A 63,852-nucleotide genomic window follows, 5' to 3' on the forward strand; every position below is an offset into this window, starting at 1 on the left:
GGATGGAACTAGAAACTGTTATACTAAGTGAAGTAACACAGACTCAGAAAAAATATCAACATATGTTCTCCCTCATAAGTGGATCCTAGAACCAAACCCTGATAAGCAGTATGTATCCAGACATAACTACAGGAACCAGGATAATGGAAAGGAAACAGGGAGGTAAAGGAAAAGAAAAAACCTGAAGAGAAGAAGAGTAAAAACAGGCCTTAATAAGGGAGATACAGATAATAATTGCGTTAGTGTAAGGGAGCGGGGAGGGAGGGGTATACAAGGAACCTAGAGGATAAGGGGAAAGAAGGAGCTCAAGAGAAGTAGGACCATAAGAGAAGGGTATTATTAAGGGAGAAAGGGGGGAAATGGGGGCAGCTTAAGTGGGAAAACCATGATGGAGGGGTGAGACAATGAGAGAGATAAACAATGCCTAGCTAGTTTTGAAAACCAGAAGGAACCATATTATTCCTACAACCTACTGACAAATTATACATAGCAGATCAAGAAATATATGTCTAGGTAAGGTTTATCTGAGAATAATTGGTCTTTGCCCAAGATTTATCTACATGGCACACAGTAATTAAAAGTACCAGACTGGTGTAACTAACCTTCTTGGATGTTTAACAGATGTACTTTGAAGCCTATAATAATTTGGTCAGAGGGACATAAAGGACAGTTTTTGCTCCTAGCTCTCCTAGGTTGACTAGTTCCCAGGGACTATGGGCATCTCTGAAAATGTCCTGTAATTGTGGTGGGTCACCTGTCCTCTTGAACAAGGAGGCTGAGAAGACCCCACCAGATGGACTTGCACCAGTGTCCAGTCTACAAAGAGGAGGGTCAACACAGAGGAATCACTTCCTCCATGCTTCCAAGCAAAGCCAACCATGGTCAAGCAGGACCTTTGACTTATCTTCACATAGGTGGAACTGGTAAAAGAAAGGATCCAGGGTCTCCCCCAAGCCCATGTGACCCCTGTGGAACAGATCCTCAAACTACCTTAAGAGTAAAAATAAATTGGTTTATCTGGGCCAACTGTATGGCCTTAAACACCCAAAAGGAAAGTATAACCAAAGATTAAAGGGGTCAATATAATTTCTTAAGAGTCCATATGCATAGCTAAAGGCTACATAACAAGCAACAATGCCAGATAGGAGATATCTTCTTTTGAGTTGTTGACCAGGATGACCAAAGGGACTCCCAAATAGTAACCCATCAAAGAACTGGGAAAATGAACAGCAGACCCTAATCTTGTCTAAAGGGGTATTGACAACTGATTGCTGCTAGAAGAGGAACAGCTGACTCGCCTAAAACAAAGACCTCTAGATAGGCTGACTAGATCCACCAGAAGGGCAAGTAGTGGGGAACAGCTGGGGGTTCCAACAACACAGCAGACAGTAGCAGGGATATCAGAGTATAAGCGCTCTAGTGGGGGGAGGGAGGCTATGGGAGGGTGCCATCTGGGAAGTGGGTGTGTAGTCGAATAAGATGGTTTGGGATGTTCTGTGTGATATACACACACACACAAAAAAATCAACAATTTTTTAAAATTGGAAGAGGTGATAAATATTACCATTGAAATCTACCCAATGAATTCATAGACACACACAGGCACCAAGGATCCAAGTGCAACCAATTATGACTATTAATAATCAGATGCATACAGATTAGAGATGCATGTGCCAACATCTCAGTGTTAGTAGCAAAAACAATGTGTCTTTCAGCAAGGAACAATATATTCTAAAATGAAATGGAGATCTTTTTTAAAGGTTAAAAAACTCATTCAATTTATGCTCTACAGGGCTTATACTGAGTTCAATATTGTATAACTGTATTCACTCAACTGTGACCCTAGAAACTTGCACCCACTTGTGAAAGAGATGTAGTCTTGCTCTGGAGTGTGTTACTGAATATGCTAAATCTGTATTGAAATGCTTCTTCTAAACATGTAGTTATTAAAATTTTTTAAAAATGATAAAAAATAATAATAATTAGTAGATGTGAAAAACATTACCATTGAAATCTACCTGATGACTTTATATCCATGCTCAGATGCCAAGGAACTCAGAAAGTAACTGACTATCACTAGTAATAATCAGATATATAGAGATTAGAAATGTATGTGCAGACATCTTAATGTTAATTGCATTGAAAATGAATTTTTCTGTATGAAACTGTGTTTTAATAATGAAATGGAGATCTTTTTTAAAGGTTAAAATCTCATTTAACTTTATGTCTTATAGGGTTTATACTGAGTACAATATTCTATAACTGTAATAATTCAACTGTAAACCTAAAAATTTACAGCCAATTCTGAAAAAGATGCATCTTAGCTCAGAAAATTGTTATTGAATATGTCAATGCTGTTGTAATGAAATGCTTCTAAGTATGTAGTTATTAAATAAATACTTAACAAAAAATAAATAAACAAATAAGTAAACAAAATATTTTAATGGTAAATAAAACAAAAAATGCATGATATTTTGTGACTAAATAACAACAGACCCAGAAATATATGCAATTGCTGTCAATAGCTAATTAATTTTTCATCATTCATAATATTTATAAATAATTATATCCAATATTATTGCCTATCTCCATATACATTGGCAATATGATTAACATAAACACATGAAGGTATACCCAAATGCACTTTGCAAAAGCTTATCTAAGCAATTTAACTGATGGAAGGACAAAAAGATGAAAGAACAGACAGACATACATGCATATACACACACATAGAGAAAGTGACTGACCTTTTCTTATTTCCTGGTTTAAGGTGAGCTGTAACATGAAATCCATTTTCCTTAGTACTCACCATGGTTTAATAAGAAACCTGGAAGAAGTCTTTCTGAACTCTAGTATCAGTCAAAAAAATAAACTATGCAGTTGGGGGCACTTAATCTCATCTTTCCCAGTGTAGTATCCATATCTAAAAAAGTTTTATGAGCTTCTTTCTATTTCCAAAAGCATATGAGTGTGTGATAATAAAATTATTCTAGGGCAGGAGATGCATCTTAGTGGCAGAACACGTGCATGAACATGAAGTACTGGGCACAGTCCCCAGTATCTTCCCCAGATACTCAGCAAACACCAGTTCCTGAATATGATATAAACTTTTACTTAAAATGAAAGAAAAGACCTGTGGAAGGGAAAGATCACGTGAGAGAGAAGCACAAACGGCTGTGGCAGCCCTCAGTAGAAATGGCAATGCTGGAGGTGTAGCGGTACCAGATCTCAAATTATGGAGGAAAACAGTATGGTAAGGGTGCAAACAAAGACATGCAAGCCCGTGGAACAGAAGGGAGAACACAGAAATAAACCCACACAGCTACAGCCACTTAATTTTTTACAAAGGTATCAATATACATTGGATGCTTTTGAACACCTCTTTCACAAACAGGGCTGAGGAAACGGAATTTCTACATGTAGAAGAATGAAACTAGATCTATATCTCTCACCTTGCACAAAAATTAAATTCCAAATGAACCAAAGACCTTAACGTAAGACCTGAAATTGTGAAATTGTTCAAGGAAAACATTGGAAAAACACTTCAAAAAAATGGAGATGGGGAATAACTTCCTGAAAAGAACTCTAATAGCACAGGAAATAACCCTAAGAAGTTTCTGAACAGAAAAGTTAATCACCAGATGGAGAGACAGATACAGAATGAGAAAATCCCTTTGCCAACTATACATCAGGCAGGGAACTGATCTCTCGAACAAATAAAGAACTATCTAAATACCAGGAATTGTTCAGCCAATAAGTGGGACAATGAACTGGACAGTTAGTTCTTAAAAGAAGGACTACAAAGGGGGCTGGAGAGATGGCTCAGCAGTTAAGAGCACTAGCTGTTCTTGCAGAGGACTGGGGTTGAATCCCAGCACCCACATGGCAGCTAACAACTGTTCCAGGGGATCCGACAGCCTCTTCTGATCTTCACAGGCATTGGATGACACGGGTGCACATGCAGGCAATTCACTTATACACATAAAATAAAAATAATAAATAATTTTTTAAAAAAAATAAGGAATACAATAAATATTTGGAAAACCGCCCATTTCATCAGGAAAATGCAAATTAAAACCACCTTTGTCAGAGTAGATATCCTAAAGAAAACCAATGACAAAAAATATGATGGCAAAGATGTAGGGAAAGAGGACCCTTGTTCACAACTGATGGAAATATAAATTGGTGCAGCCACCATGGAAATAGAACAACCACATGACACAACTATTACACTCTTGGGCATTTATCTGAAAGTCTTAGTCAATAGACACTTGCACATCCATGTTTATTACTACACTATTCACAGTGGCTAAGAAATGGAACCAACCTAGATGTCCATCAATAGAGGAATGAATAAAGAACATGTAGTGTAGATACACAATGGCTTTTTGTGCAGCCACAGAAACATGATATCATGACTCTTGCAGGAAGATGGTTGGAACTGTAGATCATTGTGCTAAGTAAGACAGACCCAGAAAGACAAACCCTAAGTTTTCTCTCATATATGAAATCTAGAGTGTGTGTGTGTGTGTGTGTGTGTGTATGTGTATGTGTGTGTATGGGGGTATATGTGTATGTGGGTGTGTGTATGTGGGGGTTATGTGTATGTGGGGTGTGTATGTATATGTGGGGATGTGTATGTGTATGTGGGGGTGTGTGTATGTGAGGAGTATGTATGTGTATATGGAGGGTATGTGTATGTGGGGTGTCTATGTGTACGTGGGGAGTATGTGTATATGGGAGTGTATGTGTATGTGGGGGTGTATGTGTATGTGGGGTGTGTATGTGTGTGCAGGGTGGGTGTATGTGAGGAGTGTGTATGTGTATGTGGAGGGTATGTGTATGTGGGGGGTGTATGTGTACATGGGGAGTATGTGTATATGGGAGTGTGTGTATGTGTATGTGGGGGTGTATGTGTATGTGGGGGGTGTATGTGTGTGCGGGGTGGGTATATTAGGGTGTGAAACTAGAACGGGACCACGGCAGAGGAGAAAAAGATCCTAATGGAGGAGGGATGAAAGAGAGTAATGTAATGAACACATGTGATGTGAAAACAGGGGTGGGGACTATCTGGGGGGTAGGAAGGGGACAAGCGAGAGGGAGCTGGGGGATTCAATAAGTCAGTAGGGAGAGGGATGAATCAGAGCAAAGTGTAATGATACATATATATGAAAATGGCACAGTGAAACCCAAACACTAATTTTTAAAAAAATTTAAAGTTCACCCTCATGCATGTGCATGCACGTGTGAATACACACACTTGCGTACACTCCAGAAGGCTAAGGCAGTGAGGGCTTAAGGCTGCCAGGAATTCTCATAAGGCCCTTTAGTTTGCACTTGTGGCAGGTGTATCTGACAGGACTGCTGTCCACAGGATGGAGGAATGTCAAGTGAGCAAGAAGGGCCTTGCCTGGCTCTGGAGTGGTGTGCCCAGGTAGATCCCAGTCTGAGGGAGTGGGAGGCGTGACTCAGAGACCCTGCATGGAAATTACACACACCTTGTTAACTTTTATATCCAAGTGCCCTAAAAAAGCAAGGTGGGATTTTTGTTGTTGTTTTGTTTTGTTTTTTTTCAATGATAAGATACATGATTTAGCCAGGCATGATGGTGCATGTCTTTAATCCCAGGACTCAGGAGGCAGAGGCAGGCGGGATCTCTGTGAGTTCAAGGCCAGCCTGGTCTACATAATGAGTTCCAGGGTGGCTGGGGCTATAGGGAGACCCTGTCTCAGAACAAAACAAAACAAAAAAGATTTATGGTTCATTGACAAGAATAATCTTCTAAGCACTGAGAGTAACTTTCTGTTTTATCTGTTGATATGAGTCTGGCCTGTCACAGATGTCCAGTAGATTCCTAAAATCACAGCATACAAACTGTGTGTGCGTGTGTGTGTGTGTGTGTGCCTGTGTGTCTCTGTGTGGTTTTTTTCTTTTGTTTATATAATTGTAATAAAATTTAACTTATAAATTAGGCACAGCAAGAGATTAACAACAACATTAATTCGTAATAAGTTAGGACAATTATGAGAGCCTACTGTGGTAAAGGTAATATAAATGTGGCCTCTCGAGTCAAAACAAGCATGAATATCTTCAGACCGGAATTTGACAGAGGCAACTGAAATCACAGAGCATGAAACTGGAGATGTGGTCAGAGAGACAAGGAGAGGCTGTGGTATTTGTACTTGTAGATGAGGTTACAGCAACTCTGAGGAGAAAAGTCTCAGAAAAAGGTAACACTGGTCCTGTGGCTGCTAGTCTATTTCCTTAACAGCACTGTCATTCAATGATATCTCCTGCGCTACTTTGTTTACATTTGTTTTCTGTTTCCTCCATTAGAAGGTGGGCGCCTTGGATCAGGGTGAAACTTGAGCTGGTACATCAGGGTGAATTCTTCCACACCTAAACTGTGTAGTGTCTGGTAGCTAACAGATACTCAATAAACGGTTATTGAATATTAGTCAAAAGGAAAAACTTTTTTACCCTGACCATGATGTGACCTTCTAAAAGGATGAGAGAATTTTGATCACAAATTTTCAGAGGCTATTTAGGCTTCAAAGAAAGAGGAGAAAGTCAGAGAGAAGAGACTGGAAGAGAAGGGAAGGGAGGAGAGGAGGGGGGAAGGGGGGGCAAGAGGAGAGGGGAACGGAGGCAGAGAGAGGAAGGAAGTCATAAAGACGTTGATGGAATAAAGAATGTAGAATGTCCACCTTCACATACTGGTAATTGTTAAGGCATAGTCTGTCTCTGACTGAATGTTCCACAAACAGGTAATTAAGGTAATCTTCCTCACAGGAGGTAGTTGGAAAGCGCCAACTGCAACATGTTTTGAACAGCTGGGAAACAGCAGAAATACTGGAGGGAGAAAGCCACACACAACATCCTGTGAGCTGGTGTTTTCATAGAATTTAAAAATGAATGCCATGAGATGGAACACAATCATTTATGAGCTACCAAATTAGATTCTGCATTGCCACATTTGTTCAAGGAACAGAACAGAGCTTTCTAGACTCCACATTGCAATGAAATAGAGCAACTGGTGTGTACACTTCCTAACTTATGAAGGTAGCCAAGAATCAGGTCATCAAAGAGAGAAAACCTCCAAGAGTCTTACTCTTAGATGTGTATTTAAAGTTTATGGGGCTTTCTCATTAAACTGTTCTCCATAGGGCATTTCCAGTTCTTCAAGTTTCCCTAAATATTAGATTCAGGCACACACACACACACACACACACACACACACACACCACGCATACCACATACCACACACACGCACATACACACCACACCCCCACACCACACGTACGCACACACACACACCACACACACATGCACATACACACTGCACCCCCACACCACACACACACCACAAACATACACACACATACACACACACACGCACGCATGCACGCACACACACATGGGCCTCCATAGGTCCCCTCTTTGCTTCTAACTCTTGCTTAACTGCAATCATGGCCACACATCTTCTGTTCCCTTCTTTGGAGCTCTGTGATATTGCACTGGGTAGGTCCAACAGCCTTCATAGGCATCGTCTCACCTCTCCCCTCAGTGGCCTCATCATTCCAAAAGCAGTTTCTGTAAATGGCTTTTGCGAATCTTCAGAAATCCTACTTGCCTCAGAAAGGATGTGGTGACTATGATTCTGGGATAGCTAGGAGGTGTCACTTCCTATTTCAGCAACTATTGTACAGCTCAAATGTAACACATGCTCAGACCATCTCCTCCATCTTAAAGCATAAAGCATATTCCTGCACCTGTCTCCTGGATCTCTTATCCTGCAATAGGAGCACACTCAGACCACAGTTGGTACCCTGAAGGATAAATGACTGGTGGGTAAATAGCCCCCCCCTCCGAGTTCACCAAGGTAGCTGAGCTCTGCTTTCTCGATCCCTTGGCTCTGAGGACTGGCTCCACTGCTCACTGGTGCCCCACAGCCACTCTCCTTTTTGCCTACCATTCCTACCTTGCATGCTTCTCTTCCCATGTTTGCTGTGACTGACTTTCATGTAATCTGCTTGCTTTGTGTTAGTGTCCCTTTTTGAAAGAAAGTATACAACAAACTACAATACAGGAGAAACATTAAAAGGAATGTTTTCTGATAAGTAATGTTTAGAACGTTTTCTAAGTTCAGACCTAGAAAAATGGCTCAACAGTTAAGAACTCTTGTTCTTACAGACAACCGGGGTTTGGTTTCAGCACCCACATGGTGACTCCCAGCTATCTGTAACTCCAGTTCTAGGGGATTGTATGCCCTCTTCTGGTCTCCAAGGGCAACACACACCTATGTGCACATACCCACATGCAGACAAACATATGCACATAATTAAAAAACAATAAAAATTAATCTTAAAAATCTCTAAAACATAAAGTTCTATTAAAAATCCAGTTATTCGTAATATTTTCAATTTCTTCGAAGTGTTTTTCCTAATGTTATATAAGAATGGTATTTGAAAATGAATACCATCCTTCCAAAACTCAGTAATATTTTCTTAATGAACAAATTTTCTCCTTCACAAGGGGCTTCAAATGGCATTAAATATAGCTTCATAGAGAACTAATGTTGACATGATTTTAAGAAAACAGGAGCTCATATTGAACTTGAGGAAGGCAGGGAAGGAAGGGTCTTCATATAAATGCACAACTCTCACTAGCAGCTTGAAGGCACACCCAGATCAGTTTGCCAGTGGAATCAAGTAACATTTCTGATACCCCTGCAGAGTTTGTATTCTGAAATAGAAATAGGTTACTAATTCTAAAATAGACTTAAAATTAACACTTTCTCTCCGAAGCAACACTTTTAGCTACAACAAGAGAATTTTAAGTTTCTAGGTTTTAATTACTTTATTATCATCTTCATCATTATTATTTCACAGTAAGAGTATTGAAAGTTTATAAATATCATGACCTGTAATAATTATGCCCTATATTTGATTTGTATTCAGGCAGTGACTGGACAAGTCACAATATTACATTTGTTACAAGATTCCATAATTTATCCAATACTCTCTCTAATAAGCAGACTCTTAGCGTGTTACACAAATACAGGAGCTATCAGTGAAATGAAATTTATTTATTGTGACCACATAATCTGTCCTTACAGCCAGCCTGAAACACAATGCCACTGCCATGTACTGGTAGGCCTGGAACAGTTTCTTATGGCTGTTGTAGGACAGGCTTGCAAATCTAAGAGAAGAAACCGAATGGGAGAGCAAATACACGGAAAGAAGGGAAGGCCATTCTCGGCTATCACAATTGTGCTGTCTCACTCATTGCTAGCTGAATTACTGCCTTTAGTAAAACACCACACACATACAAACACACACACACACACACACACACACACGCACACACAGAAACTTAATTAGAAGGCTGGAGAGTTGACTCAGCGGTTAAGAGCACTGGCTGCTCTTGCAGAGGACCCTGGTTCAGTTGCCGGCACCCACATGATGGCTGACAATGATCCAACAACCCTCTTCTGGTCTTCTTATGCACTCATGCACATGCTGTGCTTAGAGGAATGCAGACAATAGAGCCAGCTTAGCTGGCCATCTGTCATTCATGGTCTCTGAGCATGATGGATGTCCACACCTAATTCTCCTCTCTGCGTAGTTTCATAACCTTCTCAGGAATCTTCAGGTGAGCACCTCTATCCCATGGAGAAATGTTTTTCCACAGCTGACCACCAAAGAGTCCTTCCCACCTTTGCCATGACTTGAACAAGACAGCTTTCAGGACAAGTCAAGCCCGTTTTCTCTCACAGTGACCTCACTGTGTATGTCAGGACCCTCCCCTCAGAGCAGCGGGCCCTCCCTAGCTTTGCCGTGTTCTTGGTCCTCTGCACCTGCCCTCCTTATCTTCAGCTGTTTCCTGACAGCAATCCCAGTTCTTGGGCTCCTGAACTCTATGGGGCACAGGGCATTTCCCTAAATTACCATCTTTAAGTTCCTCTGCTTGATTTGAAGTGAGAGAATGCACTGCTGTCCCTGTGGAGGGAGGAGTTACCCACCGGACCAGAGTGCCTCGGCAACCGTCCTCCATCTTGGCTCTTCTATGCCATCTGATGAAAGCCAGGTGAGCCCCAGGTGGCTTTCTTAATCCCTCTGTGAGGTCTGGATTCTGCTAACTCTTTCTTTGGGATATTTTGAACATTTGGTTCCTACATCATTATTCACAGCTTTTGAAAACTCAGCCAAAACTGAGGCAGAAAAGGTCTCCTTTTAAGCATAGTACAATAGCATGAAATCCAATAATGGCATAATGAGAAGAATGAAATTGTCTACACTGGAAATTTTCAAAAGGAGAATGCTGTGTTTGTTTGGAATAAGTTCCATGAGAGAAAAGACCTGATTGTTGTTAAACTTCCCTGCAGTACAGGAGAATTCCTTTTCATTGCGCTGGGGATGGAAGGAAACGAAACAAAGCAGAGAGATGGAAAGACCAGCACACCTCCCACTACCAACCTGAAATATGTGTGCGAGTCTCCACAGCGGAAAAACATGTGCTGTGGGAGTAAATTCCGTGTGGGGACAAGAGATGAGTTTAATTTCTTTTTCTTGAAGGCCCGCAGGAATGTGGCAGCAAAACAAGAAAGAAGAAGCAAAGTGCAAAGCAAGGCCAGCAGTGGGTCCTGGGAAGCACAGCTCTCACAGCAGGCCACCAGGAAAGGAGCAGCTTCTGAAAATGGAGCTCTGCAAAACCAACCAGAGGCTGGACAGTAGGGTGCATACATCCGGTGTTGCTGGAGTGAGAAAACAAGCCCGTTGTCTGTTCCTGGAAACCTCCTCCACATTCACAGCAGAGGGATCTCACTGTCCTGTGGTGGAGTCACAAAGCAGTCACGTCCCTTTCAGCCTCTGGTTCTGCTAGTTTAAGCCAATTTGTGTAAGTATCTAGACACGCCCGAACTTCAGTTTATCTTGGAAACACTGATGCTTATCAGTGCGCACCTTAGAACAGTATGATGAACAGGTAGCCCAGCACGTGGGAATGTGCCTGGGGAATGATAGGCACTTAATGAATTCTAGGGATGGTGTTCTTTCTTCCTGTTGTCCTGGACTCATGCCTTCCTTTTCTTACCACCATAGGTAAAATGTGGTTAAATTGAAAATAAATTCAATAAAAATCATAATACGATATGGCTTCCAACATGATACTGCAAATTTAGACTGTGTTTGAAAGGCAGAGAGTCTTGAATAATGGACGGAATGATCCCCGAACACACACCAAAGCCCTTTAGTTCTAAGAACAACACTTAAAAGGGGAACAAACTGCTTGAAGCTTATATAGAAGAGGGCGGGGTGTAGGTTACAGCATTTCATTCGAAGCATTATTTTCTGAAGTAGGAATGATTTTCCCAAACAAGGAACATCTCAGTGGGGATGTGACCTGGTCATCAAATCGGAAATGACCAATATTTGGAAGTGGAATTAGACTTTTGCAATAAATCCTGAACTATCCTGGACTACAAAGATCATTAGATGCAGGTCAAAGGAGGCCCAGCTGGACTCTCTTCCCTGGCTGGTTGTGAGATCTTACACAAGTCATTCACCTTCCTGACTGGAATTTATCAGATCTTCAAAATAAAAAAGTGAAAAATACTAGTACTTTGTAAGTTTCTGAACCATCCATAGCAAGAAATAAATTCAGCATTGCAACTGATCACCAAGCACAATTTTAATATGTATGACTACATCGTCAAAATTTTATAAAACAAAATGTTTCCTTGGTAAGTGAGGTTGTACACTTCTGATATTCTATTTCATCTTGAAAAAATACTGGCTACATTACTAAATCAGTTTTTAGATGCCACTACTTATTTCTACAGTTTAGAAAACACTAGAAGATGATATCTAGAAAATTCTTTCGGATTCTGCCATTCCATAATGTGAACAATAACAGATTGTCAAAAGTTTTTAGGAAACTTTTTTCAGCTCAATACGCTGAAGGCCTTTCAACAGTCAGGCATGCCCAAATAGCTCTAGGCTCTAAGACAGGTGTTCCATATCCCATCCATCTCTGCACAGATGCAAGGTGAAACTGAGCACCGTTTATATTGATATGCCTAAGACAGAATGGATTTAAGCAATCAGCGGTTGGTCTATTAATATGTGAGATCTCCTCCTGGGGTAAGTTTAAATGATTCTTCAAGCCTGGCATGATGATGTGTACTTTTATCCCAGGACTCATGAGGCAGAGGCAGGAGAATTGCTCAACGTCTAAAGCCAGTCTGGACACCACAGCAAGTTCCAGACTATCCAGGGCTACATAGAATCTGTTTATAAATACATAAATAAAACAAGATGATTCTACAATTATTGTGAGTTCTTACCGCAAATAAAAACTAAAAGCTAATGTGCACAAATATCAAATACAACAGTGTTTTTTAACCATCATTCTTTTGTTATGAGTGTTTGGAAATGACAAAGGATTGGCAAAGGGCAACTGGGGATTATAGGAGACAGAAGTTGCTTATTGATCGTCTGGAAAAGAAGAATTCTAGCTTTGCCTATAGTTGATTAAGAAAACATTTCAGGCTCATATTTTTCTATAGCATTAAGGAAACCTTGACTGGAGTTATGAAAGTCCTGATTGGTTTCTTCAGAAATCAGGACACCACTAGATTAAGCCACACTAATTTTAAAAAGAATTAGAAGGCTTATGGAAGTATTAACCTCTGACAGAAACACGTATTTCATTGGGCACGATGGAGCACGATGCTTCTGTTCCACTGAGAGAGCTTTTGCTATGTCATCAGCAGGAAGAAAACAACCAGATTAAATGTTTTCTGCCACAGGACTACCGTGATGTAACTTTATAAACAGAAGCGATGCCCTCTCCTCACCTCCAGCCAACAACAAAACTGAGCTCCAGGTAACTAATTTACATGTAGCAAATTTAATTTCTTGCTGAAAATACTGAGTTCATTTATTCCCTGGAAGTGGATAGCCATAAGTGGGAAGAGGAAATAGTTGCTTTTGGACTGACACCTACCTTGACAATCATGATTGTGACACTCTCAGGCAACCTGAAGATCACTTAAGTCTTGTCCCCCTCAGCATCCACAGCACAGGGGCCTGAGTGGCCTCAGCACATATCCTGGCACCCACAGACATGCCTGAGACTTCAGAAGGTGAACAATATCCACCATGAACTCACCTATGTTCTGTTATAATTTTGAAACTAACCCAAAATATAATTATCAATTGTTTGTTTCTAAGTGGACCAGAAATTATATTAAAACTGATTCCATGGTGCACTTAATTTCCTATTTTTCCTTCTGAAAATTTATGTAAAGTGAATGTATACCAAGACTGGTAAGTTTTAATATTTCCATTACTCTTAGAGGAGTCAAGTATTTGATAACTCTGTCTAAGCTCACTCCAAAAGGAGAAATAACCCGTGCTGACAGACTATTTCCTACCCTAATTCTGCAAGTACAGTTAGGAATATCCCTTGGAGCTTTGTGGAGTTTCCAATAGAAAAAAATGCACAGATCTGGGGACTGCAGTCACAGTCCCGGTGTTGTGGTTAGTGTCATCTTGTATGGCTTGAACAGTAAGAAACCCTAAGAGGTGGCATGTTGATTATATGTTACATAAGTCACACCAAAACTTAAAGCTGAAAACTCTAGCCATTTACTTAGCTTACGAGTCTGCTTGCTGAGAAGGTGTGCTGGCTGAACTGGGTGAGGCATGGAGGACCTTGACCCGAGTTTGCTGGTGTGCCTTCAGTCAATTGAGGATCAGCTGGTCTTGCTTGACTTCAACTTATCTCCAGCTTGGAACTTGTCTATATCCTGTGTGTGCTTCCCTTCTGCAGCATACCTGAATTTGTTTACCGTGAGGCAGGCAGGAGTTCCATAACAGCTAGCAAGCAGGATCAGGTAAGGCTTTCTGGAGGCCAAAGTCAGGCCTGCCACATTCAACTGGTCATAAAGGCAGCCCAGACACCAGGGAAAGGGAAAGGGAAAGGGAAAGGGACTCAGTCTCTTAAGAAAAAGAGTAGGAAGGTCACATTGCAAAGAGACGTGAACACTAGCTCAGAAATAAGAGCCATTTTTCAAATAGTTAATCATGTACAGTATCAGTAGTGAAATGGGCCCTGGTGCACAGGCTGCTAGAGGTTCACTCTATGTGAGGAAATTCACTAACTATTTCTATATCTCATAGTGAAGCTAAGCGTGTGTGGAGTTCTTGGAAGCAATGAGGGGAAAGGAAGGATTGAATGTGTATAGTGTGCGTGTGTGTGTGTGTGTGTGTGTGCGTGTGTGTGTGTGTGTCTGTCTGTCTGTCTGTATCTCTGTGTCTGTGTCTGGGATTGGCTGTAGTTTCCTTCTCAGACATTGGGTGCCACAGACACCCAGGGCAATGACTAAGATTGGAAAATCGACCCCCTCTTCTAAGCAAAGGCTGCTGTCCCCCTCCACCTACCTTCCCCATTCTGTTCCCTGCTGTGTCAGTTTCCTATGCCTGCTGGAATACATTCCCACAAATCTGGCAGCTAAAAGCCACAGAGAGAGTTATTCTCTCACATTTATGGAGGCCAGAAGTCCAAAATCAGTATTGGTTGGCCGAAAATCCTGGTAGCAATAGATGTGCCCTCTACAGGAAGGATCTACCCTTGCCTCTTCAGGGTCTGACAGTTACTGACGTTTCTTGGCTTATGTCCACATCACACAACTTCTGCCTCCAAAGACACAGTCACTACTTCCTCCTCTGGTTTAATCTACATTGAAGGGAACCAAATAATATAAAGAGAAGAGATTGGGCAGCATAGAGTTAACTGGACAAGCTGCTTTGGTCACAAGCAAGTTGGAGGAATGCCACGAAGTTCCTTGTACACAAGGAGCTGTGTGGAGGTGTCAGCCAGCACACTGACCAACACCACAACCTTCATCTTGAGCTTGTTATTCCAAAGCCCAGGCTGTCCTTGAAGATAGTCAGTAGACATAGCAGGACTTTGTGCCTAGACAGTAACTGGGGGAAAGTAGCTGATGTTGGGAAAAAAAAAAAAAAATGAAATACCTTGATGAATGCTGTAAGAACTCTGCATTTTGATAGAAAACTCTGTTTAAAATGTTGATTTAGATTTACTTGCTAAGCTTGCCTGTTCTGCCTGATTGTATCTACCACACATGGATGATTAACCTAGTTGAAATGCTAAGAATTGAAGTGCTGTAAACCTCCTTCCTGGACCCTGGACCCCAGACTCAGTTGATTTACAATGTGTCCTGTAGGCCTGTTTGCACATACCAGATAACTGATAAGGAACAAAAGAGGGAAGTTGCACCAGGCTTACACCAGATCTACCCTTCCTGGAAAAGATGTTTAACCAAAACTATAGCCTTTAGAAGATGTTTGATCAAAGTGTCTGCTGAGGAATGCTTTTTGTGTAATGACTATGTGGGCCTATATAATCTGTATCTGAAACTGAATGGGGGTCGATCGTTCTGACCAGACTTGCATGTCTTGGGAAATCGGTCGACCCCAGCCGGCTGGAAAGTAAAGACTCTGCTTGATTTTTACATCTCCAATCCCGTGTATTTGTTACCTGGAGGGGACCCATCGAGTCACGGACCCTAACAGCTGAGAAAAACGTTTGTGTCCTGCGAGTAATCACGTACTGTGCTTCTGCTTCTCATGCTGCAATTGTTTTGCAAGGCCAATCAAAGGAAAAGCAAAGGGGCACTCGGGGCTCCTACCCCAGAGGTGCTGAGCCCTCTGCCATCTTTGAAATAAGCATTCCCTGTGTCTGTGGTTACGTTCGGGTCTGAACATCTACACTAGATCAACATGATTGCATTAAGGCCCATATGAATAATCCTTTTGCCCTCTTCCTCTCAAAACCCTGCAGTTAATCACACTTGTAATGCTCCTTTGTCTTGTATAAAGTAGCACTGAGAGGTTCTGAGGATTAGAACATAAATGTCTTTTGAAACTGTGTTCTGCCTTCTGTGTCATCATTTCCAGCCCTGGGAATTCTACTGGCTGTTGTTGATCTCTCATCCATAAAAAGGCAGATATAGTAACATAGAAAGAAGAAAGAGGGTCAACAAGATGACTCAGTGAGTCAGGGCACTTGCCACCTGGCAACCTGAGTTCGATCCCAGAGAACTACATGGTAGAAGGAGAAAACTGACTCCCACAAGTTATTCCCTGAATGCCATACACATGATATGGCACACATATGCCCCCACACAAGCACATACAAAGGAAGGAAAGAGGAAGGAAGGAAGGAAGGAAGGAAGGAAGGAAGGAAGGAAGGAAGGAAGGATAAAAGAGAGGAAGAGAGGAGTGGAAGGCCTAGAGAGAAGGCTCAGCAGCTAAGAGATCTTGCTGCTCTTACAGAATACCTGAGCTCAGTTCCCAGCACCCACATGGGAGCTCAAAACAGTGTACCACTCTAGTTCCAGGGACTTTGATATCCTTTTCTGACCTCTACAGGCTTCTGCATGCCTGTGGCCCACATACGTATATTCAGGTACACACACATACTAATAAAATAAATAAATAAAAATAAATAAATAAATAATAAACAAACATTTTCAAATTAAAAAAAGAAAGACAAGAAATTAAGCTTAATATTTTGAAAAAATTTTTTGAAAAACAGCAGCTAGCAAACTTTTGTTTATTTCACATTCTGATTGTCATTAGATTATTTTTGGTTCCGAGTATGGGGTTGGTGTTTGAGGTCTGGGGCTGGGGTTGGGGTTGCGGTTGGGTAATTCGGGGTGGGGGTGGAGTGGGATGGGTTGGGTTGGTTTTGATGGACCTTAGTACATATCCTGTATTCTTGTATATTCTGTGTAGTTTATTCTATCCTTGAACTCACAGCAATCCTCCTGCCTTAGCTACCTCCTTTTCAAAAATAACTGTCTTTGAGAAGACTGAGGATCACGGCTTGGTAGCCTCCTCAGAGACAGGGTTTGGGTAGAATTGATCTAAAAGATGATCCCAGGAAAGACTGTCAAGAGAAAGGGAATGAGAGAGAAGGAGCAGAGAAGAGGCATATTGTCATAGTTCCAGCCCAGCACAGGCCTCTTCAGGAACTCAGGAGGCAAGTGAAAAGAATGGCTAGGGAAAAAAAGCTGGAACATCAACACCCAGGTACATAAGGAGCCCACCAGGGGCATGAGTCCAGCACCTTACAATTCACCAGCTCCACAGCTGAGTGTGGTCCAGCAGCTCAGTGAACTTCTCAAACAAGGGGACTTTTGGCTCAACCAGACTTTGGCATTTAGGAACAAATTCCTCAGGGTGTCACCAGCATCTGCTGTAGCGCCTACCACCCCCATCCCCATATTGGGTCTTCTTTTAGACAATTATGACAGCCTACATTTGAACTCATGGTCAAGTTTATCAGCTTACATTTTTGTATCCCTTCTTAAGACATGAAAACAATTTTATAGGTGAGGATTTGAGAGTCCCAAAGTCACACAGCTTGTCCAGAATCTTACCATGCATAAATAATAGCAAGGATGGTGTTGGAGACAACACCCTGTTGAACTCTGCAGAAAGCATGTTTGACAACATGTGCAAAGTTGTCAGTAGCCAAGTGTCTATGATGGCAGAGCCAGAGAGACATGTATGCAGGGGCATGTATGCAGAAGTGCAGTGTCCCTTATGTTTAAGCTTAGATTAGATAAAAATCTGTTTTGTTTACACTGCTGTATGAGCATCTGCTCTGTACCTCGCAAACACTCCACACTTTGTTGCTAATTGTTTCCTGAGCTCCTACAGAGACCTGGCCTTTGATCTGTTTCCCACCTGTTCCTGAATACCTGCTTAGAATACCCCATCCCAGCCACTAAAACTTGGAGAGTGCCCAATTCTTTGTTCTAAGGAACAGGGAGCCTCCTGGTCCCCAGCTTTCTTAAATATTAAATATTAAATTGTCTGTGTGTGATATTTTATCCCTCTACATGTCCACCACTACTCAACCACAAAAGATATAGCAGGATGGGTCCTGAATTCTGTGTGATCTCTTCATCTGAGACTGGAGCATCCATCCCTTTGGTTAACCTGAAAAACTCATATCCTGTAATGGAGCTGAAGACTTATTTTAAAATATAAACCACATAAGTGGAATTTATTGCTATAAATATTAAGAGGGAAAAATAAGGAAAGGTGGTTGGTGTGGAAGCAGGAGGTGCACCTGGTACACCTGGGAGGCGGGAAAGGAATACCATTGTGTAACAGATGGGAGAGAAAATGCCAAAATACGCATGTGAGTGGAAAGATGTTGAAATTTTTACCTTAAAATTAAGAGGCAGAAGCCCAAACAAGAAGTTTTAGCAGACATTGGAAAGGAATCTAAGGGAAAAGGATGCATAATTTCCAGATAGTGTCAACAGGAGGAGCCAAGGTAGGGCCAGACCCGAGACAACCTCCACTACTGGGAGCTGGTGAGAAGGGACCAAAGGGAGCCAGTCCTGTGAAAGTGCTTTGTGCTGATCACAGCTGCCAGAGAGCTATGGCGCTTTGTGGTGGGGAAAATTTGATTTTTCTTTCCCACAATTATGGTACATAATAATTCAAGTGAAGAGAGATCATTAAGAGAGAGTGAGCGTCAGGATAGGGATGGGGTGAGTATCAGCCAGGAGAGCCCTAGTTATGTCCGGGGATGAGGGGGTGAAGGAAGTTACCTGAGGTGTTAACAGGAAGTTGGTCCAGTACAGGGATCACAGAAGAAATACAGTGGGGTCGGGGGGAAGGTCCGGAGTTTGACGAAACATTGCTGAGAGCACAGCTTGCCCTTCCACTTAGCAGAGGGAGGAAGCATTCATTCAGGTGGCCTCGCTTCCAGCTGAGACAGGATGTACCTGTGGAGACTGGCCTTTCAGGAGCTGTGCTTCGAACACTGTACAGTCCTCACTCTACTATTGTTAGTGGATTTTCGCTTTTTGACAGATGATGAAACCAGGGATGAGAGAGTCAAAGAACCAGAACCACGTGGAAAAGGTAGGAAGTGACAGAAAGCCTAAGACTTGAGGTTGAACCCCACTGTCCTCAGGACTCAAAAACCAGTACACAAGCACACAATCACAGAGCCTCTGCGCGGAGGAAAGTGATCAGGATTCCGATGGCCAAAGGGAGTATCAAAGCCAAATCAGTAACTGCTTGACACACTTCAATTCCTCATCCAGCCCCTTTCTTGCTTGCCAGAACAACATATTTTCCTCAAAAAAAAAGTATGCAAAAAAATAAGGAACTTTAGGAATTTTAGGGCAAGAAAAACTGGAAACACATATAGACAAAAACATTTGCAAAACTCCATAGTATTTCAAAACATATAGGTGAAATTAGCCCTGGATTCCATAAGCACTCACAAGTGAATGTTTGCAAAAGAACCAGCTTGATCTATCAAGTATCTTCCAACAGAGGGAAGAAATTAGTAATTAAAGACTAATTCTATCCAAAGTACAAGAGATGCTACTGTGAGCCTGCCAGATGCCTTGATATGTATCAAGAACAATATGCAATGCTCTTCAATGTGTGGCTTGTATTTCTCTCTTCCTTGATTTTTATGTATATGAATGCTCTGCCTCATGTGTTTAAGAGCACAGTGTGCTTGCAATGCCCACAGAGGCCAGAAGAGGGCTTTGAATCCCTTGGAACCGGAGTTATGGATGGTTATTAGCCAAAACCCTGGTCATCTGCAAAACAGCCAGTGATCTTAACCACTGAGCCATTCTCCAGCCCCACTGTAGCTTGTGTTATTTTATTTCTATGTGGCATGCCTCAATCTGCGTGAGGATAGCTCTCACATGACAGATGATGCAACTGGGGATCAGAGAACAACCCTTAGCAGTCAATTCTCTCTTGTCACCCTGTGGGATCTGGGGATTGAACTCAGGTCATGAGACCTACACACAAGCACCTCTACCCTCTAAGTTGTCTTCTCCTCACAGTGTGTGATTTTTAAAACCAATGGGTAACTGCATATTCATCCTAAAAGAACATATCCATCCTAAAAGAAATAGAGTCATCCTTCAGTATCCACAGGGATTGGTTCCAGTATCTTCCACACAGGTGCAGTCACCACAATGACCCCATTCTCCCTTTGTTAAAAATACATCATGTTGCTGGGCATGGTGGCGCACGCCTTTAATCCCAGCACTTGGGAGGCAGAGGCAGACAGATCTCTGTGCGTTCAAGGCTAGCCTGGTCTACATAGCAAGCTCCCTAACCCTAACCCTAACTCTAACCTTAACCCTGTCTCAAAAAGACCAAAAAAACAAACAAACAAAAAAAACCCATCACGTCATCAGGGTAGCAACTCCAGGAGGAGACCACATCTTTTGTGCCTCAGAAGTTCCAGATCTTTCACAAGGGACATGTTATGAGCAAAGGAAAGACAGGGAAAGAAGACTTAATGCACCTCTGGTCAGCAGTCTGCTCAGCATGGTCCTGTGACTCTGATCTGCTTTTGATTTCTTTTCAATAAAATCATGTCAAGATGCAAAAACCGTCATGACTGCCCCAAGGCTGAAGAAAGGAAACTCATTCATGAATTCCAGACTCTATTCCACTACTTCCACACTAACAATGTGTGGTTAGAATTGCTTACAGCTTACCTGTCTAATCCTTTCATTGGAATGCTTATGTTTTTGTGATAAATAAAGTACCCAGTATGTGCATGGAGTGAAGGGTGGGTGTTTGTCACGTTGCTTAGATAGGAAGCCCATCTCAGCGTGGCACACGCATGTCCATACTTGTGTAAGATATGGAGTCCTTTGGGTACATGCCAAGATTTGTTATAGCTGAATGGAACTGACCTGGAAACCTCCTCCCTGAAGACTAGCTCTCATAGTATCAGATGATACTATGCAAGTTGCCAATGGAGAAAACCAATCAGTGATCCTACCCAGCTGTAAAACCTACAAACCAGAACAATGAATGGCCCAGCAACTTCTCTATTGGTGCAATAGTGACACTTTTACTTGGGTGGTAATCAATAGCTGTCTAATTGGACTTAAGGCGAGCTCAACAGGAGGGAATTCATGCATGGTACCATAAACATAGCCAAATACACCTGGTTAGAGAAGTTATAGACCCTAGAGGAAAACACATTTCTATCACTTTCCTAGGTATAATTTCTTAATACGTTCTAAATAGGTATCCTTATACTTATAGATAAGTATACCTTTCATCATTCATAAACTTCTTTTTGCAACAGATGGAGACTATGACAAAGTTCAAATGATAGGCTAAAATACAGAGAAAAAGTGACTGTGAGATGCCCAGCCCTAAGCGATACATCTACAATGCAACCTCTACACCTAGACTACATTTTGGAAGATGGGGCAGAAAAACTGTAAGAACCAGAGGGACAAGACACCTGTTGTTAGCTAATGCATTGTAGATACAACAGAGGTGCTACAACCAAGGAAACTTCCACAGTATGGTAGTCTAACAACATCTGCATAATGACAAAACCAGTTGATGTGCCAAAGTGGATGGAGTGAATTTCATGGGGTCCCACCTAAAAATGAAGAGCTATAGGCAATCAATGGATACTGAGGGAGGGGGACTCAGTTTTCTTCAGGGACTAGCTCCCTGAGAGGTTATCTAATACTGACAGCCCTAAACACAGGTACACAGGAGCACCACTTAATGGACTCAAGATTATATATATAATATATGTATATGATTATATATTGTATATAATCAAAGACTAGGCCAAGAAATTGTGAGAGAGTTGGGGGGATATGGAAAGAGTTTGAGGGGGCTAAAAATAATGTAAATATAATACTCAGTATGAACTCTCAAAAAAAAATCTATATTCCATCAAACTCAAAAATCTAGAAGAAATGAATATATTCCCTGATATATATGTATACATATATATGTGTGTGTGTATATATATATATATGCATATATAAGGCCTGCCAAAGCTAAATCAAGATGAAATAAATAATTTATATAGATCCATAGCAACCAGTGGGATAGAAGCAGTAATTAAAAATCTCCCAACTAAAATAATCTCATGGCAAGACAGATTCAGTGAGAACTCTACCAGACCTTCAAAGAAGAACTAACACCAATACTCCTCAAATTACTTCATAAAATGAAAGAACATGTCCAAATTCTTTTTTATGAATACAGTATTACCCTGATACCAAAGTCAATCAAATCCCCCCAAAATAAAATTATAGGCCAATATCTTTGATGAATACGAACAAAAATTCTCAATAAAAATACTTGAAAATTGAGTCAAGAAGGCACCAAAACATTACCCACCATGATCAAGTTGGCTTCATTCCAGAGGTGCAGGGATAGTTCAACATTAATTAATTAATTAAATTCATACATAAATAGACTCAAGGACAGAAACCACATGTTCATCCCATTAGATGCAGAAATGGCCTTTGACAAAAATCTATCATCTCTTCATGATAAAAGTCCCAGAGAATCTAGGGATACAGAGCATATCTCAACATAAGAAAGACAATATACAGCAAGCCCACAGCCAATATCATGCTAAAGGGAAAATAATCTTGAGTCATTTCCACTAAAATCAGAAATAAGTCAAGGATGTCCAGTCTCTCCATTCCTGTTCAATATAGTGCTTGAAATCTTAGCTAAAGCATTAGGACAAGTGAAGGAACTTACAGGCATAGAGATAGGAAAGGAGGGGCTGGAGAGATGGCTCAATAGTTAAGAGCACTAACTCCTCTTGCAGAGGACCCACGTTCAATTCCCATCACCCACATGGCAGCTAACAACTGTCTGTAGCTCCAGTTTCAGGGGATTCAATGTCCTCTTCTGACCTCCACAGGCACTGCATGACACAGGTACACCTACTTACATGCAGACATTATATTCCTGCACATAAAAAATAAAATATTTTTTAAAGTAAAAGAAAAATAGAAAAGGACAAAAGCCCATGTATCTTTATTTGTAGATTATACAATTCTATATGTAAAACAGTCAAAATACTGTATCAGAAAACTCTTAAAGCTGATAAAATTCATTTAGCAAAGTAGCAGGATATAAAATTAACACCCCAAATCAATACTCTCCCTACAGACTAACAACAAACATACTGAAAAAGAAATCAGTGAAACAATAAAATTTCCAATAACCTGAAAAAATAAAATATCTAATGAAGAAAGTGAAAAGCTTACACAGTGAAAATTTCAAGATATTGGAAAAGAAACTGAAGAAGAAACCAGGAGATGAAAAGACCCCCTTGCATGCTCATGGATTAATACTGTGAAAATGACCATTCTACCAAATGCAATCTACAGATTCAATGAAATTCCCATAAAATTACAATGTAATTATTCACAGAAATTGAAATTTTAACCTCAAAATTCATACAGAACTGCAGAAGACCCAGGCTGGCCAAACCAATCCTGAACAATAAGAAAAAAATGCTGGAGGTGTCACTATCCCCGATTTCAAGTTATACTGCAGAGCTGTAGTAATAAAAACATCATGGCACTGCCATGAAAACAGACACATTGATCAAAGGAATAGAACTGGGAGTCTAAGTATAAACCTACTCTACTACAGCCGCCTGAGTTTTGACAGAAGCCAAAAATACACATCAAACTAGACAACTACATGTAGAAAAATGAAACTAGATACATATCTCTCACCCTTCACAAAACTCAACTCCAAAGGATAAAGGACCTCAACATAAGACCTGATAATCTGATTTTGCTAGGGTGGAAAATAGGGAATATGCGTGAACTTATAAGCACAGAAATGGACTTTCTGAACAAGATCCCAACAGGGTATGCTTAGGCCAGCAATTGATATGGGGCCTCATGAAAATAAAAAGCTTTCATACAGCAAAGGACACCTTCATTTGAGTGAAGAGGCAGCCTACAGAATGGGAAAAATCTTTGGAGGATGTACATCTGACAGAGTGTTAGTCCTAGAATACTCAAAGAACTCACAAAACTAAACATAAAGGAAACAACCCAATTTAAAAACGAGGCATGGAGCTAAACAGAAAGTTCTCAAAAGATGAAATATAAGTGTCTGAGAAATATTTTTAAATGTTCAACATCCTTAGCCATCAGGGAGATGCAAATTAAAACTACATTGAAATTTATCTTACTGCAGTCAGAATGGACAAGATTTAAAAAAAAAAATACTGGTCTAAGTATATGGAAAGGGGAACACTTATTCCCCTTGTGGGAGTACAAACTAGTGTAGCAGCTATGGAAATCACTGAGGAAATTCCTCAAAAACCTAAAAATAAGCCAAGCATGGTGGTGCATGACTTTAATCCCAGCACTTAGGAGGCAGAGGCAAGCGAATTTCTTGAGTGTGAATTTGAAGTCAACATAGACTACATAGTGAATTCTCAGCCTGCCAGGGCTACATAGTGAGACCCTGTCTCAAAGAAAAAAAATAGACTCAGAAATAGACAGAATAGGCTGGATCTGCCATATGATCCAGTTATACCACTTTTGGACATAGACCCAAAGGACTTTATATCCCACTAGGGAGGTATTTTGCTTATCCATGTTAATTGATACTCTATTCACAATAGCCAGGAAATGGAAGTAATCTAGATGTTCATCAACTGATGAATGGGTAATGCAAATATGGTACATTTACATAATGGAATATTATTCAACTGTTAAGAAAATTTAAAATATGAAGCTCACAGGTAAATGTATATGGCTGAAAACAATCATTCTGAGTATGGTAACCCAGACCCAGAAAGACAAATGCCACATATTTTCTCTCATTTATGGATGTTAGCTTTGAATCTTCAGATATGTATGTTTCATTTGGAATACCCATAGAGGTCAGGAAATTAATGAGGAGCCAAAGGGTGGTTGAAGGGAGGGAATACAGAACACAGTCGTATAAAGTAGTAAAGAGGAGAAATGGGGTGGGGGATGGGAAGGCCTGATAGAAGAGAGACTATGGGGAGGGATAATTAATACTAGAGGCCTTTTGAAAAAAAATCATATGGAAACCTACTACTATAGCAACTTCCTAAAATAGGTGCATGCACATATATAAGGAGTTGAAGTGGAATTAACCTGTAAAGGGCAAGAATGCTCCTACAAGACACCATAGGCTAGCAAATATTAAAAGCTATTGCCAATACTCTTGGTTACCTTCCATAACTTGATGGTAAGATCCTACTGTGGAAGAAGACAACACACATGCTCGAGTCATAGAACATCAAGAAATCAAGCTGATACTGACCTGGAAGATTCATCCTTACTAGACAACTTTCATAATGCTGGAAGGTGCTATGTACAACTGCAGTGGAGGAAAGCAATTATCACCCTCACCCAGCTGTGAACTCTGAGCTACAATCAAGACCACTCTGGTAACACAAGCTCACTGGTGCAACAGTGGCACTAATGTTTTCCACTTTTCCACTTGGATTTAAGGTCTGCTCTGTAAGACAAAACCCATATGTGGCACTGTTACTGGAGCCAAGAAGCTGTGACTAGACAGGTCATAGGCCCTAGGGGCAAAGCTACTACTATTATTCTGCTAAAAGTACATTATTAAGCCAACTCCTAATGACTTCTTGTTATACCCATAGATTAGTGTATCTCTCAGCCCTTACCAGAGAAGCTTCTTTTGACAATAAATTAACAGAGACACACAATTAGTCAAGGTACAGAGAATAAGACTACAGAGTGCTCAGCCTTAAATGTCACACCTACACCACAACTGCTGCTCCCAAACTCAGGAACCGCTGCAGAAAAAGGGACAGAAATATTTTAAGAGTCAGAGGTCATGGATGACTATTGGGAAACTATTTCCAGACACAGCAGGGCAGTGGCACATGTGGACTCAAAGTTTTTGTAACAGCAGGTATGAGACCTGCTCAAGCTTAAGCCAGACAAAATCCCAGCATGGTGAGGGGAGGTGGCACAACTCCTACCCATAGCTGAGGTGCTATTGGCAATTGATAGCTGCAGGGAAAGGGAGAGTCTGTTTTCTTTGAGTGTGGTCCCTGGTGACCACACTCCAGTAGAGGCCACACACGCAAGAGAATATGGCCAGTATAGACTGAACCCAGCAAGTTAAAAAATAAAACAAAGAGGTCATGAAGTTTGGTGGGTAGGTAAGTGGGGGGGGTAGACATGGAAGGAGATGGGGGAAGGGGGGTGAATATGATCAAAATACAGTGTATGAATTTCTCAAAAAATTATTAGGAGCCGGGGGGGCGCCTTTAATCCCAGCACCCAGGAGGCAGAGGCAGGCTGATCTGTGTGAGTTCAAGGCCAGCCTGGTCTACATAGTGAGTTCTAGGACAGCTGGGGCTACAGGGAAACCCTGTCTCGAAAAGACCAAAAAAAAAAAAAAATTATTAAGAAAACTAGGAAGGAAGAAACTGTAAAAGCTCATCATTCTTCCTCAGAGTTGCTACAAGAGAGAAAGAAAGAAAGAAAGAAAGAGAGAAAGAAAGAGAGAGAGAGAGAAAGAGAGAGAGAGAGAAAGAAAGAGAAAGAGAGAGAGAAAGAGAGAAAGAGAGAGTCAGAAAGAGAGAAGAAAAAAGAGAAAGAGAGAGAGGCAGAGAGAGAAAGAAAGAAAGAAAGAAAGAAAGAAAGAAAGAAAGAAAGTGAAAGCAGAAGGGAGGGAGGGACGGAGGGAAGGAGGGTTAATTGATTGATGAATGTTTTGTGTCTGCTACTTTCAATATTAATTCTGTAAACTGAAATGAGAAAAATCTTGTTACAGGATTTTTCAGGATAAGCAATCTGTATTTTAAATTTAAAGGGCAATTATTTTGTTAAGCTATGTTTTTGCTAAATGCTTCAAAAATTTCTAAAACTAATTTTTAAAGAAAAACTTAAATTTAGGAGATTAATTTAAGGAATGGCTTCTTTGTAGAGATATTTTTATGGTTTCTAGGTTTTGTTCTATATCACATATACAAATATTTGGCAATATATTGAGAGGGGTTAATTTTGCTATTGCGATAATTAAGTCATTGTTTGACATTAAACACACACAAATTATTTTTTCTACAACCTGACAAATGATATTCAGTCGATTTCCTGGATATCTGCTGCTTTAGTAAGTGGGAATTCTTACTTTTAATGTAATTTGAACTTTTCATTTCCTGAACTGGTCAGAGATAAGTCAGGAAAACAAGTCTACCAATAAAGTAGAAAAACTGAGCTCATCACCACGTGGTTCAATGGAGAGACCTAATGAAAAGGTAGTCACTGAAGCACTGAAATTACTGAAGCTGACCAACAGGTACGGAGATAATTAGAGATGAGCTATAGCAAGAATTGTCTACCACCCCCAAGCCTGGAAAGACAGAGAAAGTCAGGTGACCAGAGGAGCCCTGGGGAAAGTTCCTGGATGGCGCTGCGACCATGAAGGAACCGTGGGAGGAGTCAGTCACAACAGTAGAGATGGCAGGAGAGCCGTCTTTCTCCCTCCCACCATGCTTTTGCAGGTGAATCTTATTCAGCCAAAGGAGCAGGTGGTCAGATGGAAAGGGAACCTGGGCAACATAGTTTGCAGAGTTCAGGGCCAAATTACACCAAGAGGAAGGAAAGGCCTGTGAACACACTACCAGAGGGTAAATCCTTGGTGGTGAGGACTTCTTGAGCTTGTTTTAAAATCCTCTCCTACTCTGAGGTCATGAATGAATTCATACTTATTTTTATTTTTTTGTTTTTGTTTTTGTTTTCTTAAGTCAGGGTCTCACTGTAGCCCCATCTGGCCTGGAACTCACTTGTAGTCCAGACTGGCCTCAATCTCTTAGAGATCCTCCTGCCTCTGCCTCCGGAGTGCTGGGACTAAAGACCTCCACCACCACACCCAGCTGAATTCTTTTTTGAAAAAAGAAATACTTATTTTATTTTAATCTGTGTATATGTGTGTTCATACTTCTGAGCACAGATGTTCATGGAGGACAGAGTTGTGGAGCTGGTGGTTGAGAGTCACCCTATGTGGGCACTGGGAACCGAACTCCAGTCCTTTGCAAAAGGAGCAAGCACTCTTAGCTGCTGAGCCATTTCTCCAGCTCCCATGAACACTTTCTTCTATGTAATCTCCTATAAGCTGTCTACATTCTCCCTCCACCATTAAGTGAACAGTCCCCCTGGGACATTTCCTTGTATGATGTATAAGGTACCAATGGAATTGCAGTTCTGTCTTTACGGAATGCAAACAACCCTGGCACCATTTATAGAAAACATCCTTTCCCTGCCCCTCTGCAGTACTCCATTGTCACAGGTCACTTGTACATGCATGGTAACTCTGAATTCCCCAGTCTGCTCCAAAGGTCTTTTTCTATTCTTATGCTAATACGATGATGATTTTTGTATTATTGCTTTATATTAAGTTGTTTGTGCCCTTTTTTTCTGGTACAGCAATCCTTCCACTTTTTCCACAAGGGTGTTTTTTTTTAATTTCTGGCTTCTTGCACTTTTGTACAAAGTTTTGGAGGCAACCATTGTAGCACATGTCTATAATCCAAGTACTTAGGAGATGGGGGTTGGGGGAGATAGTGAGTTCAAGGTCTGCCAGGGATACAAAGTGAAGCCTTGTCTCAAAAATAATAACAGAAAGAAAAAAACGAAATCTTAAACAGTTTGTCGGGTTTCCTCAAAAATATCTTCATCTGAAATTTTAACAGGAATAGCTTTGACGCTACATATATAAATTTGGAGAAATTTAACATTTTGAAAATAAAATTTCCAATGGGTACATCATCCAATATGCTGTATCTTTAGTTTTCTCGATGAGGTTTCCTCATCTCCTTGCATCATTTATGACGTAACCAGGCACTTTTGCATTCTGGTACATAGAAGTACAATTTAAATTTCTTTGTACAATAAGCTTGATGAGTTTTATTCACATTTTAATAGTTCATCTGGGTTTTTATCTTTTAATGTATATTTTTATCAAATTTTTATGCATTTCATATAAAATATCTTAATCATCTTTATATCCCCTCCCCCATCCACACCCTCCCGTAGCCCCCTGCCCCACCAGATTTCATGCATTCTGTCATATATGTTAAGGCCTATCAAGTCAAGTTAGTGTACCCAGATGTCCCTCAGTGCAAGTTCATCCATCAGGGTCTAGTCAACCTATCTAGAGTCTCCCCCATAAAGAAAATCAGGTCTCCCTCGCCCCTCAGTAATCAGCTGCCAATAGTTCTTCAACTAATGTTGGGGCCTGGTGCCCAATTCTCCAGTTCTTTGCTGGGTTTTTGTCTGATTGAGTTTGCATGGGTCTTGTGTATACTGACAACATTGCTGTAGGCTCATCTGAGCAAGGTCCCAGGAGCCTGTAAGACTCTGTTTCCATATGGTCATGCACCTCCTCCCCCGGTTCTTACAGTCCTCCTGCTTCCTCTTCTGCAATGGTCCCTGAGTCCTGGGTGGATGAAATTTAATACAGGAGTCCTGTCCAGGGACCCACACTCTGCAAACTCTTATTCTCTACTCTTTAGCCACAAAAGGCCACAGATGGGTTTTTATTTTTACATATGCAAACTTATCATCTGTAAGTAATGAGGATTTGCTTTTTCTTTCCCCAAAATTACAAAATGTGCTGGCCGGGGATCAAGTACAATATGAAATATAAGTAGTGACCCCTTTGTTGTGACACCAATTTAAAAGGAAACTTTCAAATTGTGTAGTGTTTGCTCTATAGTTTTAAAGTTCACCTTTGCCAAGCTCAGGAGGTACACAATTATTATCCCAGAATTTAGGAGATGGAGGCAGAAGTTCAATGTTATCCATGGCTACATACCAAGTTCAAGGTCAACTTGGATTGTATAAGGCTCTGTTTTGAAAGAAAGGAGGGAAGGAAGGAAGGGAGGGAAGAAAGGAGGGAGAGAGGAAGAGAGGAAAAAAATGGAAGAGTAATTACTTAAAATTCAGGACATGGGTTACTTTTAAGTGCAAAATATACTTTAGACCTTTCCATATTAAAAAATTTCTTCCCCAGGTGCTAGGTATGGTGGCCCGTGCCTTTAATCTTAGCACTCAGGAGGCAGAATCAAGTAGATCTTCCGTGAGACCAAGGCCAGCATGGTCTACATAAGAGTTCCTGGCCAGCTGTGGCTACAGAGAGACCCTGTCTCAAAACAAAAACAAAAACAAAAAAGAAAAAGAAAAAAATCCTCCCTTTAAGTTATTTTATTAAGAATTCTTTCTAAGCATGACACAAATTAGGAAGGGTAGGGTTAACAAACTATTGGTTATCACCATCCTTCTTACCTCCATGTATAGAGTGAATATTGATACTAGAGTGAATCTTAAAAGGCAGGAGGATCTCTGTGAGTTCAAGGCCAGCCTGGTCTATATAGTGAGTTTCAGGACAGCTGGGGCTACTGGGAGACCCTGTTTCAAAAACACCAAAAAAAATAAATAAATAAATAAAAAGGTACAAATTTGCTGATTTCTTCACAATGCAAAGAGATCAAATGTGTTAAACAGCACAGGAAAAGCTATCAGTATGGAACATAGTACTGAAGGGAGGGATCACAGAGAAACGTCTTCCCCTAGGGCTGTGCCTCACCCTTTACAGAAGATGGAAGCTATATTGCTGTCTCAGTGACCAAACACAACCACTGAATTTCTGTCCACTTCTGCACACCTACTCTTGTGAGACATATTTCAAGGGGAACCTAGTAAGTATCAAAGAGAGGAAGTGTTTCTATATGTTAAATAGCTTACTTCTAAAGAACATGACACAAATGACTGGGGGAGAGCTACAAAAACCACATACTAGTCATCTTCACCACATCCAGGAAATCATATTTGTGTTATAAGAAAAGTAGAGCATTGTATAGAGGTTATGTGGGCTGTGTCCCTCAGAAATGTCCTCAAGAACATGTGAATTCCTTGCTGCTAATCTCCATTGTGGTCTGAGGACACTTCCAGGTAACACTCCACCCCTTCCTCCAGCTCTTACATTCTTTCCACCAACCTCTTCCGCAAAAGTCCCTGAGCCTTGGAAGGGGTGGTAGGTGTGGGATGATCTTCCTTCCATGTGGAGGCACTGAACTTTTGGATCTCTGCATCATCTGTTTTCCATGGGCTTCTGGCCCATTTCGGTGTGATGCCATCTACTATAAAAACACAAACAAAAAGAAGAAAGAACATCTAAACAGTGACTGCTACAATAACTTAACCTATGGGTGTGGCACAAATGCTTGGAAAGTACTTTAGCAGGTGCGTTACATACATCTAACAAAATAATTGCAGTGACTTCCCCACTGGGGCCTATATCCTCTCCTGTCACAGGGGCTTGGCCTGGTCTACAGTACCAGATGTGTGTTCCACCTCTAGGAGCGGACATTGTATCCAATTGAAAATTTGCTGGTTGGTTGTGCATACACTAGACACTCCACTATTGCACCAGCTGGAACATCTTGTTTGGCATGTTTATAGTGCAGGAGCTGGGGTCCATAACTGAGCAGAATTATAGGGGACAGTTCTCCCCTAACCATCTACATGTTGCCTTTTAGCACTATGAAAGCTACCCATTCAGTGACAGGGAGTTTCCAGCTTAGTCCAAGCTTGATTTCTCCTTCTCCCAAGCTTACATCACATGGTGTCTTCAGCAATAGAGTTTTACCATCCACTTCTGGTGTACGACCAACATTATTGGCAATGGCCTTTATTGCTTTGGGGGCCTCTAGGGCCCCTCTGACCAACAGCTCATAGGAGGGCAATCCATCTCTGGCACTGGGATTTTCATTTAATAACCATTTGGCTTCTGGTAGGGCTTTCTTCCATCCCTGTAGGGTTCCTTCTGTGCTTAAGACTTTTTTTTTTTTCTACACTGTGTATCGGGAGAATTTTTACCCCTTTATTCCCATAGTTCTTTGTATAGCCCTCCCGCCCCCCTTTAACTACCCCCTTTTTGCATATTTTTCCCTTAGTAACACCTTTCTCTTACTGAGAGAGATTTTCTTTAAGTATATACTTTGCATGGAGCATGCTACCCCATGTGTCCTGCCTCCCTCCCTCACCCCTTAGTCCCCTAGATATCTCAATCTGCTTTCATGTCATATATACACACATGACTTTGTGTCACCATGAAATCCAGATTCCATAAATGAGAGAGAACATGCTATTTGTCCTTCTGTCTGGCTTAAATCACTTTATATGATTCTCCCCATTGCATCCATTTTCCCACAATCAACTTTGTTCTTCTTTTTTAAATGTTTTATTATTTTATGTGTATAAGTGTATTGCCTGCATGTGTTTAAGTGCACCCATGTCATGCAATGCCTGCTGAGGTTAGAAGGGAGAGTTGAATCCTCTGGAACTGTAATTATGGATGATTGTTAGCCACCATGTGGGTGCTGGGAACCAAACCTAGATCCTCTGGAAGAGCAGCCAGTGATCTTAATGCTGAGCCATCTCTCCAGCCCTGACTTTTTTCTTTATGGCTGAAAAAGATGGTCATTGATAATACAGTTCCTTTTGTTCCCTATTGTTTCACTCTAGATATACTCTGGATATTTGTCCTACTAGTCACTTGTTAGCAAGAGCAGAACCATTTGGTCCCCATTCTGGAACAAGCTGCTGCTATTCAGTGTGTTTGAACCAGAAACAAGTATGAGTAGACTACAACAAACAGGCCTGCAGCAGTTAACTGGATATGGTCCCTATTACGTTTTTAAATTTATTCTAGGAATGGTTGGTGCTCTCTTTATTAATTATGGGAGATAATCTCTGTCACTAAATGAGTCACTTTTTTTAAAAAAAAACATGAAATATACAATTTTTACTGCATTACATGTACAAACCAAAAGCAGAGATATTTTAGCCAACAGTGCAAACTGAAGTAAGCATGCATCCCAGTGACTGAAATTGTTTACTTTTCCTACAAAGAAGATAGCATAAATGACAAAGAAATCATGTTTAAAGTGACACCTAGGCAGACACCATCCCTCCTTAACTGAGTGTGTACTCAGACCCTCCTACATGCTTTATCCACCCTATCTTTGAGGATAAAATGCAGAGATGCTAACTCTCTCGGGGCCTGTGAATTCAGTGGCGTGCTTCAGGCACAGTCTTAACCCTGTCGGGCAAGTGATTTTCTTTTCTTTTCTTTTTGAATAAAGGCTGTTTAAGTGACTCCAGGAGCAGCATTAGAAAGAAGAGCTTGAAGAGTCTCATGAAGAAAAAAGAAGAAAGAAGTGCGTTTTGCAAAGGTCGTGGTGACAGGTGTTGCTGGAAGAGGGAACACCTTGTCCAAAGGGAAGACCACACAATCCAGGCCAGCAGTGGCCAGCCCTGTGTGCCTATCAAGCTTGAGAAATGTGATTCCTCTGAATACAGATCCAATGCAAATCTGAAGTACTTACTGTCAAAGAATTAACATCAGAAAAATGCAGAATATTTCATGTGTAGTTCTTATACTGACTGCATATTAAGATATCATTTTAAGGGTATTGGGTTAATTTATATTATTAGCATGAATTTCACTTATATGGACACTGAACTGCAAAGAGCTGAGAGCAAGCAGGGGATGCGGTACAAAGGCAAAGACGAGACATAGTGAAGCTGGAGGAGCAGAGAGGACAGACAGAGGGCCCCCTCTGCCTGGAACACAATGGACAATGCAATAGTGTCCCTCACTGACAGGACATGTGTCCCAAGATGCCCAGTGCGTACATGAGACCAGATAGCACCAAGCTCATACATTATACTTTCCCTGTTCACACACCTGTGATACGGTTTAATTCATAAATGAGGCAAAATAAGTTAACAATAATAAAATAGAACAACTACAATAATTCCTGAAACAATAGGTGGTTATACTCTCTTCTCTTGAAAGAGTTAGGATATCTATCCATGAACTATTTTTGGTCCATGGATGACTGCAGGTAACAGACATCACAGAGAGTGAAACCATCAATAGGGGGAGGCTTGTCTGTATTCATTCCCTGTAGAAGAAGAGGAAGTAGAGAGGAGTTGAGAAGTGGGGACACCACCCCTGGACAGGACCAGGACAGATGACTGCATGTGCAGTTATGCCCATTTCCAGTGAGACTGTCACACCTAGCAGCCTCCAGCTTCACCTCAGGCATGTGCTGTGGAGAGGGCTAAAGAATGGGTAGAGAACTTAGAGTCTTCATGGACGGGATTTGAAATGTTTATAAACATGTGAGAAACCCTTAAGATTCATCATTAGTATTCTGACGTCTCAGCAATGTTTACCCTGTTCGTCATTTATATATATACCAGTGAGACTGTCACACCTAGCAGCCTCCAGCTTCACCTCAGGCATGTGCTGTGGAGAGGGCTAAAGAATGGGTAGAGAACTTAGAGTCTTCATGGACGGGATTTGAAATGTTTATAAACATGTGAGAAACCCTTAAGATTCATCATTAGTATTCTGACGTCTCAGCAATGTTTACCCTGTTCGTCATTTATATATATATATACATATTATTTTCATAGACTTTAAAGAGAGGCTGAAACACAGGAGAGATTCACTAAGGCTGGACTGAAATTTATTGCAGGAACTTTTTCAAAAATTTCTGATACTCAAAGAGCTATGGACATTGAAAGGCTTTTATTAATCTGGTGACAAAGGATTTCAAAAGAGACCAAAAATTCCTGAGACCTGACCTCACTTACCTTGGCTCCTATGATTAGCAGGTGAATAACAATGGTGAGTGGAGCCCCCCCCCCCCACAGCACAGGACCTCAGTGAGAAGAGGTGCGTCTGAACACACTACAAAGGAAAGAAAGGAAAAGCAGGGACGCCCTGGCAGAAAGGAAAAGGTTTGGGGTGGGCAGGACAAGGTCAGGTCATGTTTCTGCGAAACCGATGGGGCCTATGCAGAAATAGCCACCGTGTTAGTTGTTCCGTCACTGTGACAAATACTTATTAAGGAGGAAAGAACTGAGTCACAACTTTAGAGCTCTCAGTCCATCAGAGTGGGAGGAGGTGCTAAAGCGGAACGGCTCACATCATGGCAGCTGAAAGGCAGGGAGAGGACGTTCGTTTTTCCCTTTATTCCATCTCAGCTCCTGGCCTATTAGGTGATGATGCCAACATTCAGGGAAGGCCTTCCTCTCTCAGTCAATCCTCTCTGAATCACCCTCCCAGAGATACCCAGTGGGGTGTTTTATTCATCTCCTAGATACCTCTCAGTTCAATCAAGTTGACAATCAAACTAACCATCAGAGTAACAAAACCACAGCTAAAACTAGGGATAGAAAAGGCCAGCAGGATATGAGTGTTACAATAGAGAGATTTGATATAATCTATCAGACCCACTGAGGCTGTCAAGATTAAGACACAGGTTTTCCCTTTTTAGGAAACAACAGGACTTTGCTTCTTTTGTGAAAGAGAAGGGATGCTCAAGCAATCAGTCCCTATCTTGGCACTGGTCACCACCATGTCTAAAAACACAGGAGGCAAGAGGCCGTAACGAGGACTTCGACACTTCACTGCTCCCAAGGCTATAATTGGTATTCATCGTCTCATTCGTTTGCTATGCATATTATATTTCCTTCTGTTGACCTAGACTTGTTTGTTTATCTAGTGAACAAGCTCTATCTTCAGGGTTGAAGAATATGAGTCCAGAGCTGACCTGTTCTTTTTTTTAAGTAGACTCAGTGGTAGTGTTTTATATTATCATTATAGCTATAGATCATAATTATTTAGTTAGCAAAGGAATACTGGGTTATACATTGACATCTTCATACATGCAGAGCTCTGTACTCTGCTCATATTCACTGCTCCATTACCCACAGTCATCTCAGAACCATACCACTCCTCTTCCACCCCCTAACAGCCCCTTTATGTTTTCATGGGGAAAATGTGTACTCCATGCATATGCCTATCTTCTTCTTTTTCTGGTCAGATTAAAAAATCTATCATCTGACAAAGGCCTTACTGACAACTTTCCATACAGTTAGTCAAAAAAAAAAAAATGCAGAATACAACAGACAGTACCTCATACACTAGAAGTCAACGTAACAGGAGTCTCTTAAAAAAAAAACAACTTCCCCCAAATCGAAGAACTTAGTTTTAGTGGTGGACAGGATGCCCACCAAATGAACCAAACAACCCAGCAGATGATTCAAACCAAGGAAATAAGGTAGCAGATTATTCAGTAACTGCTTTTGTGACAGAGCTGGAAAAGACAGGCCCGGGCTGGACAGCGTCTCTACAGCAGCTATCACCACGAGTCCTTCCTCTAGCTTGTCCAATGTCCTCAGTGCGGACTGGAAGTACTGCTGTGAAAAGCCGCAGGGTGGGAGGGCGTAGGGCATGCCTGTGCGGTCTCTGCCCTTGGACCTCCCCTCTCCACCGGCAGGCTGATCACCCCTGCAGCCTGCTTCTGTTTTAGTAGGTGACCAGGTTCCTGAGAAGCCGCCTCTGTAGGTCTGGCTCCACGGTAGGCAGTCCCTTCAGTGCTAGGCCTACGGAGGGGGGGTGTACCTGGGTGGCTAGGGGCACTGCATAGCCATTGGGGCTCCCCTGCTTGATGCGATGGGTTACCTCATCGAGCTTGGGCTGGTCCAGTCGAAGACTCTGGGCAATCTTCAGCGGGGTCAGCTTGCTGCCAGAAGTGCAGTCTTTAAGGAGACCGCTGATTACTCCCTGGTCCTCCTCTAGGATGTGCATAGATGTCGGGAAGCAGGTGTTTTTCAACACTGGGAACCCATTCTAATGCAGCTGCAGTGTCTTTTCTACTCTGATAGAGTCTAGCTTTTTGGTCTCATGTTTTGGCTCTTCAAGAGTCTTGGGCTCTGCCTCAGTGGTCTGATGATTGCGTTCACGCTCTCTTGTCCTCTTCAGGTGGGAAGAGTCTGGAGCCTTGTGGTGGTGGTGATGGAGGCCCCTCTCCTCAACACCCTGTCTGCTGTTGCTGAGGGAGTTGCTGCTGCCTGCCTCCTTGGTCCCTTCTCTGGAGTGATTCTCCTTGCAGCTGTGCTCTGGGGTGCAGTCCAAGCCTCCTTCAGACTGCTGTCCCCCACCCTTGGTCCTGCTCGGTTCTCCATAAAGGGAGTGGGTTGTCCTCCCATGGCAGAATTGACCTGTTTTTACTGGGCTAAGGTTGGCACAGGTGCCCCTTCAGCATTTCCACAAAGCGGGAAAGATTCTGACTGCTCCTGATTCCAGGCATTCTCTTTCTTGTGTAACAGCAATCCTGGATCTTGATATTCTAAGTAAGTCTGTTAACCTGTATTAAAAATGCATACATCAATGTACATCAATGTAATCCACTTCCTAATGAAGACACGGAACTACTTCCGTCATCTCACAAAGTTACCGTCTGTCCTTCTCCACTCTATTCCCATCTCTAAAGCCAGTTGCTACTCTGATGTCTATCAATATAAATTACTTTTACCAATTCATTAACTTTATATAGATGGAAGTACAGAGAACAGAGTCACTGTATCAATATTCTTTCACTGGACACATTGTTTTGAGCTCTACCCCTATGTATCAGACATTCTTTACTCTTGAGCCAGTAGCACCCATTGGGTAAAAACATCAGAACACTGCAATTGTGCTCAGTTCTTGGCAATTATGAATAAAGCCAATTATGGGTATTTGTGAATCTATATTTATCTATATTTTCATGTCCCTGGGTAGGAATCGAAACTTGTTATGTAATAATGAAGGTAAATGTTTAATCATATAAATAACTACCAAGCTGCTTCCCAACATGTATGTACTTTTTAACGATCCAATTAGAAATGCATGAGGATTCTAATTCCTCTAAACTCTGGAATTCTCAGGGCTTCTTTCTTCATTTTTATCCATTCTCAAAAATATTCAGTAGCATTTCTTGGCTGATTAGTTTTACTGATCACATCTTCACTTGCCTATTAGTTTAAATATAGAAATTTTATTATTTGAATATTAGTTTTTCATTACCATAACAACGCCTGTAACACAAAATATGGAAGGGAGAAAGGTGAGGTGTGGCTCCCAGTTTCAGAGGTCCATCATGGCAAGGAGGGCATAGCAGAACAGAGAAATTCATGCAATCCAAAATTGGGGTGGTGGGCCGGGCATGGTGGCACACGCCTTTAATCCCAGCACTCAGGAGGCAGAGGCAGGAGGATCTCTGTAAGTTCAAGGCCAACTTGGTCTACATAGTGACTTCCAGGATAGCTGGGGCTACAGGGAGACCCTGTCTCAAAAAGACCAAAAAAAAAAAATTGGGGTGGGAAGAGGTGTCCTATCCTTCAAACTAGGTCCCACCTCCCAAAGTTTCCACATCTTCCTGATATAGGAGCAGGAGCTGTGAACCAAATGCTCAAGACATGAGCCTATGGAGGAAAAGGTCATAAACAAACCATAACATTGCACCTCTTGCTCCCAAAGGCTTTACATATTTTCATTATGTAAGATATATGAAGTTCATCTCCATGAGTCCTTATCACTCACATTTCAACAGTTGTTCAAAAGTCCAAGTCTCCTCTGAGACTGAAAGAAAGATCTATAAAAATCAGAAAACCAGTTATACATTCATCCAACATACAAGGGGCCAGAACAAACATCCCATTCCAAAAGGGAAAACTGGGGACATGGGATGGAGGGACAGGACCAAAGGGAAACTGAAAGCCTGTATGGCAAACACTAAATCTTTCAGATCTGTTTGGCATCTGAAATATTCAGAGGTAGGATGGGAACTCCGTTAGACCAGGGCCACTGAGCACCTATAACCCTGCCACTGCATCCCACGTGACCTCTTTTGGGAGCTTTGCTCACTGCCTGCACCTTTCCTCAGCAGACATTCCACATCCCAGCACCTTAGATTCCTGAGGCATCCTCTGCAACTTCAACTTTATCCTCGCAGCTTCACATGTTGCCCTTTCAGGGGATGCCTCCAAGGATCCTGACCATTCCACTGATCACCTGCCTTTCAGGCATTTCTTTGACATTTGGGTGGAAGCCTCCCTCTCCACAAGTCTTGAATACTGCCCACATAACCAGCATCATTTGGACAAAGCAAAGTCTGCTGCCATCTGAAATAGTGGTGAGGTCCTCTTGGACTGTGTCTGTTAAAGCCTCTGAGTGCATGGATAGCTGAACTCAGGAAAACACTTCCCTAGGCAGCCTTGTATGAGCAAGGCTCTTCACAAAGCAATTAATTCCAAATTGGCTAAAGCTGTGCAGCCTTCCGTCTGTGATGGATGGAGTCTGGCCAATCTCTGAGATGTCCTCAAGGCATCATTCCTATTATACTATACATACAAAGTATTTTATTTAGTACTGAGGATCAAATTCAGGGCTCTGTGACTGCTAGGCAAGTTGTCTACTACTGAACTACATCCCTGGTCCTGGACTTATTTTTAATGGTCCCAATCCCTTTAGGAGCCACACTCCCCTTGGTCCCAACTATACACATCTTCTTTCTGTCTCTTACTCTGGCTTTTCTTCTTTCCTGGGAAAACTGCATTTTCAAATGTATTTGTTATTTGTTTGTTTGTTTGTTTAGACAGGGTCTCCCTCTAGCCCTGCTGGCCTGGAACTCACTATGCAGACCAGAGTGGCCTTGATCTCACAGAGATCCACCCACCTCTGCCCCCCAAATGCTTGGATTAAAGACATGCACCACCATGCCTGGCTATTTTCAAACCTTTTTGCTCTGTTCTTTGTTCATATTTCTCACTGTAAAGTTGGTTAAAAGCAGCCAGCAACAGCCATGCTCAACCTGGATACTGAATTGCCTGGAACTGCCCTCCATCAGATAAAGTGGTTCATTGTTTTTAAGGTTAGCCTTCCACAAAGCCTCAGGACAGGGACAAAATTTAGACATGTTCTTTGCCAGAGTATAATACAAATGGTCTCTATCCAGTTCCTAATAGAATCCTGGTTCTCATCTGAAACATTGGAAGGACTCTCCTTACTGTTCCCATTTCTATTGGCATTCTGGTCTTTTGCGCTCCCACTAGAATCACCTATTAACTTTTGAATCTGAAACCTCTTCCAATTTCCTCTCATATATCAGTTCCAAAGGTTTAAGAACCATGGGTTTGGTTTGTTACAGCAACACCTTTCTTTTCCCATACCAAGTTTCAATCTTTCTGTCACTGTGATGAAATACCTTATATAAACAATTTAAGGAAGACATGTTATGACTCATGTCTACCAAGACTTCAGTCCATCATAGGAGGGAGGGTATGGCAGAACAGGGCTGTTCACATCACAGTGACCAGGAATCAGAGAGAAGGGGAAGGAAAAGGAGAGAAATAGAGACAATAGAGACAGAGGCCCTGAATAAGATGTCACTCAAGGACGTGGCCTCAATAACCTACTTCCTCCAACTAAGACCCATTTCTTGAAGCTTCTGAAGCCTCTCAAAATAGCTTTACCAAGAGACCAAGCCTTCAACAGTGAGTCTGGGTGGGTGCATTTTGTATCCAAATGATAATAGACAAAATCCTCTGGTTCTACCACAAGAAGTATACATTCTCTGGGTGATCTGTTAATGTTCTTAATAGCATAATTTGCTGAGCACAGAGTTTTTTTAGACAGAACTCAAGCTGTTGTTCTTTCATTCTTACAATTACTTCCTTCTACTTGTAATTCTTGCCAAAATGGAGAAACAAGATAGAATCTATTTTCCTGCCTGAATTGATTTTTAAAATGAAAAAAATATGGGATATAACAGTTTTTAAAGCATCAGACACCAGACAAAACACAGTAAACTCCAGAGGAAAGGAAACAAATGAAGTGAACCCCAAGAGTGTCCCAGATTAGTGTCTCAAAGGAGTCCCTTGGGCACACAGTTATAAAGTTTGTGAGAGTAATTTATAAAAATCCAAGCCAACCATATATGGAAAGGATAATAAATCATAAACTAATGACTTATCCCAGAGGTCTAAGGTCAGTTTATTATTCAAACAGCAATCGATGCAATCCACTACATTAAAAAACTGAAAGAGCAAAATTTCATAATCATCTCAACAGATACAGAAAACTCATTTGGCAAAATATAATGCATAATCTGATTTAAAACAAAAACATTTGGGAGCTGGGCATGTTGGCACATACCTTTAAGTCCAGCACTCGGGAGACAGAGGCAGGCAGATCTCTATGAGATCAAGGCCAACCTGGTCTCCATAGTGAGTTTCAGGTCAGCTGGAACTACAGGGAGACCTTTTCTCAAAAGAAGACCCAAAACAACTTTAGGGTAAACTAAGGATACTTTGCTCAAACTATCAAGAAACATCAATTTAAAAAAAAAGATAACACTATTCTTAATGGCTAGAAAGTGATCTCAAACCTCCTGGTTTAACACTACACTGGAGATTATAGTCAGAAATCAGCAAGCAAAAATTGAAACTAATAGTAAGCACCACTTATGGTGGCACCTGGAAAATATAATATGCATAGGGAAAATACCAAGATTACACAGTGTATAAAAGACATGCTTGCAGATCTACAAAATGATATTGAAAGAAATTTAAGAGGCCTAAATTAATGGAGAAATGTACCATATTAATGGGTCAGAAGTCTCAGTGTTATTATTCTATTGATTATCCCCATTTTTTATTTATAGATTCAACAAACCCAACTCAGCTCAGATGTCTGCAAAAATTGATACGCTGATTTTTAAGTTTCTATGGAAATGTAAAGACTCTAGAATAGCCAAGAAGAACAAATTTGAAGTGCTCACACTCTTAACTGTAAGATTTATTATGAAATTGCAGTCGTCAGGGTAGTGTGGTATTCATGTACAGACAAGAAGCTCTGTTCTCTATCTCACCATACACAAAAGTGAACTCACATAGCTCACAGGACAAAATGTAAAATTCAAAAATTTGAGACAAATATGGGAAAACTTTATAACTTTGTTTTGGCAAGAACTCATTGGTTAGAATGCCAAATGTACAATTCACACACACAAAATGAATGTTGTAAGCAAAGCTTAAAGGATGGTTCTCGCAGGAGCCTGGAAGACAGCAATACTGAAGAGAATACAGAATGGCGGTCTGGTTCATGAGATGTCTTGGGGGAACAATGTTGGCAACTGGGCTAGAGGATAGTCTGAATATAAAGAATCTGGCTGCATTCTGCCTAAGTTCTAAGAACTTGCCTGAGGTTAAATTTAAATATAATGGACTAATTTATTTGGCAGAAGAAATTTCAATACAGTACAATGTTGAGTCTATGTCATGGTTATTACTGATAACGCCTGATGATGCAAACTCAGAACTGTCACCTCAAAGGAGATAAGAAATAGTTTATTCTGGAGACAAATATGAGTGACCACATCCCAGGAACACAGACTTAGGTTACCTCACATTCCATAGCAATTTCTTGAAGTTTTTATAGTAAGGAAACAAAGAAAAGTCATAAATCAAGACACTTCAAATACATTGGTGGGAACATGAAGTAGGTGGACACAGCAAAAGAGAACCCTCTGCTATAGGCTTCAGGTGCTTCTGATGGCATTCTTAGCCTTTTGGTTAGCGGGAGCTAGGACTTTGTTAAACTTATACGTTCCTAAAGGTTTTTTATCTGTTAGTTACAAGTGTTAAAAAAAAAAAAAAGAAAGAAAGAAAGAAAAGAAGTGGGCAAAGAGTAGCTATTTAGGAGCTAAAAATGACCCAAGATAAATTGTGAATAGGTTCTGGATCTGTGACATTACAAACTCTCCCTAGTCACTCAAGTGCTCAGTTGGTCAGTCTTGCAGGAAGTTCAATTCAAAATGCAGAATTTTTCTGGGGACTTTTGTTCACTCTCTACAATGAAGCAGAGCACGTGGCATAGAAAGAAATATAAAATGTACAGTTTGGAAGAAAAAGAACCCAGAAAGCTTAATGCTGCAGCCAAGGCATGTGCTAAAAGAACAGCTACAACTGTTAAAGAGATGAGCACCATTAAGGAGAGGCTCACTGGGAAAATGGGAGGAGTGCCTTGGGACAAGACCCTACCCAGCTAAACTTACAACTTAGAAGAGAATAGATCTCAGAGGTTCTTGATGGTTCAACATAGAGATGTTTCTACTAATAGAGTTGAAGGGGATGAGAGTCCATCCAAAGCCAGTAATGAAACTTGGTGGTGTCATCTATGTGGTACTGACTTTGGCAGCATGAAGGATGAAAGAGTGAGGGAGTCAGGGATTCTTTGTCTGCAATTTCAGAGAGCTGCTCAGCCCAGGCAACGTGTGGCAGGGGAGTCCCTGTGTAAAGGCCCTGAGAGAGCAGGAGGCTTCAAGAGGCCACTGTATAAAGCTGTGAAACTGAAGCCTTGGTTGCAGTGGAGATCCCAAGAAAATGGAGATCTCAAAACCATGAGGTATCTGCCAAGGAGAACTGTATACAGGGAATAGAACTATTCCAATAGAGACATGGACCTTGCAGGCAGCAAACCTGGAGGGGCTTAGTCATCTAAGTACTTAAAACTAAAATCCCAGACATCGGACATGGAGCTACAGGATTTCATACTTGCCCTGCTAGGTTTCAGTATTACTTTCGTCCAATCACTCTTCATTATGTCCTTATTTCCCCTCTTTTGGAATAGGAATTAATTAATATTCTGTGTCATTGTGTGTTGGAAATATGCTCTTTGGCTTTTTACTTTAGAGGGACCACACTTAACAGATTGCCTCAAGTCTCAAAAGAGACTTTGGAATTTAAACTTTTGAACAATGTTGAGACCATTAAAGACTACGGAGACTTTCAAAGTTAGATTAACTGCATTTTGCACCATGAAAGGCCATAAGCTTACAGAGTGGAATGTGGTATTTGAAGAGAAATGCCCCCTACAGGCTCAGGTATTTAAACATCTGGTCCCTAGTTGGTGGCACTGTTTGGGGAGGTTATGGACCATTTAGGACTTGGAGCCTTGCTGGAGGATATATGTGACTGGGGACAGGCTTTGAAAGTTTATAGCCTTACCCTACTTTCAGTTCACTCTCTGCTTCATGTCTGCAGTTGAAGATGTGAGCTCTCGGCTTCCTGCTTCAGCAGCCACCTGCCACTATGCTTCCCTCGCCATTATGGATTCTATATCTAGGACCATAAGCCAAAACAAACTCTTCTCTAAATTGCTTTTGGTCATGGCATTTTATCACAGAAACATAAAAATAACTAATACAACTGGTAATAGTACCAAATTGGAAATAGCCTAAATGTCCATCAACAGATGAGAGGATAAACCAGCTGTAACATACCATGTGTTAGATCACAGACTCTCTGTGTCTGTCTCTTCCTCTCTCTCTCTCTCTCTCTCTCTCTCTCTCTCTCTCTGAAATCAGGCCATGACTCCCTTCAGTATTTATCTTAGGACAAAGAACTGACAGATACCTGCTGTGACTTCTAGAGTGCTCAGGCCTTTGTGGGAAAAGCAAGCCCTGCTTTCCCCCACTCTGCTACCCAGGATCAAAGTAATTTTGAACTATGGCCCCAATGCCTTCACTGCCTTGTGACTCCCCACATGTGTCTAGTCAATACTATATCATAGAATATGGAAACGCTCCCACAAGGAAAAATGAGTTTGAAATCTGCTTTATTCTCCACATTTGAAGAGAAGGCACTCCGTTCAAGGCCCCATTATGGCTGACTATGGCTATATATCCCCCTTGATATTCTGGGAACTCTAAGGTCTGTCTCTCCCTTTAGGATCCCTGTCATGTTATATCCCACTTCAAAGCCTAACCACGGTCGTAAGGAGCTCTCCTAATAAAGTTCATTCTGAAGAGTAATTTCATGCCCATTTCTTTCAGCTCTTTGTTCTTATGGGACAGTCTGCAGGGGACGTGGCCTGATTTCTAGGAGAGAGAGGGGACAAGGCAGCAAGGGAGCCTGTGATCTAACACCATGCAAGACAAAATTACTTGACAATAAAATGCCATAGACTACTGATGGAGGTTACAACATGAGTCCACCTCAAGTAATTATGCTGTTAGGAAAAATCAGTTGTATGAAGAATACAATGAGTCTTTGTATCCATCTCAGCAATTAGAAAGTGCAAACAAATCTCTAGTGTTTGCCTTAGTGAGAGAGGAGGGTCTGAAGAGGACACAAAAGACTGAGCATACAGAAATCTAGGGGCAATGGGCATCATTGCTTCATAGCAGTGGTGATGGTACCACATGTGGAAATGTGGCAGATCTTGTCAAATAGTGCATATACCTTAAATGTGTGCATTAATCATATTAACTATTGCCTCAGTAAAACCCTAATAATGCAAAGGCTTAAGGCAACCACCATTTTATCATCTTTCTTGATTTTGTTCATTAAGAATTCAGACAAGACTCAAACGGGTGATCTTCCCCATGGCCATCAATATGGGTCTCTATTCAGCTAGCAGCTGGAGTAGAATTGAGTAACCTAGAAGATTTAGGCTGTGAGTTCCAAAACAGTATCATTCACATATCTGGGGGATTGGGGGTGGCTGGAAGGCTGGATTCAGTTGCACCTACAGAGCAGCCTTTTTGATCTAGTCATCTCACACCTGTCCAGCTTCTTACATAATTCAGGGTTCCCACAATGCCTAAGAAGAATTTGCAGGGATACTCAGGGTCTTTCTTCAGGAATCTCTGGATGCTCCCACCACATTCTACTAATCAAGCAAGTCTCTGTGGCCAACCCAGATCCAATGGAAGGAGAGTGAGATCATATCTGTCGGTAGCTATCTTCATCACTGCAAGGGCAGAGAAGAGCAAAAAGAACAGGAACCACACAAACAGGACAACAGATCTGAGATCTGCCTTCTGCTAGTGTTCTGGCTTTAGACACATTCAATCTTTCAGACAGTTTCCTTGTCTGTAAAATGTGGATAATGAAAAATACTCATGAGTGGCTGTAATAAATAAACTGCTACCCACAACCCACTCCACCAAAAACAAAGCAATACAACAAATTTCCATTGGCTGGCGTAGAATAGGCAGTACATAACACACATCCTCAGCTTCTATCAGTTGCCTCCTAGCTGACCAAAGCGGGCAACTTACTTCCCTAAACCATGGAGTCCTCATATGTAAAAGAGAACTGAGAATTCACACTGTTCAGGGTCTTTGTGAGGACAGACATATAATAATACTACAGTAGAGAGTTGGGAAGCAAAAAGCAGTTTTTCAAGTCAGTAATCAAAGCACTCACTAGGCTCATGAAAACTCAACACCTTCCCTTATTTCTTTTCTTTTAAATCTTTCATCTTGGTCACAGATTATTCCAAGATTCTTTGGAGGAAAGCTAGTATAGTGATAAAATTTGGAGGAAAAGGGGGATATGGACAATATCAGAAAGAGAGAAGGCCAGAATTAGAGTAAAAGAGCACACCACCAGGAAACTGATCTGGCAAGATGGCTCAGTGGGTAAAGGCACCTGCCACCAAACTGGACAACTTCAGTTCAGTCCTTAGAACTCATATGGTAGAAGAAGAAAACCGACTCCTCCCACAAATTGTCCTCTTACTTCCACATGCATAGACACACACACACACACACACACACACACAAACACACATAAATCAATAAATGCAAATGAAGATTAATGGTATGGAGCTGATGGTTGAGCTGTAGGAGACAGATCATAAATGCAGGCCCTTTGCTTTCTGCACAGCCCGTGGCCAGCTCATATAAGTGAGTCTGTGTTACTTGCACTCTAGGCCTTTTAGATTCAAAACTATGCATATTTATCCTTGCATGCTCTATTTTGCTTTTGACAATATTCAACCAAATTGTTAGTATAGCCAAAGATGACTCTGTTATGGTAATGCTGGAATCTACAGTTGCTCAGTGTCAGGCTCTTCAGCACTGAACAAAGAACTAGGAGGTGGGAACTGAGGAGAAAGGGTATAACAGAGAGGAGAACTGATGTTTAATGTCTGTATGTCAGACACTGTAGCAAATATCATCCAGTGGTTTAATCTTCTTAATCTTCAAATTAGAGTTGATAAAATTGCTAACACGTATTACGTATTTACCAAGAGCCAGGCACTGCTCTAAGTGCCTTAACTTGTTTAGAGTGATTCTAGAATGACTCAACTTGGGCTTCTTCCAGTTGGCCTAAGACAAGTTCTTGTGTGCAGGGTTGATCTGCGGAGGTGAGCCTGAACAAACGAATGGGGTTGTGAGTGGGAAAGCAAAGGCAGAAAGCCATTGATGCTTCTGTCACTGCTGTGGGGAGGGTCTCCATCCTACCAGGGCCCTGATTAGTCACTATCTCTTGCTGTGATACAACACCATGACCAAAAAATGACTTATGGAAGAATTTATTTGGGCTGGCTCCAAAAGGAGAGTTCATAATGATGGGGAGGCATGGCAGCAGGAAGCTAAGAGATCACGCTTTCCCACACACAGAAAGCAGAGAGAGCCAACTAGAAGTGAGGCTAGACTATAAATCCTCAAAGCCCACCCCCAGTGATGTACTTCCTCCACCAAGGATCCACCCCCTAAAGTTCCATAACCTTCCCAAACAGCACCACTGAGAACCAAGTGATCAAACACCTGTGCCTATGGAGGACAGTTCTCATTCAAAGCAACACAGGGCCCCACTGAAGAACCCAGGTAGATGCCATTCTGCATTGCTGCACCAACGGGTGGAGAAGCATCAGTGCTTAAACAGGATTCCCATCCTCATTGACAGAAGCACCTCTGATGCATCATCCAGTAGCCATGTCCTACCTATGTAGCGGACCAAGCCTCCCACTTCCAGGAGTAGGCCCTATGGCTTCTAGAGAACAGACAAGATGCACAAGGTGGGGAGGGTCCACACTGGCAGTCACTTCAGTCTGGCGCCCAACCGGTATTCCACAATACCCCCTTATTTGGCAATCAGAGGAAAGCCAGGTAGAGAGAGAAATGAAGTGTCTTGCTCAAGGCCCCATAGCCCCAACTAAGATTTCTACCCACTTCCTGACTACATAGTCCACATTCTTAACTGTTTACCTCCCACATCAGTATGATCAGGGATGCTTAGAAGCAGACCCAAGGCCACATGGTTGTTAATGTGGTTCATACAGTGTGACCTTGTATGTGCAGTCATGATTGATAGAGCTCAGTGCCTGAACTCTGCAGTGACCTGCCATCTCCCAAGGACACAGCTCCTAAGACTAACTACGTTATATCCGGTCACCCTCCTGCCCCAAAGCAGCTTACTCTTGATGCCCATAGGATTTAGTGAAACTCCCTTTCCTAATGGACAGTGGCCACATTTCTTTTTTATGGCCGAGCACTCTCACTGCACTTCCTTGTGATCTGGGAGCTCTGGTAACTGAAACACAATGCCATCTACTTACAGTAAACACATAATCCCTCTTCTATCAGCAGTCCCTGCTGTAGGCTTTCTCTTAGAGTGGCTACCTTAATAAACAAGGAATTACTAGGAAATGAATGAGTAAACAATGCATTTCTCGGGCGGGAGCTAATAAATCTTTGCCTCTATTTTCTCGGCTATTTCTTCAACTTTATTACTCCCATTGGCCTCGGTGCACATCTAACCTCGCAAGGGAAATAATGAATCAGCTGATCAATTAGAGAAGCGGTAGCCCTGTTTTGACATTCTACACTAAGCAGGAACTAATTGCTTGATTCCAGATGCTTTTTAAAACACATCTCAGCAATCAATAGGCCTGTGACAGTATCTAAAAAGGAAGAGAAGTTTCTCCTACATCAGAGGAGCCACGCGTGCATGTCCTGGTCACTGAGGTTACTCTACCCTTGTCCTGGGATGGTTTGGCTTCCTCTTCAGTGGCCACACCTCCAGTCAGTGCCTCTCACTACCTAGTACCTGGAGCACAGTGGGCTCAGGAGCTTTCCAGGCTTGTAGAGTTAAAAAGAAAAGATTAAAGAGCAAAGACAAAGAATAAAGACAGAATAATAAGGGAAGCATGAGGCTTTTCTCCAGTCAAGAGAAAGCAGTGATCAATAACTGATGATGCTTTTATGGAACATGATAAAGCATTTTCTAGAATGCTCCAAAAAAAGGTGCCAGAATACCCCGAGGACCCACAGGCCCCAGCCTCCCTCTTTGTTGCCAGACGTCTTTTCACCCTGGAGTCAGTCTGCCTCATCTTCAAGGACTTGTGTCTGTAGCACCCTGATGTCTTGCACCTGATGGGGAACTCCACAGGGGATGTGCACCAGAGGCAAGAAGAGAATCCACAGAAAAGGAAAGATTCTGCTTTTCATCCTCCCAGAGTCCTGTCAATCACCCAGGCAGACAGTATCTCCAAGGCAAAGTGCCCATGTGATCAGTAATCACCATGAGAGGGGAATAAATGAGTTGACATTCGAAACTCAAAAGAAAGGATGGCACCATCTTCCTGTTAAACTACCTTAGAAGGAAGAAGAGAAGGGATTTTCCTCCGAGGAGCCATCATCTCGGTTCCAGGGAGTCTGAGTGGGATGGGCCAAATGCCCCAACCACCAATGTTCCGTCTTTTAAAGTCTAAACACTTATTTCATGCAGATGCCCTTGGTAAATGGAGTCTGAATGAAAAATTGAAATAAAATCATGATCTCCAAGCCGAATGAATTGTCACTGTGAGCAGAATCCTTTCAGCTTCTTTGCCAAAGAGCCAATCCTCTGTGGAAAAGTGGGGAAAATGAAGAAAATGAAGGTTGAACAGCTCACAGTCCGATGCCCTATGTCCATTTCTAGAAGAACACAGCCACCTTTCCCCAGTCCAGTCTGGTGGCTTTGACAGTTTCTATGACAGGTCCTTGCCACCTGGACACTGAGTGAGGAGGCTCAGGTATAGCTGGGGAGCAGCTCTGTAAGCACACAAAAGAATTTCAGGTCACCATTTGTTTCCACAAACCACCAGGAAGATCTGATGAACATCACCATAACTGATTATCTCGACAATATTAAGGGAATAGATATCACCAACCACAGTTGACAGAGGAGGAAGCTAGGGTGACGGGAGTGTAAACTGGCAGAGTCACAGCACACAGGAAGTAGGAAAGCAAAGCTTCCAGCTAAGCTGTCATGACTGCAGTGCTGTACTTAGCAGGCTGCTGACTGCCCTCACCACTGGGGTTCCCATGAGGGGATCAAGTGTGGAAATGCAAATGAGGACCCTGACTTCAGCATTCACCATTGCCACTCTATGCCTGACCCTTCCTCCTGACATGGTCCTCACAATCAGACAGTAAGCGGAAGTTCCATCCTCTGAAAGTCATTGTTGGAGGATGTGCCTAGATTTGCCACACAGCTTCCTCAGAAGTCTTCTCATGCTGGCTTAGGGCTGGCTGCCCTGTTCCTGCATTCCCTTTCCAATTCCTTAGCCCACAGCAAACACTTGGTCCTTATTGGCAGGCTGAGAGGCTGGGTCCTCTCTTCAAGGAACATAGGCCATGTTACTGTTCAAATGAGTAGATCATATATGTCTTCTTAGCTTTCTTCAACACAAGACGTGTTTACTTAACACCCTCCTAATGCAAATTCTGTTTATGAAGCACATCAATGATCCACTGGTAAATGTTCTGTCTGTAAGATGTGCTAAGAGCTCTGAAACAAACACACTGAAATAGAAGAATCAGAATTAACCAGATGTTCTAGTTTGCTTTCTGTTGCTGTGATAAATGCCATGATCAAAAGCAACTTGGGAGGGAGAGGGTTTATTTCCTCTTAGGCTTCCAGGTTATAATCCGTCATTGAGGGAAGTCAGTGCAGGAACTCAAGGCAAGAACTTGATGCAGAAACCATGGAGGAACGCTGCTTATTGGCTTGCCCCCATGGCTTGCTCAGCTTTCTTTCTTATATAACCAGGCCCACCTGCCTACAGATGGCACTGCCCCTGTGGACTGGGTACTCATACATCAAATAGCACTTAAGAACATGCCCCACACACATGACCACAGGCCAATCTAATCTGCACAAGTCTTCAGTTGAGAGTCTTCCCATGGAAATCTAGGTTTAATGTCAAGTTGACAGCTAAAGCTATGCCACTAGTCACCAGTTAATTTGGAAGTATCCTGTGGTTTCAAAACTGTAGTTTTGAAAACAAGACAACAGAACAAGGGAACAAGCATTTATCGAAGCCTAATTTTTTATCATAGGCCTAGTCATCCTGAGATCTAAAGAAAGGCAAATAAAATCAAAATAACAATACAAAATTACATTTAATTACATTTAGAATCGTGTGGTATGTACTGTAAACACATATTATAAGGGCAACAAGATCACAGATGTGTAGGAAACCCAATAATAAACATTATTCAAAGTATCACAACCTTGTAAGAACAGTATTATCATTCCCATTCTTAATATAATATACCAAAGAATTAACTATGTAAATACTATCATGCAAGGCTACTCATACAGGGAGTATCAAGTGAGAAAAATAAAAGGCAGTATTAGGAACCCAAATTGTTCTTCCCACAGTCCGAAGTGACAGAAGTTATGATTCAAAAACATTTGTACAGAGCTACCTGAGTGCTCTGGAAAGTCTGGTTGGTAACATCCCCTCAGATAAATGCACACAGTCATCCCAGACATAGCCTGGTCTCAGAGCATTAGCGTGATCCCAGGTTATTAGCTAAGCAGGAAGAATCATGGAGAGGGAAATTGGACATTTTATTTAAACTTCATACAGGTAGAACACTCCAGAAGCCAGGGATATTGCTTTTTTAATTTAGCATCATAGTAAATATGGAGATCTAGATCAACTTCTAAAGGGAAAGGTGACCTTGCAGTTGAAAGGACCTATTAAGGCAATCCGCTTTCCACTGGCCGGCAGGGCTAGAACTAGAAATCTGAAGCTGCCGCTGTCATTCGGCTGAACTCCTTTCAAACCTGCTGAACCCGTGTTTCTTCTTTCATAGGAAAATGGGAGTTTTCTTAGGTTGAAATCACAAAGATAAAAGGCTTGTCTTTGCTAAAGCTATTTCAATTTTTAAAATATAGCATTTAGTAACTCTGTAACCCGTTCCTAAATCCTAAATTTAACCTAAGTCCCTTTTTTTTTTTTTTTCCCAACATCCGTTTATGCACTCAACTAATATTCACTGAGCCTGGCGTCATGACCCAGGCTGGGGCTGCAGCAGTGGGCAATGCCAGCAGAGGCCATGCTGCCACCTCAGGGGCCCATGAGCTAGTTCTAGCTTGAGCTGCAACCTGGTGATCACAGAGGGACAGTGGGATTTAACTCACTCAGTTAAAGTCATTCAGCCCCCTGCCCCAGGAGGTTTAATTCAATGAACTCAGAGGGACTGTGCGATTTAACTCATCAGGAAGGTTATCCTGGGATCATTTCTGTGCAGCAAACTATTCCCCAAATTTTTAAATAATCATTTTATTTTGCTCATGATTTTGTGGTTCAAGAATTTGGGAAAGGCCAAGTTGGACTATTCTTCCTCGGCCTACGATGAGACTGCAATCCGATGCTGACTCAGGTTCTGGGCACCCAGGGACTACATGGGATGGAAATCCAAGATGCCTAGCACATGGCTAGCAGATGAGCCTAGGTGTTGCTGGGAGTTGGTTCGGCTGATGAGCCAGAAACAATGTGTGTCTTCTCCAGCACAGGAGTCTGAGTAACTGGATTTCCTCCACATGGCTTCCCTCTGAGTTCTCCCAGGAGAACCAGGGAGCACTGCACAGTCTTTTTCCCACATTGTTGTGGACACCAGGTAGTGTCACATTTGCCACCACCTCTTAGTTTCAGGAGAGTCAAAGGGCCGGCCAGGATTCAAGGGGGTGGGGGGATAGATCCAGTCTTTTGAAGGGATAGACAGGGTCATGCTGTAAAGTAGCACGCAAGAGGGAGATATCAGTAGCCTGACATGTGGTTGTAACCAACAGTGGTTGGTTCTTAAAGTTCAAGCCCTCAGAAATGAGAAGGCAGATACTACTCTGTTTCCCAGCTAAGTCTAGGCCTGAGGCTCAGAACCCATAGCTTCCCAGAGAAACCACATACCTCTCCTTCCTGAGATTCCCTAGTCAACCTGGCGGCACTACCAAGGAAAAGAACTGTCCTGGAACCCACAGCTCTCTATACCTTTTGATAGGAAGAATTTCTCCCCTCTCAAGAAGACACACAACTCTTTCATGAGCTGTAGCTTTCAAAAACAAAGAACAAGAAGAGGGTTGTTCTGAGGAAATAATCCTTCCTGCTCAGTCACCACCTGAGAGCTGGGAGCAACATCACCTGCTTGGGATGGGCAGGAAGATAGAATACAATGTGTCAAGTACAGGGTCCTGAGATGAGAAGGGGACTAGGAGAAAAAAAATGAGGTGTCTACCACTGAGCGATTCTATAGGCAGTCCTCATGCCTTCAAATGCTATCCCAAGGAGGGAAGGGGAAATTTGGGGTCTTATAGAGCATTCCTTGAATTATTCAGAAAAATATAACAGAATTGCAATTTGCTTTATTCTTCCTGACTAGTTTAAAAAAGAAGGCCAAGAAATCTATTCACCCATGGTTTAGACTGCATTATGTTGCTAAAACAAGGGGCCTGAGATTGGATACTTTATAAAGAAGTTCATTTAGCTCACAGTTCTGGAGTGCTGGCATTGAATTCTGGTGAGAGCCTCATGGTCAAAAGCATCTATGGTGTGTATGTGGGGTGGGGCGGGGGAGAAAAAGAAAGAGACAGACAGAAAAATAGGCAGACAGTCAGACAGATAATAGGCAAGCAAAAGGACAGACCACGAAGGGACTAGCCACTGGCTTCTGAAAAGAAGTTCTCCCCAAAGAGACCTAATCCAAATTCCTTGAGACCAGCATCAGTATGTTCACGAGGGCAATGAAGACCATACAACCGCCCCCTAGACTCCACCTTTCAAAGGTCACTTCATCTTTCAATACCATTAAATAAGGGACCAAGATTTCAAAACAGGAAGATGTGGGGGAAAGCATACTCAGACCTTGACAATTCCTTTCCAGAACAATGTGACTTCCACATTTAGTGTCCCAGAGACCTCAAAATGACTTGAATGTGTCTATGTCTCCCAGGGGAGGGAACAGCCAGTAAGCAAGTGCTACAGGCAAGAGCGAGGGGAGACTGACACCCCACATTGCAGCTCAGCTCCACAGCAAAGAAAGAGTGGGTTCAAAATGTAAATTGGGGCAAGCTTGGTATTTGTCATACAGTAATTCATTATATTTTTTACTGGGGACAGGTCTTCCCCAAAGAATTAGAGTTGTATGTGCTAGGAAAGGTCTCCCTAGTTTCCAAGACAGGAACCCTGAGGTGTTTTCAGGCACATTACCAGCATTCTAATGACTCCTCCATGCACAAGAGTCTTGACATGTCTGAGAACTTTCTTAACACAGCTCCCTCTGCTGCTTCCCTGTTCACTTTAGATACAACGTCCTTGCTTTCCTCCTTCCTATGGAGGTTTGTCAGGTTTGTCTAAGATTTTGCTGGTCTGTGTTTTCATGATGCACAACTCTATCACATTATTAGAAAAATAGAGTTGAAATGCCTCCTTACAGGTCATCATATCACTCATTTCTGTTCTTCCTGCCTAGACCAGGAAGCCTCTTCAGCCTGGATTCTCCACAGGTCTTGGGTTCACCTTTCCCTCCAACTCAAGCAGTGTCTGTAGAACCCTCTTCTAACAGTCTTATGCCATGTTAGTACTACACAATTCTGATACAAAGCAGATTGCCCCAAGTGTTGCAGTAAGGTAATACTCAGAAGACGACTTGAGGACTGGTGGGGAGAGATGAGTGTCCACAGGAGCGGCCTTAGATTGTTAGGGAGTAAGAAACAAACAACTGACAGGACTACATTAGCTATTTTATTAAGTGCTCTGGGAACTACATTAGCTATTTTACGATATTCCAGTTTGTTTTTGTGAATTAGCTTTCTTAGAACACCAAATGGTCCCCTAATGGCCTAAAAGATTTGAAACATTTCCAAAGCATTAACTGTTTTCTGTACTCAGTCCCTGGGAGGTCTGGACTTCAGACTTCATGCTGGCCAGCAGCCAGGTGGTACCAATTTACAACGATGTGGACATGCAAAGTCTGTAGTATCTCATGCAGGTTTTCTTGGGGGTAAAGATGTGCTTTTTGTTAACATGGTAAATTCAGATCCCTTGTGTATCTGTAGCAAGCCTCTTACACATACATGAAGAATTATCCTAGATGCTCCTTCTTGCTATGTATTTTTGGCTTTATTTATTTTCAATATATGTTTCATTTCTATTAAGGTGATGCCCTCACCATCTCTTACAAGGGCATCAAGACCTGTGCACAGCACTACTAATAAAGAACTGAAAAACAGAACAAAGAGCACCCTCTTCTGCACATCAGGGTGCTGAGTTAATGTTTCTAAGTACTAATCCGTTTCTTCACCATGCCATACCCACCAAATTCTTTCCACTGAATGTTGGGGAGCTCTTTCTTCTAGGTAACTAAGAAGAGGTGAGTCAATTTGCGTGTTGAGTTATCCCTGAATCTCTGGAATAAAGCCAACTTGATGATGATGAATGATATTTCTGATGTGTGTCTATATTCAGTTTGCTAGTACTTTGTTGAGAATTTTTGCATTTGTGTTCATCAGAGATATTGATCTATCTTCTTTAGTTATGTCTTTATCTGATTTTAACATTATAGCAATACTAGATTTGTGAAAGGAATTTAGAGGTATTCCTTTTATTTACATTTTATGGAATAATTTGAGAAACATTGGTTGTAGCATTTAACTATTTCTCTAGTTCAGATTTCCAAAGTCCTTCATGTTCCTCCAAAACACAACATGGTCAGTTTCTTCCCAGCAGCACTTCACTTCTGGTAACAACTTCCGTATTAGTTACTTTTCTATTCCTGTGATAAAACATTATGACCAAGGCAATTTATAGAAGGAAGAGTTTATTTAGCTTAAGGTTCCAGAGACATAAGAGCCCATCATAGTGGGAAGGCATGGTGGCAGGGTGGCCAGAGCACACGGTTGAGTACCCACATCTCCAAGCAAGCATGGGAGGCAGAGATAGACAAACTTGAATTGGGGCAAGGTTATGACCTCTCAAATCCCACCACCAGTGATGTTCTTCCTCCAGCACAGCCACACCTCTTAAACCTCCAGAAACAGCACCACCAACTGGGAATCAAAGGTCAAATACCTGAAGCCTCTGGGGGACATGCCCCAGTCAAACCATCACATTCTCCCAGCCTCAGCCACTGCTCTCAGAGTCCTCACTTTGTTTCCAAATGACTGCAACGCCTGCTGCTCGTGTGGGGGATTGTTCTGCCATCAGATCTGTCACACACACATGCACACACACACACACACACACACACACACACACATCAGCACCCTGTTTGTCTGCCACGTTGCAGCCTTTGAAGGTTGTACTGTTGTGACTTGCTCTCACTCTTATATCTTGAGATTTAAGGGAATGCTTTGTTTCCTGGTGTTGTTAATGTTGTTCATGGAGTCCTGATTTTGCTTTCTAGTTATCTATCTCATTTCTGCAGGCTTTAGTGGTTTTGTAAAACATGCTGGTGCCTCCCCAACATTTCCCAGAATTACCAGAAGCACGTGCTTTCATCTTCTGTTGTTATCATAGTGATGCTTTTCTGCGTTTCCATAGCTTGTGTTGCCCTGTCTGCATCTCAGTTGTTTCTTTGATATTCTAGAACAATAAACAAATAAAATGGAAAAGCAACGCAGGTAGTGATTTCCCACATAAATGAGCTCTGATTTTCACAGCCCAACCAGTCACTGTTGGCCCATTAGTCTACTCCCTTTCCTTTAGGACAACATACTTCATAAGACGGAGCCCATACCGGACGCTGATAGCAGGCTTAGGAACCTGAGGGTAGACAGGTCACAAAACATTAGGGAGTGCCTAATACTAGTTTTCCACTAAGTAATTATATTAAATTGATTCCTAATTACTTATTGGCATGCCCATAAATTAATGTGTCTCTCAATTCTCACCAGAGAAGTTTCCTTATGCAGCAGGTGGTGATTAACACAGACCACAACTGAGCCACAACTGACCGATTTACAGAGAACATGAGGCCATAGAGTGCTTATCCCTGAATAGGACATCTGTATCAAATATCTGCCCCCCAAGTTTCAAGGATAATTGCAGATGAGTGAGAAGAAATATTGTAAGAGCTAGAGGCAGTGGGTGACCGCAGAAGATAGGGTTTTCTAGACAGCTGCTCAGTTATTCATATGAATTCGTAGCAGTGGTGATAGCATGCACACGTCCTATGCAAAATAAAGCAAGACAAAATTCTAGCATAGACATGGGGAAGTGGGTAACAAACGCCAACCAAACCTAAGGGAATTTTTACAACCAAAGGCTGCTGGGAAGGAGAGACAGTCTCTTTCAAGGCTGGGACTTTGGATAGGTCAACCAGTACATGGACCAACACTGAGGGACATTTGAGGACATAAATTAGACTCTATAGACCTTATTTTATGTATAATAGAATACATTAAATTGGTCAGGATGATCAGCTAGGGGAGGGGATCTAAATACCATCAAATTATATAGTATGAAAGTCACAAAAATTTAATAAAAAAGAGTTGCACCTTTCTCTAGCTGAACTGAAACTACCAGTACCCCGTTCTCACATCAACACAGAATGGACTCGAGACGACACCAACCACCACTCAGCTGGGCCACAATATAACAAGTTGGAGTAGTAGGAAACAAAGATACAAACCCCTACTAAACAAAGGTGAGATCAGCTATCCATACCAAGAAACACCACCAATGACCTAACTGTAGATGCCTAGGTTCTACCTTAAAAGCACAAACAACTTGGGAGATCAAGACACTATACCTCCTCCGGAAATTAGAACCCTCCATCATAAGGTTTCCTAAGAAAAGCAACATAGTTGACATACAACACAGTGATTTCAAAATAGCAGTTATAAATATGTTCAAAGAACTCAAGGAGAATATGAATAAAAGACTGAATGAAGACTGTGATGGACCAGAGGGATGGCTCAGGGGTTAAGAGCACTGGAGGCTCTTGCAGAGGACCCAGGTTTGATTCTCAGCACCCATATGGTGGCTAACAACCATCCATAACTCCAGTTCCAGGGGATCTGATATCCTTTTCTGGCCTCTTCAGGCATTTCATGCATGTGGATACACTTATATAAATGCAGGCAACACACTCATACTCATAAAATAAAAATAACAAATTAAATATCATTTAAAAAGGCTGCAACAACACAGGTTAATGAAATAAATAAAACAATTCAAGATATGAAATTTAGTAAAGACAAAATCTCTGAAGCCAAATGAAATATCACATTGTACTAAAAATCTCAGAAAGTCAAACAAAAAGCTCAGAGGAAAGCTTCACCAAAATATTGGATCAAGTGAAAGAGAGAAGACAAGGGAGAGGAAGTGGATCACAGAACAGGACATAAACTCTGGGACACTGTACAAAAACCAAATCTATAAATCACAGGTACAGAAGGAGGAGAGGAAACCTATGTCAAATGCACAGAAAATATTTTTTATTTGTTTTTATTGATTTTTTGTGTATTTCATACAGAACATCTCAATCGATCTTAATTACCTTTATACCGCCTTCCCCACTAGACCCTCCTATAGTCTCCCCCACTGGAATTCATACATTCTGTCATTTGTCTTAAGGCTTATGGTGTCAAGTTAGTGTCCCCAGACATTCTTCAGGACAAGTTCATCTACTGAAGTCTAGTCAGCTTATCTAGAGTCCTTTGCTTTAGGGAGGTTATCTTTTCCTTACCTACTACTAATCAGTTGTCAATATTTCTTCATCTAAGATTGGGGTCTGCTGTCCATTTCCCAAGTTCTATACTGGGTTTTTGTCTGCTTGAGTGTGCATTGGACTTGTGTATGCTGACATCACTGCTATATTCATATGAGAGGATCCCAGGAGCTTGTAGGACTCTATGTCCATATGATCATGCACCTTCTCTCTGGCTCTTACAATGCTCTTCTGCAATGCTCCCTGGACCCTGGGTGAGTGAAGTTTAATAAAGGAGTCCTGTTCCAGGAACAGCATTCTGAAGACTCTACATTTTGTCAATTTGTGATCTTTTGTGTTCCTGGCCCTTTGTTGCATGAGGGCGCTTCATGACATTCATTATGAGAACTGAGAGATTCATTAGTGTCCTCTTTAGTGTTCTGTATTCCATGAGCCTTAGGTGTAGAGGTTGCAGTGTAATGTGTCACTTAGGCCTGGTTAATTCATATACAATGTCTGTGTGTGACCAGTTGTAGTACTTGATAATAGTCTCCATCTGGTGCACAAGAAGATTCTTTGATGAATGGTGACTGGGACCACAAAAAGTATTTTAAACAAAATCATAGAAGAAACTTCCCCAAAACTAAGGAAACAGATACCTATTAAGGTGAAAGAGGCATACAGAATACCAAACAGGCAGGACCAGAAAAGAAACTTCCCACATCATATAATAATACAGTCAAAACACTAAATGTACAGAACAAAGGAAAAAATACTGAAAGCCATAAAAGAGAACAATCAAGTCACATAAAGGCAATCCCATCAGAATAACAGCTGATTTTTCAGTGGAGACTATGAAAGCCTGAACAAACTGAACTGATGTCCTACAAGTAGTGAAAGAACACAGATGCCAGCCCAGACTATTATATCGAGCAAAACTCAATAAAATAGGAAAAACTAGAAGTTTCCACAATAAAAGTAGATTTAAGGAATGTATGTACAAGAAGCTAACTTCAGAGAATACTAGAAGGAATACTTTGGTCTGGAGAAATGATTAAACATACCCAAGAGGGCACAAGGAATATATAAACAGTTCCAGAACAGTTAACCAAAAAAGATATAAGAAAACAATACCATAACAACAGAATAACAGGAGTTAATAAACATTAGTCAATAATAACTCTCAGTATCAATGGTCACACTTCCCCAATAAAAAGACATAGACTAACAGTTTGATTAGAAAACAGCCTACATCATTTGCTGCCTCAAGAAATATAAGAACTATACCTCACCATCAACAATAGACACCACCTTAGGGTAAAAGGGTATGTTTTAGTTTGTTTTCCATTGCTGTGATAAAACTCTGACCGAAACCAACTTAGAGATCAAAGAGTTTATTTGACATACAGCTTACAGTACATCATCACTGGAAGCCAAGACAGAACTTGAGGCAGGAGCCTGAAGGTAAGAACTGAAGCAGAGATCATGGAGAAGCAGAGCATGCTCAGCATACTGGCTTCCTCCTCCTTGGGCCTGTGCTCAACCTGCTTTTATATACAACCCAGAAGCACCTGCCTGGCGTGGTGGCACTGCGCATGGTGGTCTGGGCCACCGGGGCACTGCACATGTGCACAGCTCAACAATTAAGAAAATGCCTCACAAACATGCCTACAGGTCATCCCCATAGGGGAAATTCCCAAATGAGTTTCCCTCTTCCCAGATGTGTCAAGTTGACAACTGAAACCAACACAGAATATAAAAAGATATTCCAAGCAAATGGAACTTAGAAACAAGCAGGCATAGTTATTCTAATATCTGACACAATAGACTTCTAACCAAAAGTAGTCAGAAGAGATAGGGAAGGACATTTCACATTCATTAAAGGAAGATTCCACCAAGAGGACATTACAATCATGAATATATACACACCAAACATAGAGTACCTAATTTCCTAAAAGAAACAATATTAGATCAGAACCACAGATGGACTCCAACACAGTGATAATGAGTGACTTCAATACCTCAGTGTCATCAAACTATGTCATACAGATAAGAACTAAACAGAGAAACACTGATGTTAAAGGACATCATAGGGCAGAGCCCTATGGAGCCCCATGGACTTCAATACCTCAGTGTCATCAAACTATGTCATACAGATAAGAACTAAATAGAGAAACACTGATGTTAAAGGACATCATAGGGCAGAGCCAGCTGGCCTGCACCCTGCTGGGTGGAGCTTCCCATGTCCCTGGGGTGCCAGCACACAACCACCCCACCATGTCACACCCCAGTACACCTCTCTTCCTAGAGGCTAGCCCTGTGAGCAGTCACTGCACAGTAAACCCACGGTCAGCTGGCCATCATCATCCAATGGCTGTTAAGACCTGGCTGCAGCCCTCAGGACCAATAAGAAACTGAGTTCCTAAGTCTGCAGGTTTCAGAAAATAAGCTAGAAGACACTGGTGTAAAGCTGTCATTTGAAAGTATGAAACATCTCAACTGCCAAAGTGTAACCTGCCTGTACTCAGGCTTCAAATAACTGACTTTGATGAAGAAACTCAAGCATTTCTGGGCACTGAGAAAGAGAGAAACAAACCTCTTCTTGGCATTCCTAAACAGTGAGAGACAGAAAACAAGTGTGAAAATTTCATTGCAAGAAACCAGGGCATATTCTGACCCAAAACCAAATACAAGGGAAACGGAATGGGCCCTTACTTTGGTCCATCAGTGTGTAAGAATTATAGATCACTGGCATTATAATGAGATAAATTTTCTCTAGCACCTAGTTCAAATGTGTTTTGTAAGATCAATAGGGTTTTTTATTTCCTCTGTGGTCCTAGAAAAGTCATTCAAAGACCTTCATGGTAAATAGAGGACATTAAGCTGGGGTGGGGGCTGGAAGGGTACAGATGGGGGAGGGGGTCTGAATATGATCAAAATACATTATATTAAATTCTTGAATCAATATTTTTTAAATTACGTCATAAATCCAATGGCCATAACACACATTTACAGAACATTCCATCCAAACACCAAAGAATATATGTTCTTCTCAACATCCCATGGAACTTTTTCCAAAATCAACCACATATTAGGACATGAAGCAAGTCTCAACAGATTTAGGAAAATTCAAATAGTGTCCTATGTTCTATCTGTGGAACACAATGAAGGCAATCCTGGGAGGAGAGTTTATAGCATTAAGTGCCTACAACAACAACTAGAGAGATCTCATACTAATAATCTAATGATGCAACTGAAGGTTTTGAAAAAGCAAGAACAAACAACACCCAAAAGGGGTAGCTAAAAGAGATAGCCAAATTCAGAGCTGAAATTAATGAAATAGAAACCAAAACCCAAAAACAATACAAAGAACCAATGAACTCGAAGAGTTAGTTTTTTGAAAAGATTAACAAGTGACAAAACTTTAGCCAAGCTGACCAAAAGAGAGAGATTACCAAAATTAACAAAATCAGAGATGGAAAGGGAATCATTATAACAGACACTGAGGAAATTCAGAGACTCATAAGGACACACTTTAAAAATCTATATTTATTCCATTAAACTGGAAAATATACAAGAAATAGATGAATTTCTAGATCTGTATGACCTACCAAACTTAACTCAATATGAAGTAAACAATTTAAATAGACCCATAACAACCAGTGACATATAAAGAATTTAAAATCTTCCACCTAAAATTGCCCAGAACCAGATGGATATAGCACAGAATTCTACCAGACCTTTAAAGAATTAGTACCAATACTCCTTGAATTATTCCATAAAATAGAAAAGGAACAGTTCTACATTCTCTTTATGAAGGCAGTATTAACAAAATACCAAAAGCAAATAAAGATCCAACATAAAAAGGAAATTATAGGTCAATCTTTATGATGAGTATAGACATAAACATTTCTAGAAAATACTTACAAATAGAATCTAAGAACACATCAAAAAGGTTATCCACCATAATCAAATTGGCTTCTTCCCAGAGATTCAAGGATGGTTCAAGATACATTCATTAATAAATGAAATCCACCACATAAACAGACTCAAGACAGAACCCACATGATTATCTCATTAGATGGAGAAAAGGCTTTGACAAAGTCCAACATCTCTTTATGATAAAAATCATGGAGAATATAATGATACAGGGAACATATTTCAACATAATAAAGGCAGTATGCCACAAGTCCACAGACAACATCATGCTAAATTAAAAAAAAAAAAACTCTTAAGCATTTCCACTAAAATCAGGAATGAAGACAAGGATGTCCACTCTCCCATTCCTGTTCGATGTAGGGCTTGCAGCCTCAACTAGAACAATGAAACAAGTGGAGAAAAAAAGATGACACAAATAGGAAAGGAAGAAGTCAAAATATCCTTGTTTGCAGATGACATGATTCCACACATAAAAGATCCTAAAGATTCCACCAAAGCTCCACTAAAAACTCCTGCAGCTGAAAAACACAGTCAACAAACTAGCAAGATACACAATCGATATACAAAATAGTAGCCTTTCTATGTACAAATGAAAACACACTGAGAAAGGAATTAAGGGAAAAATCCCATTCATGACAGTCTCAAAATATTTTGGAATAAATCTAAGGAAGTGAATGACATATAATAAAACTTTAAGACACTGGACAGAGTATCCATGATCGTGTATTGGTAGGATCAATATTGTGAAAATGACCATCCCACCAAAATCAATCTACAGAGTCAACATAATCCCCATCAAAATTCCAATGCAATTCTTCACAGAAGCTGAAAACAGAACCTTAAATTTCATATGAAAATACCAAAAAAGAAAAACCAGGATAGCCAAAGCAATCTTGAACAATAAAAGAAGAGCTGACAGCATCACCATCCCAAATTTTAAGTTATAGTACAGAGCCATAGTAATAAAAACAGCATGGTACAGCATAAAAACACATTGATCAATGGAATAGAACTGAGGACCTGGACATAAATCCATGCACCTACAGCCACCTGAGTTTTTACAAAGGAGCCAAAAATACACTCTGAAGAAAAGACAGCATCTTCAATAAATGGTGCTGGTCCAACTTAATAAATAAGTGTAGGAACTAGAGAGATGGCTCAGCAGGTAAGAGTACTGACTGCTCTTGTAGAGGACCCAGGGTCGATTCCCAGCACACACATGGAGGCTACGAACCATCCTTAACTCCAGTTCCAGGGGAATCCAATGCCCTCTTCTGACCTTCATGGCATTGCACGACACGGGTGCACTCACATACATGCAGACAATACACTCATACACATAAAAAATAAAAATATTAAATGAAATATATTTTT

At 41.4% G+C, this 63,852-nt stretch overlaps 1 pseudogene; it reads right to left on the reverse strand.

Moving 5' to 3' along the window:
• Nucleotides 1-35,923: 35,923 nt before the first annotated feature.
• On the reverse strand, nucleotides 35,924-37,038 carry LOC103747100 (annotated as a pseudogene).
• Between the last annotated feature and the right edge of the window lie 26,814 nt (nucleotides 37,039-63,852).

Source organism: Nannospalax galili, unplaced genomic scaffold, assembly GCF_000622305.1.
Source record: "Nannospalax galili isolate Female #2095 unplaced genomic scaffold, S.galili_v1.0 scaffold704, whole genome shotgun sequence".
In the NCBI taxonomy this organism is placed as follows: domain Eukaryota; kingdom Metazoa; phylum Chordata; class Mammalia; order Rodentia; family Spalacidae; genus Nannospalax; species Nannospalax galili.